Consider the following 55725-nt stretch of genomic DNA (forward strand, 5'->3'; position numbering starts at 1 on the left):
GGCAACATCAGTGCATTCATGCTGTCTGCAAGCTGTCAGGACTCCTCAACACACCACTGGAGGAGAAACATCAATTGTCTGCAGAAAGAGATATTGTAAATCAAGCTCCATCAAGTCAATGGTGCAGCCAGACATGCATCAATGTCAGAACAGGAGCTGGCGAAGGGAGGGGTACGTGGACCCGGTATACGTGCACATGCATATGGTCGGCGGTGATGAACACAGAAATCACTTTCACAGCCATGAACAATAACTCAATATGATTACAAATATGTGAGGCTAATATGATTATACAGTGACACGTTCACACACACGGACACATCAGCAAACAGCTGTTGATTAAAATGGAGTCGTATTTAAGGTTGAGCACCCTTCCAATTATTGCTGTCCTTTAGCGTATAAAAATAATGAGCGTCAAACGGAGGAAGATTGGAGCTGAGTGTGGAATAAAACCGATGAGCATTGTAAAACAGTGCCCCCCAGCAACCTCCTTATAAGACTATCAGAGCAGCAGAAAGAGCCTTTTATTGAATTTTATAGAACAGCAGAGGGTCATCACATCTGTAACCAGCAGGTTTTGTCTCTGTTGAACAAAAGCACAATGTCCCTCACAGGTGGAGGCACTCCTGCGGTGTCTCTCTCACATTTGCATATCAGAGGAGACGATCGTCTGACCGCTCCGTTACAAAAAACTCTTCATCTTTGAAAGAACCACCCAGTGGGTTTTCTTTTCCTGAACAAGCCACCCATAATACACACATCTCTGTCTCTCACGGCCTTTACATGATGTCTGGAGCCACGAGGAAGATGGAGTAAGTAGATGTGAAGACAAAGAAGTATGAAAGATACTCAGAGGGTGAAACAAGGAGAAGAATCTATTCATCTAACTAATTATTATTTCAGATGAATTTGGAGATCTGAACTTTCGTCAAAACTGACCTCATTCAAGGTCGTTAATAGAGGAAGACCACAGCTCCCAGGTTTCGCATTTCAAAGGGTCTTTGTGTCCCATATGCTGAGAACCTTGGGATGATTCTTTGAGGAGCTATATCAACAAAAGCTGTGGAGGACCAACGCATGTTAACAGGACCACAAGGACAGATTACCAGGCCTCAATTGGAAAAGAAAATCAATCCACGGACAGAGGAGCTGCTTTGACAATTACTACAACAGGAAAACAGGGTCGATGTGCGTGATTTACCGGTACTAACTACTAAAGTTAAAGTGTACAAAGGTAACAAAATATAAAGCCACTTTTTGGAAATCTTGTTAAATCCCAATAAATTCCGGTCTATATTTAGCCTCAAACTGTTATTCGTCCCCTCATCGTGTCAGACCAGCACAATGCTTGTTAGAACAAAAGGTTCCCGGTTATGGGAGGGCCGGGCTCTGGGCCGAGGGCCAACACTTGTCCGACAGCGGAGCCAACAGAGGCTGGTGTGTTGGGGACGCACAATCTGATTTTAATCAGTTTGTGGAGGCGCACACAAAGAGCAACAACAACAATCAGAGCTGAACCAGGATCTGCCCAAATGGAGGCTTGTTAGGACGGTCCGCCAGCGTTAGCGGGGATGTTTGCAATCAGCCTTCAGCTACATGGAGACGCTGGAAAATAAAGCAGCTCCTTCTTTGTTGGTGTTAGGACACCACATGTGCATGTGGGTGGTTCCCTTGGTGCTCTTGGTGGGTTCTCCTGTTCCATCAGGTTCAGCTCCAGCACAGCCCGATCAAACCAGCAACATTTGGGTGGTTTAGGCAGAAAAACACAGGCTGTTTCAGTTCAGAGCCCCTCTCATTGATTGATTGATTGATTGATTGATTGGTTGGTTGGTTGGTTGGTTGGTTGGTTGGTTGGTTGGTTGGTTGGTTGAAAAAAATAAAAATAATAACTATATAAAGTTACACTATCTAAAAAGAAAGGAATAACTGCTCCTATAATTGTTAGGAGCGCAGCATACTATATTTACATAGATTTACATACATTATGCAAAAGAACACTTCATTAATCTTCTCAATTGCTGCGAGCATAAATTTACAGGTGACGTCTGGGAAATTATTGTGTTGTTTTCTTTTTCCTATTCACATAAAATCATTATTGCAATCAGGCTAATTTTTTAAAACAATTTATAAATAATGTGTTTCTATTTCTATTCCTAGCGAAAAGGGAGTCCACCCTAATGCTGAGGAGGAGGACAAATCCAGGAAATTACATCTGAGCAGAAACGTCTTTCCTGGATCTATTTCCGTTTTACATGTTTCTTTAAATGTGTTCTGGTTAAATAAAAAAGAATTCTTTCAAAGACACCAAACATCTGAAGTCCTTGACTGCCTCTGAGCGCTGCTAAATGTCACGGCTGTACTACCGCGATAATATCAACACTTAAGGGTTCAACAACACTTTGTGCTGCAGTCAAATTCATGCCAGTGGCCCATTTAGCTGACACTGGCCAAAGAGACGATGACAGAAAAAGCAGAATATTCCTCATTCAAGTGCAACAGTGTCACCAGGGGAAAGAACTGTTCTGGCAGGCTGGGATGGCGACGCTCTCCTAACAGCTACAGCTCGTCCAGAGTAACAAACAACCTGATGAGAGCTTGGTGGAAACCAAACCTGGATGAAGGTGGTGACTTTATTCCAATTTCAGCACGTTTGGATTGGTTTTTTAACTCATCGCTTGCCCTCTTTAGCGACACGTGAGCCGTCCTCTGACACCATTGGCGCTCTAATTCTATCAGGCCAACAGGGGAGGGTGGAATGTGTCTCTTCTGATCCAGTTACCCTCCTTATTCCCCAGTCTCCTGGATCCCACCAGCAGATCTTTTACTGGTGCAGTGTCATTCAACTCAGTCATCTTATTTTATTTTAAATGAGATGCTGATGACACTGGTGTGATGTTCCTGTTCCAACATCCACAGAAGGAAAGTGTGTGGCAAAGTGGTAACAAAGTGGTAACAAAGTGGTGGAACTGAAGGACACCAGCGGTGAAAGGTGAGACATGAAAGTGTGCCACCAGTGAGGCGGAGAGCACAGCAGCATCCGCCGACAGTTTCTGCTCACAGACACGTGTGGTTGCTGATACCGCGTTGGGTTGCTTCACCCCCTTAAACCCTCTTTGTTCCTGGTGATGGCAGGGGGGCGGGTGTCTGGGATCCATTCTCTCTCTCTTGGGGAGCACTTCATTCCATTTACTGCTTCTTTTGTCTTTTTTCCGAACAAACGGAATGTACCTGGTGATTTCTTTTTTTACACGCACTCCCTCAGGCTGGAGCACGACATGATGTGATCTGCTGTGGTCTGCAGCTCCAACCTGGTGGTTTAGTGGGCCAGCGCGTGTGTGACCTCCAGCCTCTACCACTGGTGAGGTAGGGGCTGGAAACAGAAACGTTCCAGGGATTATTTCCCTCAATAAATGTCATGTGTTATTCTGCCTGTGAGTAGAAATGAAGCTTCATTTACTTGGCGGTGTTGTTGTTGTTCCCCATCCCCATTTAGAGCTTTCATCAGCGCAACGTTGGATTCGAGTTTTAGTTTTTTTGCTGCTCTCAAAAAACATCTACAGCCTTTACTGTGAAATCATTCATCAATATCTGACAGATTTGGTTTAATTTGATACAAACGCTGAGTGAAACGTGTTTAGAATTTGCTTACAACTCTGGAGGAGAGGGAATGATCTTTGAGCAGGTTTGAGCCTCAATTCCAAGCCAAAAAAGCAATAAGTGAGGCTTGGTGAACCAGTCAAAACACACTGAAGAAAGTCCACAGATGATTAGCCACAGTGCCGCGGGTCGGCGCATGATCTGCGCCCGTTTCTCCTCACTGCCTGCTGATGAACGGAACAGCTACATGACAGCCTGCTCCTCTTCTCCCCTGGCCCCCGATCTGTGTGTTGCCATCTTACTCCAAACCTAATCTAATTAAGAACACATCTAACATTTGTTTTAATTACCCCCACACTCCATTTTACCCCATCAGATTTAATAATGTAGTCAATAATTAAATGTCATTTTTAAAATTAATTATTGTTCTATTGCAGCTAATTAGTCATGCTAATTAAGAGAGCATGTCTGTATCTCTGTGGCCCCATATCACAGTTCAAATTTATAGTTCTTCAGCCATTGTTTACAGCTAATGATCTCAGCAGAGTTGGTTTTCTTTGCTATGTGTCCTAGTCCCACATTGGACATGTAATTTATCTCCCCATATTTAAATTATGTGTTGTATATTTATCATCTGTATGTTTTACACACATGTGTGTACGTGCTATATAAATAGTTGTTCTTTGATCGTCCTTTCATTTTCTGTTCCCAACATCCCAGCAGTTCCTCCAGGCTCAGGTTTGATGCATTTTGATTTACAGTTTTAAAGCTTTATTTACCAACAATGTAAAGATACTGTAATATTAAAAGGATGCCATGGCATCCGGAGGATGGTAAGACAATAAAGGTATGAAGTTCAACGCTGTTATTTGATCATTCTTCTGGACTTTAAACCAACAACTGATTCCTGATTCCATTTTTTCAGAAGTTCTGAAGGCATGAGGTGTCTGTGCCCTCTTCAGTTGTCTCATTCGGACCCTCATATTGTCACTACTGTGTTTCTGCATTGTCCTAAAACTGTGACAGACACTGAACACACAAAGACACTAGATTAAGGAGAGCATTGTTCTTGTTCCACATTTATTGTCTCAGTACTCATGTTCATAACTGTTGAGGACCTGGGAGGGTTCTTTAACATGAATCATGGTAAATAAATGCATCGCCTGCTCTGGGATGTAAATCAATGCATGTGGCTGTGAATAGACACAATTTAAAAAATAAGCTTGCACATTTCCTTTTGCCAGATTGTGGATTTAAGGCAAAGCTGTGCAGATATCAACAGAGATGATGCTAGAAGGGTCTGAGCCAACCTTTAAGAAACCAACACAGACAAATGTTATAGTTTAAGACCAACACTCCTGCAGTTGCTGCATGAATAGAGACAGTATGGAAATGAGGGCATTAGCATGTTTTCTCCACAGATATTAAGACCTGACATTAAAAGTAGGAACAATTTATTTTTATTAAGAAAATCTGTGGGCAGAAAAGGGAATAATGTCTGAGGTGAAGGGCGATATCTGCAGACCATCCCTCCACCCCAGAATAAATCCTGAGTCCAAACAACTATTGCGTGTTATTTACTGAAACTTGCCTCCATTCTGAAGAAATGCTTTGAGAAACCAGATGTCCATTAGAGCAAAGATAATATCTGAGCTTGCACATATGAATCCATTTCCTTACAAACCCGGAGGCTGGAAAAATCTCAGACACGCTCTTTGAATTTCAGAGTCAGACAAGTTGATAAAAAATGTATCCTTTCCTGTTTAAGCTCCTCAATGCAAATGAGGAAATAAAAGGTTATTTTTAAAGTAGTGTTTTGGAAACCGTCCTGCTCGAGACAGAATAGCATGTTGACACTTGAAATACAACAAATTTCATTCATTTTCCTTTTGTGTCCACGTCCTAATGATTAAAAATGGATGGATGGATGGATGGATGGATGGATGGATGGATGGATGGATGGATGGATGGATGGATGGATGGATGGATGGGTGGGTGGGTGGGTGGATGGATGGATGGATGGATGGATGGATGGATGGATGGATGGATGGATGGATGGATGGATGGAGAGATGGATGGATGGATGGATGGAGAGATGGATGGATGGATGGATGGATGGATGGATGGAGAGATGGATGGATGGATGGATAAGCTTAGCAAATCCATCAACTTTCTTTGATTTATACTGTTGTAACTAATTGTAAATGATCACATGAGCATTTTTCAACTCTCACCTTACGCTAATATCAAATTGATGTCCACACACACACAGACACACACACACACACACACACACAGGAAAAGAGAGAGAGATGTAAATTTCAGCGGGTGTATTGGTGTGTGAGAAGAGTGAGGAGAACAGTCAAAGACAGGTTGAAATTAATGACACGGAGGACAATTATTGTTCATTCCATTGAGACTAAAATTAATTGAATACGTTTTGTAAGGTTGGTGTTCGTTCCCTCCAGCCTCATCAGTGACAGACTTTAAAAGGGACTACTTTTGCTCGCTATCTCTCTCTCCACTCCTCTTTTATATTAAGCTGTGGCTTAATTAATTTAATAAGGTCAGGAGTTTTCCCCTCCACTGCAGACACTCTATTGTCAGGACACATTATCTCCTTTTTTATACACTTTTCTTCTGGAGATATTTTCAGCCGCAACGCACCATCAGGTGTACAAAATAGGACTCACAGTAGGAAAACAAAGGGAGGGAATAATGTTGTTGTTGCTCGTGTGTGGCCAAATTAAATGTTTGGTTTCCAGGGACTTTCTGAGACATATTTTTAGTGACAGATTAATGACGCTGTGTTGCTGGGAGGTGCACGTGAGCCCAACTCAAAATAAAACCAGTGGCTGAGAGGCTGCATTTCAAATCACGTGTGGTCAAACTTAGGATCTGCCATAATTAGACGTCTGCCAAGTAATGCAGGAAAGTTCACAGATGGAGAATAAATGACGCTGTAACAATTGGGCCACGGTACCACGTCCATGTGGGGGGTCGTTTGATGTAGTCGCAGCTACAGCGTGTTAAACAGTCACACAGAGACGCTGAAATCAGCACTGCTGCAGCGGGAATCAGCAAGTTCTTCTGTGTGTGTGTGTGTGTGTGTGTGTGTGTGTGTGTGTGTGTGTGTGTGTGTGTGTGTGTGTGCGTGTGTGCGTGTGTGTGTGTGTGTGTGTGTGTGTTCTTACCAAAGCTGGACAGTCAACTGGACTATCAAGAATCTCAGACACTGATTCACTTTCAGTTTCAAATGTAAAGTCAATTAAGACTATTTCTCTCATGTTGTCTCTGTTTTTGCCAATTGAGCAATTGTGCGTCCTGATTGGATGAATTTCTGTAGTTCACCTGTGACTTTGTTCTATAAGCTGATCATACATTCAAATGGTCAAATCTGTCAGCAGAAATGAAGTCCTGCTGTTTAAGTATGCTAACTGTTGATACATAAACATGTTTGGGATGTGTCCTGAGATGTGTCCAAGACTATGAGAACATGACCACGATACTAGTATAATGGCAACACCATGAAACACACAGTATCACACACAGGTGCCCTGGCTTAAAACACATGTATTCATTATTGTAAACACAGTGACAATATTGTATAGGATTAGACCCATATAGGAACATCATTATGTGATAATCATCATTAATAATGTGAGGATCTCAAATAGCACCTATCCACCCACCCACCCACCCGTGGGTGCCAGAACATTTGTATTTTGGTTTTGCATGATGTGTCATTTTTGCCTGTCCACCTCAGCGTTGGTGGAAGGTTAAAGTCAAATTTCTGCTGCTTAGGACAGGAAGTGTTCCAACCCAAATGTAAATGCTTTGTGTTGATGCATAAAACCCTAAAAACCACAGGTGACCTTCAGCCGTGTGTGTGTGTGTGTGTGTGTGTGTGTGTGTGTGTGTGTGTGTGTTTGTGTGTGTGTGTGAGAGAGAGAGAGAGAGAGAGAGTCTGGTGTTACAACAGCACATGAGAAAATGCTTTGATGTTTTGAGTCTCACTGTTTTATTGATCAAGAGGTTAATATCTGTCTACAATAAACATGTGATTGTTGCAAGTGATACATTTCTGACAGAATATTGGTGTGATCATGTGATCAGAAACAAGCTCCTAATTATAAATGGTTTTCTTTTGTGTGTTGCTCATTAACTTCCTGTGTGTGCACGAGCTGCAGGCGATCATTGATCACCCATTCAGTCTTATTCTGCTTTGATATTTGTGAAATTTGGCTTGTGTGGTTGCTGTCAGAGATTAAGTTAAACTTGATAAATGCTCGTTTAGACGACACGATGCCAACATCTTCTAAATGGCCTTCAAGTTGCCCAGAAGGCTGCTGGAGCAGTCGTGGGAGGATGAAGGTCGACAAAGCGGAGCTAAAGTTGCGCCTCAGAGCCGTACGCAGTTGGCCACCAAGGCACAAACCTCCACCAGACCCACAGGTGAAGAGGATAAAGCCTCACCCATAACAGAAGGATGTCAGGTCAGGCTGTTTATTCCTGAGGAAAACATCTCCGAGAAAGTCGACCAGTTCGATTTGCTCTGCTTTAAAACCACTGAAATCCATTCCTTGGCTTGATTCTTTAACAACAGAATAACTCAACACCCTGACTGATCCTCATGAGCTGCATGACAGCATGACGTCAGTCTCCTGTTTGGTTCTTCTGTAGCCACTAAAGGCAGAATTATACGTGCTGAAGCGCAGGAGCAGCACTGACCATCCAAGCACGCTCGCCACAACCAAACTGAGTTTGGTTAGCGGGGCATAAAAATTCAGTTCAGAGGAGGAGAGACGCACGCACACACGCACGCACGTGCACACACACTCGCATTAAATAATAAAATGTAACAGCTGTGTAAAATGTCAGAGTGGCCTTTTCTCAGTTCTACAGTTTGAAGCATGATGTTCTCCACGCGGGGGCGGAGGAGGAGGCAGAGGCATTAACCGCCACATGCTAACCATTTCTGCTTCATTACGGAGAAGAAAATAGCAACTAATTGTTCTGGTTAAAAAGAATGACAGCAGAGGCTTCATCGTCTGGAGTCTGGCGTGCGAGACCATTCGCATCAGTGAAACGCAGCTAAATGAACCCAGAACCCTCCAATCTGAGCTGTGCCCAAATAACTGCTCCATTCCATTGAGCTTCATAGGACTTTATTTAAATCCCCTCCTATATCCATACCTTCATGTGCCATACAGACCCCTTTTTTCCATATGTTGACTCCAAGCCCTCCGGCCCTGAAACCTCACGTCACTGCTACACACACGCAACAGCTGTGATGCGTCCGCTTGTTCACCATCATATCGCTTTTTCTGCTACTCCGGAACCCGAGTAGATGCGTGCGGGGACTCAGCAGCTGCAGGCGGCCATATTAGCATGAAAGGTCCAAGAAAGGCCGGACACGAGTTAAAGTGCAGTATAGTGTGTCGTGCAATGCTCAAAGTGAGCAGCAAACGGGGAGATTGTTGGGAGCAGTCAAAGGAAGACAGTTCCAGCAGCTGCTAGTAATCACTTTAATCTCACAAAAGCTGTTGCACCACTCCGCGGAACACAAGTTTCCAGTAAGAAAAATGCAATTTGATGCTATCGCACCTCCGGATTGATGCTTTTTTTGGTCCTTCACTGTACGGCAGAAGAATAGGGCCCTCGCACATCAAATCTGTGTCAGATGACAAAAATAATACCAGAATTGGGACACTGAGCTGCAGTTTGAACAAAACTTTGGAAATTCAACCTGTCAATGAAACTCCAGTCTAGCGGGCGCCCCCAAAAACTGGTTGGTTTACAGCATCTACTTCAGCTTCTGTGTTGTTGTGCTGTTAATTCCATGGATTTCACTCCCGTAATCAGAGGACACATCGTTCATGGAACACTTTCTTGATAATTCAAGGTCAGCACTTTTAGTGGGTTAATCGCAATAAGGGTTTGTTGGAATTGGAAGCAATCGGACAGACATTAGACCACGAGCAGGAGTGGAGAACAACTCTAGTGGGACCGGGCGACACCATTTATAAGGAAGGAAATTCACTTATTTCTCCTGACAGAACAAAGCATAAAGAGGTTTTCTTTGTGGGTGAATATGGAAATAGGACAGAGCAGTGGAAATGCTCCTCTGAGACACTTTAATTATGAATAGGAAATGAGAGAGCGAGTAAAGAGGATGATTTCCTTTTCTTTTTATCTCTTTCACCGAACAATGTCTGTGACAGTGACATTAGGGTAAGGTTTGGATGTGAAACCGATATCTTTCATAGTTTCTGAGGAAACTATCAGGAGGATCATAGAAGCATTATTGGAGGATTACTCACTGAACAGAAAAGTTTGTGTTTTATACTAAATGTGTGTATTTCTGGTCAATGTTGAGTTGTGTCAGTCAACCTGCTTTTAGCTGTTGACGTGGTGAAGCACATACTAATTTTGTGTCTGTGTGTGTGCGTGTGTGTGTGGGGGGGGGGGGGGTACAGACATCAGAAGAAATACAGAAACCTGTAGAATTTGTTCTACTGTATAATACCAGATTAATGCAGCACACAGAGTGTTGAAACTTGATGTGTGTGTGTGTGTGTGTGTGTGTGTGTGTGTGTGTGTGTGTGTGTGTGTGTGTGTGTGTGTGTGTGTGTGTGTGTGTGTGAGGCAGATTCCACTTCAGGACTGGGAAGAAGACAGTAACCCAGATACGAACTACTGCGGAGCTTCGTTTGGATCCATTTGGTGACACACATACAGTTAAAGGCTTTAACAGAATATTATTTCTGATTAAATTTTGACATGATTTTTGGCTGTTGGAGAACAGGACAGGAAATGTAGGTAGCTTTAATTACCTTAACACCCCCGACCTTTCCCCCAGATGAATCTAGTTACCAATAGATTTAACTGATTTAACTAGATTCCACTGACCTGCCACATTCTCATCAAATAGGAATGGCTGTGAGCGCTTCTCTGGGAGCTGCTGTCACACATGGCCACTGTCTTTCCATCACATTTCAAATACAGAAGGTAAAGAGTTCTCTTTTCTTTTTTTGTCTGTCTACTTTTACCAGCCCTGTTTGCTTTCTCCCCACTAAAATAACATGAGGCTCTTCAGACTTCAGGTAGAGAAAAATACATAATTGATCAGGGAAATGGGACTTAATAATTAGGGCTTGGTAAATATTTTGCATTTGCTTAGAGACAAAGTGAAGTTGTTGCCTTTTTCTTTTCCAAAGCAGGACTTGAAGCTTTTGGTCTGTGATTGGTTATGTGTTATTAAAGGAACCTGGATGCAGGAGAGGAGAACAGATGTGAAAACAAACATTAAAGTCTTCTGTTGCTCTGATCGAGGTTGTGCATAAAATATTCACACCGAGGAGTGTGTGGAGTGGGTGCTCGCTAGGACACTTGTCACTCCACGTCTTTGTTTTCTCTGACTGCAGCCTTAAAAGAATGAAAAGCACTCCGGCAGCCAGATGGCTTCAGTTCCCAGCCACCCCAACCTCTGTGAAATATTCAGTGCACATTTGCATTCTTCATGACTATGGTAAACAGGGTAAACAGCGTATTAGAAAACAGCTGTTTATAGGTAGCGCTGCCTTCCTCTCACAAACACTCTTTCTTCAATCGCAGCCATGCTGATACGAAGGCATTCTGCTTGGTTCCTCCATGGTTCCTCCATTTCCCTTTTGCACTTGTCCCTTGTTCCTGTCTGGATTAACCCGGTTTCTGAAGTGTCAAACATTTGGATTTTTAATTTTCATATAAAATAAGATAAACCCACAGAACATGGGGGGGTGGGTTCGTCCCAAGCTAGTTGTCTTTACCTACAGGCTGTTTTTTCTCCACTATTGTAAAGAAATCATCTCAAAATTTAGTGGTAGTGGCAAATAAATAACGCAATCAGAAATACAATATTATCTTCTTCCCCATTTTATACCATTACCATCTAATGTACCATTAAAATAATATCTTATACGGTTTTTGAAATGGAGAATATAAAGAAAGATGGGCACAATTACGACTGCCGACGTGAAAAATACAAATAATATGTTACTGAATCGACAAAATGTCTCTTTTACTGTGACGTCCAAGTTTTTGTTATAGACATCAAGTTTATGAAGTCTCATCCATATTTATATCCTGAATAATGGAAGAGGAGTAAGATATTCCATTTTTACAAATGTACACTAGAAACATCACTGTGCTTTATTCTGCACTGTGAAGGAGCAAGAAAAACAGGAGAAGACCGGAGGGTGATTTTAAATGTGCAGTCAATGCGTTTACAGATCAGGTGCATATTCTCTCTCACTAAATGAAGATGTGTTATTGGGTCATGGTTAAAGTTGCGCATCGGCACGCCTGCGCCGCTCGTCACGCTTAATAACATCACTTTATTCCTCAGAGTGTTGGGAATCTGGGGGATTTCAGGTTTGACTTTGGCCTCGGGGGAACCCTTTTTCCCCCAGGACTTTCTCCTCTTCCCAAGACTGTGATGATGAACAACAATGTGAAACAGCTGAAAAGTAGGCCAGGAGCGCGCACCAGCAACAACCCACCTTCCAGGCAACTTTTATTCAGGAGCATCAAGAGGTGAAAGTGGGGAGGAAGCTGTGTGTTGATGTCCAGGACGTCTATTGAATTAGCTGTTATTTTAAAGGAAGAGTCTAACATGTCATCATCTATTTCATTACAGTCGGAAGATACTCATTATCAGAGGGAAGGACAGTCTTTTGGATATGTGACGCATGATCTGCAATAATGCCACATAATTACACGAGAGAAAAAATAAATGTCTTTTTCATGAAACATTTGGAGCAACTAGTGATGAATCAGACCAATGAAAGCAGAGATTGATGAGACGACCTCTGAAACTAATGTTGCTCTTTCTGCCTTGGTCATCGTAATACTGATTGCATGCTTTCAAATATTCTTGGTATTTTAAATCATTTGGTCGTTTTTCATTGCTGTTGTGCCAAATGTCAATTCTTTGATGCTGCCAGAGAAGCAACGGCCCAACTATTCTTTTTGGATCTTACACTGTTTACTTGTGGAATTCTAAAGCAGATCCAAGGTACCCAAAAACATTTAAAACACGTTTTTTGTCTGAGGTCACATACAAGGTTAGATTGCACTCACAAATGACATAAACACAAGTAACCAATGGCCATGAGCGAAAAGTGCACAACATTCCTGAGCTCAACCAACAACAGGGAAACACTGAGGTTAAAAAGGTCAAATGCTGAAATCATTTTACAGCATCTAGTGGGGGACATACTGAATATTACTGCCAAAACACAAGTCATGCCATAGACGTTACAAAACTAGGTAGGTGAACATCTCTAGACTCATCCACATTATCTACCTGAACAATCTTACAGCCTTGAGTCACTGTATTCCATCGCCCACGTGCACAATCTGATTTCAAATTTTAGTCCCTAAATTTCTGAAATGACAAACACTATAACAACAATTTCACATACATTTGCATTAATGTTTAAGTCAATTTGATCATTTCGGGAATGTTATTTCTGGGATTTGAGGTGAAACCATCATGTCTGTGTCTGTTTCCAGAAAAAGTAGCATAAATATTTTAGAGATAATGAGGGTATGTTTATCTTTCATTAAAATAGCTGCGTAGTGCAGAAACAGTGTAAAGTTCCTGTAACTGATTAAATTGTCAAAATTAAATCAAAAACCACATTTGCAGTTTACAAAAACTCAGAACTTCTGAAAAAGGGTCCATGTCCATGACTGTGATGCTTGTTGCTGTTCAACTGTATGAAATGTCTAAATTTTGGGGCCCTAAAATGAGCCAGTCTGCCAGTGACAGAGAGCCCGAGCGGCTTGTGTTGGGACCACGTGCACCTCTGCAGGATGGGGGCTGTGTGAGGCATCCCGGCCGTAAGTGAACGGCAGGAGGCACAAGACTAATTTTTAATTGATACGTTAAATAGTCAAACAGATTGCACAACCTCAGGCTGCGAACAAAACAGGCAGCACAAGCCCAAGCCGGAGGCGAACAGAGAAACAATATTCCTCTCTGTTGTGTCCCCGTCCTCATTATTGCACGTATTCCGAGTCTCTCGGGGAGACAATTCCTGTATGTAGCCTTGTCTGCTTCAACTACTGAACAACAGTCTGCACATAACAAGTCAGAAGGAAGTCTAGATTTGGGCCCCTACAGACCTGAATGAGCACTATAGACTAATTGGATCTAAAATAATGATAATGTTTAAAAGGAAAATGATGATTTTTGACTAATATTTTGTAGTGTCGTGATTCAGTCAGTACATTTACATTGAGCCCTGAAACTGAATTATGGCCTTATTCAGACTATAACTGGACAACCAAAGGGCATGTAAACACATTAGTCCAACTAATATCGGAGTCCTTCTTATCCCATGAATACAAGTTATCAAGATTTGTTCAGTAGTTTTTAAGAAGATGAAAATGACCTAAACAAGCAATTTCAGGGCCACAAATTGGCCACTGCCAGGTTATTAAAGACCTGACCGAGTCACAGCTTTAACCACTTAAATATAAACACCACAACAAGCCACTTGAAATGAAATATAGCTGTGCTGAAGTGCTCGTCTTCCCCTTTAACGGTGAAGGAGAGTGAGTAGTTACCGTATGCGAGGGAGAACTTTAACGATGAGTCTCTCTGGATAATCGCCATCCTTTAAATATTAATGTGAGCTGGCTGTGTGCAGCAGTGGGTTAGAGGTTGGAATTCAGATGAGATCGGACTTCAAAACAAAGATCAGAAATGAGGAAAAACCCATTTGTTTTTTACTGTCTGTTACGCGGAGCTTTAAGAAGATTCTGATGAACATTCTGAAGGTGAGGGGCTGCAGGTGCAGCGGCTGATATCCAGTCAGGGCGACCGTGGACCCGCGGCGCTCGATAGACGGGAGAGGAGTGCAGACGTGGAGGAGAAAAAACTACAATCTCTATCTATGAGTCTATCAAACAATACCACTTTCTTTGTTCGAGTCCATCAAAGTTTCAACAGCACATGTCTTTCTTCTGCATGCTACTGGGTAACATCCAGGCAAGGAGCTAAGCAGAAAAGATAATAAAGTCAGGGAGAGAACAAAGGGGCGTTGATTCCTAAAGACAAGGGCAGGAGAATGTCTCATCTCCACACTGTAACTGAAGGCATGCTGAGAGAAAGAAAGCAGCTTTAGGAATGATTTGATGGTAATTCTCCACTATTTTACCCCTCTGTGGAGGTTGCAGTCATGGAGGAAGCTATAGCGATGCAACCCATCCTCATCTAACATGTCTCATCGCACACAAACAGCAGAGAAAGAGTGGACGACTGTTATTTTTATAGTCTTAACTGCTTAGTAAGAAACCAGTTTTGCTCCAGAAAAAGGCCAAAAACAGTAAAAACAAAAGGGAAAATGAGTTCATCTTGTTTAATGGAGCGGCCTTTGCAGAGAGAACAGACGACTGAATATTAAAGAATCAGTGAAGAAAATCTCTGTGCTTTTCTTTAATTGAGTCCTTTAATTATAAAGAGATAAATCCTGTATCATATGAATGAATAACTGGTTTGATGACCTGACATAACACCTCTGTAAACCTATACATCCAGAAAGTCAGTATTTTCCAGTAATCTGATCATTTAATATGTTTTCTATTTATTGTTTTGGCATCAATTTGAAGAAGCATTTGCAGATCTTTCAGCCACCACGGCAAAGAGAGAACGGTGTGATATAATCCTTAAAAATCATTTAAATATGTTCCGTTTGTTCATAAAGGAGAGAAGAAAAGAACAAGTGCAGCTCAATGGCAGCAGGCCAAGCACCAATTAAAATTTAAATTCAGGGAGCTAATAAACATTCAGCACCCTGATTCAAATGAATGTGTCTCACCCCACACAAAGAAACGGGGGGAGAGGTGGAACGGGAAGCAGATGGAGGAAAATCTTGTTGTTGCCTCTTTAGTCAAATCATCTATTCAAAAACAGGTCATAATCTTTTATTTATTTCGCACATTTTGCATCAAAGTGATGGCTCGACATTTGGGGAGGGGTCGCTGGGCGGACTGACCGCGAGGTTGGAGGTGGCAGAGGTCACCGCTCTGCTCCGCTCTTAACTTTTATTCCAGTTAGATAACGTCTTTGGAGTCTCTGGAAATATTCAGGCAGAACATTTGCAGATTTTATGGCTGTATTGAGTCCGTTCAGGTGGAGAGTGGAGACGGCTTTTAGCTGCCTCTAAATAACTCATGCCTAGTGGCCATGTGACAGCACCGATATGATGATTTATTTCACCGTAGTGCACACGTCCATTTATTAAATTCATTTATTCACATTCACTTCATCTCCAACTTAAAATCTTGGGTGTTTTTTTCTTTTTTAAATCTAGAATTAAACTTAACCTTGGACACTGATGCCAAGCTAAAAGCCCAGCAGGGGGGAGATCCTTCAAAATGTGAGAATGTGTCAGTGAAAAGTCTTTAAAATATTAAACTGACGTCTGTTCTTCCCTGAAGTACCGTGATTGTGTGCCTAATGATCTGTCCCTTCTGGGGTACGTGTTGCTGTGCGGGCAACAACAGAGCAGTGGTTTCCATCTGCCGTGAAGCTGTTTCCTCAGAAAATCACCTCCAAACACCAACAGTCAAACAGGAATAGAGCACATGCACAGAGAAACATGCGTTGTACATCATTTAGCGTTTGGGTGGCGTCAGGTGTATCATGTCGTAGAAGCTTTTTAAATATAAAGTGTGTTTGTTAGCTTTCAGCTGAGTTGTTCCTGAGGTGATTCTGTAATAAACTGTTGTATTGGGCTCTATTACAGTCCTCAGAAGATCTCCGTCTGACTCTGGAAAAACCCAGCAGGAGCCCACCAGAACCTTCCACGCTGACCTCGCCAGCAGGAGAGCAAGTCTGGCCACACAGCAGGGCTGGAAGCAAAGGCTGAAAGCCACCAACAGTCTGATGACCAACTGTAGGACCATTATTTAAAGACAAACGGCAGCTTCCACCACAAGTGTGAAGATCCAGCCCAGTGAGGCGTCCTGTCTGCTCAGACGGTCCAGGAACGGACCTTTCAGAAGCTGCAGCACACTGGAAGCAGGTCTGACCTGAAAATAGAGATGCAGACAAGGTAAAAATATCACAAAATATCACTGTTATTTATGGAGCCTCCCTCTGACTCCAGACGCACTACGAGAACCTCCCGGTCTGTTTGGAGACCGTGTCCACAACCAGTTCCTGGTTCAATGAATCCAAAGTTGTTAATAACTACAAATCAGTCCCAAACTCATAGAGGTAAACATACTGAAACTAGCCTGATTTTAGAATATTTTCAATGTCTTCTTAATGATGTCCTTGTGGGCTTCTTCTTTGTTCTCTTCTCAAACTCTATCTGGTAATTCTTCTCCAAAAGTTGATGTTACTTTCAAATAACCTTTTGAAAACAATTATGGAAATAACATCAGCGTGCCTGCTCTAAAAGCATATGGCCAGTCCTTTGACCTGTGTCGCATGTGGCAGCACCTTGTACAGTACAGCCCAAAGTAAACAAAGAAATGACAAAGAGGAGGAAAAACACAGAGGAGAATTAAGTTTTCCATCTGTCTGAATCCTAATGAGGCTTCACAAGGTGCAAATGTATCCTTTATACCCTTGGAGGTGAAAGCAGAAAATAGCTGAGGAGACATCAAACGGAATAGATTTCTACCGTGTTGGGTTCGGTCGGGGGACGGGGGGGGGGGTGCCACTAAAACAAAGAACGTCTGTGCACTCACCTGAGCGCCAGGCTTTTCAGGGCTGGAGCATTTCTGGAAGCAACCCAATAAACTAAATTTCAATGACTAAATCAGATATCGCCCCCAGGCTGCGTTCCTATCCTACGCCCAAAGGTCAAAGGTCAAGTGGACAGAGGGATTCAAGCCTGGCTATCTCTAATTCTGTGACTCTGCTAGTGGTCAGTTATTGTTTTTGTTGTTTTGTTGTTGTTGTTGTTTATTGTTGTTGTTGTTGTTCTTTTACAGAAGAAAAGTAATCTGATATTAAACATTGTCATAATCTCTAACTTTTTTTTCCTTTTTCACGCTTCAATTAAGCTGAATGACATCAAGGTAATGACCACAGATACTTGGTACATTTACATTATAAAACACAGCAACCCTCAGTCCAACAAGCAATAATCGGCCCCACCAGCCCTCTCAACTAGTGTGAGTGTGTTTCGTTAAAAATAGATTAAAAGAAACTCAGATTTTCCCTATTTTAACATTACTTGTTTTCAAATATTTGTTTTATATTGCCAATTTTCTGTGTAGTAGGATCTGTAATTCTGACATGGAGAAGATGCAGAAGTTCAACATTGAAACAGCCAGCAAACTATCTTATGTTTAGCAATAAAATGTTCAGTCAGTCCATGAACAACAGGGGACACAAACTAAATTCAAATCACATGACCAAAGAGTTTCATCCCAGAGAGATCTTGCTGTAAATTTTCCATCTGACAGCAACAACGGTCACCAGCTTTGACTAATACACCGGTTGGCGAGTCCTATGTTGATTAAAGCTATAAACTATCTGGGTAATATGTATCTGCTGACTGGTCAGTTTAGAGCCTCTTCATCACAGGTCAATGCAGTAGTTTGATAAATGAGGTAACAGGATATTCCATGAATAGTAATGTCTGCTGCGAGAACTCATGGAATGTCTCAAGTGATGAATGCCTCTATTTGCATTGTGTGTGAAAGAAACAATAATGTATACTTGGATGTGGAGAAGTGTGGAAGGATTTCCATTTAACAATAAAAAAGCATCACTCTCAGCTCCACATTAGATTGGGATCCGTCACAGCGAGGCCAGTTTAATCTTGGATTTCAGTAGCACAAACTTCTCTTCAATGATGAGAGTCGTATCCCTAAAGTGACCAAGTTAGTCACCATCATTACTCTTTTTCTAGGTTCTCTGGGAGTTCTGGCTTGACTCATTTGTTCTCAATCTTGTACATGTTGGTGATCTATGTGCTATCTAAGTCAGCTGGTTCTTTAAAAATCAAATTTACATTACATATAGATTGGGTAAAAAAAAGAAAACTGAAGACGTTGCTCGGTGCAGACAGCAGTGGCTGCTATATCATAAATGTCCACTAGACGGCACTAGACAACTCCTCAATTATACTCAATACGTCAATTTCCTGATTTTAAAGATGTTATATTATCATCACCATCAAGTTACTTATATAAAGTCTGTCGTCCGTGCTTTGCGTGATTCCGTTAGCAATCGTATTTCGTTATTTTGCCTTTTATCTGCTACTTTGTCATGTAGAGATTCACATTAGAAACAAAAAGTTTGAATTTGAAATTTAGACAAAATGATCATTTCGCAAGCAGTTGTATGTATCAACGGGATGAGGTTATTTTCAGTACCGTACAGGCATACAGTAGGTATAGATGTTGTAATATATACATATTCTCCGCCACATAAATATTAATTTAATATTATAGAGTGAACACGTTTAGTGGTTCTTGGTCAAATTGTCACACACATCAGTGAGCTACAAGTTTTCATTGCCTCTGTTGGACGTCAACATGATAGCCTGCCTATAATGTGCCGTTTAAATGGGTAAATGTGTGCTGCAAGAACAAAATCATCGAGCCATTTTTCCATTAAGGTTTATAATGACTTTAGCGAACAGCAGCATCGCCTCCTGCTGGCGGAATAATGGAATTACACCCATACCCGGTTGGTTTTCGTCCTTGAAAGCTCGGCGATTTAGATTTGAGCAACATTTCAGTGATCCCGGTCATTAAAACGAATAATTACACGATTAATGCATGTAACAAATAAAAACAGATTTGTTACATTAACTATAGTACTTGGTAATATAATTAGAACAGTCAGATAAAATACTATTGTTGCCGTTTGTTACATAATTTCGTCATTAAACTGGGATGTCTTATTCACTGTCTGTCTATTATTGTGAAAATAGCATTAGATTATTTTAAAAAATGAGACAAGAGATATGCAATGTTTCAATTTATTGAAAGGAAAATATGGAATTTGGTATATGTGTGTGTGGTGGTGGGGAGGGGGGTCATGTGTCTGTTACACAGAGCAGACTCCTTTGCTTGCCACTTTTACATTCTTCTTCTGTTGTCTGTAAGGAAAAGAGACCAAACATAATTTCAACAGTACCGTGCAGTAAATCAAGTGTTCATTGATATCACGTAAACAACTTCTATTCAAAACCACAAAGCAGCTCAAATGATCAAATTTACTTGTTCTGCTGGCAGAGGATACATTCTGTTCCGTAGGTGTTTCCGTCTGAGCCACACACCGGGTCAAACTCCTTGGTGCAGTGTCCCTCGCCGTACTTATAACAGTCGGGCTGCACACACACGCCAACACTGACATTAGGTATCCACCAGGTAATTAAGACGCAACCTTGTGGTTGTTGCGTCTTTGACAAATCCATTACTGCCAAGGCTGCTCTCTCATCAAATCATAAAGAATTTCAACCCAATCAAATATGTAGAGCCCAGGGGTAAACAGTGCTTGACTAAACGGGAATGAACGGCTCATTTATATTTTAAATGTGACGTTAAACTGCAGCTACCTTGCATTCACCTTAGCAGTCAAAAGAATGTGTGTTTCTGCAGGGTCTGTGTAATGAGCCAGTGGAAAAACAAAATATACTTTAAGGAGAAAATAGCAGACTGATGTTACCACAAAGAAACAGCATCAGCACATGTTTCAAAGTAAGGACTGTCTTCTTCAAGCCCAAGAAGGCTTAAGAAAAGCGTGAGACCATATCAAAGCTGAGACACCACATGGAACCACACTTGTCCCCAACACTGGGTTGGGTCACACTTGGCCTTGCAGGATCAAGGGAGGTGCATTACACATGCACGTGTAAATCAAAGTCTTCCATGGACAGAAGTCAGCAAGACAAGCATGAATGCACAGCTGAAAGGTCTAATAACAGAAGAGAAGCATGAGGAGACCCTTCTCAGTGACTCCACGTCCATCATATCAACATTCAGGATGTGCTGGGCTGCAGTTCTCACTTCTGAAGGTTATTTTCATGACTCGGGGCAGTCGTCCTGTCAAAACTGATGTACAAACAAGTTGGTTCTGAAGCTCATCTTACCAGGTACTTCTAAATGTTGCACTAAACGTTTCGGTGACAATGTTACAAACAATATGTTCATGCTTTATAAGACTTACACTAATGTTAGACTATGTGAAAATGAAGTTAAACGGGTGGATAAATAACTGGAGTTTGGGGATTAAATGGGTTAGATTCTCTCAGAGGTCCTAACTTTGCCTAAAAAGTCCCAGCAAGGAGTCTGAACTGAAGAGTGATTCAGGAAGTTTCACCTCCAGGATGGGACAGAAAGTTTTATTTATACTGCTGCTTAAGTGTATTTTATTCATATGGATATTGGAAAGGGTGTTTCAAATGTATCAATATACAGAGAATCTCTCTTTTTAAAAAAACAAGGATGTCTAAGAGTTTCCTGAGAATGACGTCACTATCGCTATGTTTAGGGTTGTTTGTGGATACGGGTCCAGGTGTCTGTCATGAGTGAAGGAATGAGGAAACGTATGTGCTGAGGCTCCAGTGTGTTTCTGCAGGGACACAACACTCTTTTACAGAAATACACTCTGGAATTTTCCGTGTCCGTGCTGAAAGCCGAGAATGTCCCATTATCTCCGCTCTCACCTCTCTGGGTTCAGCTGTACCGCCACCATCGGGTCTTCCATGGATCTTCTCCTCGCCGTCAGGAAGCAAAGTCGCTTCCCCAGACTGGGCGGAATCTAAACGATAGATGCAGAACTTGGGTTTGGGTTCATCTCACACTCTTTTCATTGGTAGCTTTTTGTATTACACACAGCCTTGTTTGTATTTACTTTACCGTCAAGTTGTACCATTATGGATTTTTTTTAAAAAGATTTTTCATTATGCTAAAAAGGAAAATTACAATTTATCTTCTGCTGATTAGAAATATAAATCTGCCAGACCAATTGTCGATGATGAACTATTTCTGAAGCAGGATTTAACAAGACTGACTGAGCATGTTGAGGATTCAATCTAATTACAGATTAGAACGACTGCTTCGTTAGAACAGACTAATTTAAAAAAGTTGTCTTTTAATTAAATCACATTTCTGACACTGCTTAGTTGTCAAAGGCTTATATAGTTAAAAAAAAAAAAACACCAAAAGGTTACATCTCCATTCAAATTTGACACCCTCAATTCAGTTTTTTGACTAAAGTGATACACAGTTACTAACCCTAACCCTAACTAATAAGCATAATAAGAACGTCCAAACTGACCAGAGACCAAGAGGATCACGGCGGTGACGAGCAGCACAGCAGCCAGCTTCAGCTTCATGGTTGCCATTGTTTGTCTCTACCAGATGCCGGATTCTCACGGTAAATGTTGCTTTTACAAAAACACACCTGCTGTTCTCTGATAGGCTGTGTGTCATGGGCCACTGATATGCTATCATGGACTGAAAGTACTCCTCTCAGACAGGTGTGACCTGTTCTGACTCCTCTCTGAAGCCTCTTTTCCATAGCGGGGAAAAAAAAACTTTCTAAAAAAAAAAAATCATTTTAAATTTTTTTTAATTTTTCCTCAGATATTTCCTATTAAACCTGTAGTTGGTATCAAATGCAAACTGAATTTAGGGAAATCGACCTTAAAGCAATAAGACTGAATAGCTGAATACAAAGTTTGGTTTTATCTGAAATGTTGAGGGTTGCCTTGTCTCCAGTAATAGTGGAGTTGTGAGGTGGTGAGCTCTGGTGGTCCCATTACAGAGCACGAAGGTAGATTCCCAGTCCAAACTGGTTGATTGAATGGCGGTCCTCTGCTATTTACGCGCCTCACTAAACTGAATGGATAAAGGAAAATAGCGACGGAGCATCCACATGCCGTAAACGAGCAACTCGCACTCACGTCCAGAGCTTCGCACGCACAGATCCCGTGCATTAAGTCAGCAGTGTGGTGCGTTCAAGACTGCTGGATATATGGGTGTCACACATGTAACATAAATCACAGCATAAATCATAATCCAGTGACCGTGAAGCCGCCTGGGCTTTACTATGAGAAAACGGGTTTTGAGGGAATGATTCAGCAGATCTGCTGCCACATCTCAACCTCGGAAGATCGCAAAAAGCGGAGAAGATCCCCTTTTTCCTTTTCATTGCCTGGGACTCGTTTATTCCCCCTTTTGGGGAAAGAAAAAACCTCTAAAAATTGCATTGCTTGAGAGGTTATATTTGCACTTTAAAACGCGTAATGCATTTCCTTGAGACTAATTATCAAATGTGTCGTTCTCTCTCATACGAGAGTCAATACACTGATGATTCAAGATTTAAGATTCAAGATTTACTTTATTCATCCCCGTAGGGGAATTGAATTGTAATAGCAGCAAATATATACATTAGATTAGATGTACTTAGGTTAGGTTAGATGTACTTAATCTAAAAACAGTACAAAGTCTTTCAAATATTTTTTTAATGAGTTTTATGTCTCACTTCATTCGTATTTGAGGTATTTTTCTACGACCTTGGTTTAAATTTCTAGTTAGACACTGAATTATTTTAGAAACTATCAGCTCCAGTTTCTTTGATTTCTTCATCTCTGAAGAGACAATGTTGGTAGCCTATTTGTGTGGCCGTGATCAGCCGTGCATGAGACAAAAACACTGAAACACTTCCTAAAAGAGCAGTCTACCTGTTGATCAGCCAGAGGCTGCGCCTCCCCAAGTTCAGAACAAACAGACTGGGGAACTCATTCATCCCCCGAGGGATCAGACTGTTCAACTCCTCACTGGGGGGGGAGGAGGGCCAACAGGACTGGAACAACACTGCAATAACATAATACTGGGACATCCATTCATTCAGTTCATACATTTTTATAGTTTTATATTTTATATTTATATTCTATTTTTAATTTATTCTATTTTGTTTCTTATTTTACTCTATTTTTATTATCTTTAATAGGTTTTTATGGTGTGTAATGGTGGTGGGTAATTTTGTACAGTGCTGTACGTTTTTTTGGAGATGCTAATTTCCCTAATGGACACCCCCTAAAGGGATCAATAAAATACTCTGATTCTGATTCTGACAACATTCAAAGTCAAAGCATGTATAAGCTGCACATCTGGAAGAGAAAGGAGCGGCTGTCTGTGCATATGTATGCAGGCTGTCAGCATCCTCTGTCAACATGTTTCGCCTTTCTGTGACGACAAACATGTTTCACATACTTTCAAAGTATTTTCATCTTAGAAAATGTGGACTTCAGTTTTCAGTAGCTTTGTTCTTATTTAGTGCACTGTGAATCCACCTTCAGTTAGAGACAGATATGCTCTGTTTCTATGATTGAAGATGACACATAACAGCAAATATGATGGGTAAATATCACAATGGAAACAACAGTAGAATCAAATGAGGATTTATATTCATATTTAATTATGTGGTTGATTCTGTCTCGTAGAAAAGGGTACACATGGACACATCAGCAGTCAGCCTAAATCTTTCCTCTCCGCCCAGATACATGAATAGAGATCGTCCTCAAGACATCTGTTAAGGGGTGGTATTAGTTTCCAACCAAGCTCTATTTATATGTCCTCAACCTAAAGGAGCTGAAGCTATAACTTGAGACTATTTTATGGTTTCTCATTGAATTCCTCTATACAGTATGTTTACTCCTTGTAAACATATTTTTGGTCATTCAAATATCTGTTAAGACATTAATAATGACAGTCTGCACATATATGTGGTATCTTTTTATATTGTCTATATATGGTGTGTGTGTGTGTGTGTGTGTGTGTGTGTGTGTGTGTGTGTGTGTGTGTGTGTGTGGTGCATATGGTTGTAATTGATCATTTGGTGGCCGTTGCACATAGTTACCACTGTGCTGCAGGAGTACTTGGGCATAACGAATGTCTATATGATATTCATTTGGTATTTTGGTTTTGTTGTTTTTAATCAACATTTACATTAAATAAAAACCAATTTCGGAAGGGAAACAGTCACACAAAACCCAAGACGTAATACATATATTAGCATACATATATGCTTATAATGCTTATAATATGTATATATTATATTATGTATATATTATATATATATGGTTATAACGTTCTAATCTTATATGTATTTATTTATTCTGTTTCTATACTTTGTATAGGTTGCTACTACAATTCAATTTCTCCACGGGGATGAATAAAGTACATCTTAATCTTAATCTTAATATCAAGAAACCTGTAATCAAGAGCATTGTATTTGAAATGAAGTCAGTTGAATTAATTTTTCTTTAACACATTCACACTTGCTATTGATGCCAACCATGCCAGAGCCTGCAATGGCACCATAAGATGAAAGGCCATCAATATCTTGTTATATATGGTGGATCATGGGCTTGATGAGGTGGTGCTGTTTGCCACAGGGTGGTGCAATAATTCCGCACAGCGCAAAAAAAGATCGCTCTCCCTGAATTAACCGCAGGGAGGACAGCAGCTGAACAGATGCGGGAATGCCAGAGTGGGCTCCATACAGGACCAAATAGGAGTCACACTAACAACATTTCCTAATTGAACAAATACTTCACCGGTATGCATACAAAAATTTACGGACTTTTGAAATTCCCATGACAAGTAATGAATAAAAGATGACAACCCATGCAATGCGTTATATTATGTAGGTGTTGAAACGAGGGAGAGAGAAACCAACATAATGTGAAGCAAGTAAGTTTTTCTCAGGTTTTTCTGCACTACCTGACCGTGGTGGCGCACGTCAACGTGACGCAGCGCACTCTAAAAACGTCTCCTTTCACGCCACCTGTGGATGCGTTCAACGAAATACGGCTTCAGAGACACGCTAAAATTCCCGTTCTGTGCGTGGATGTTTGGCGATTTTTTCATATCTGTTTGTCTTTGAAGGGCTGTATCTGATGAAAATCAATGCACATTTAATCCGAAATTCAAATAAAATCCTCACGTACTTTCAAATAGAACTTCTCATTTTGCTCACCAAATGCTGGTGTAATCGACGGATTTATTGAATTCGCGATCATTCAGCTCATGTGTTATTCTGTTTAAAGTTTTAGTTTTTACGAAAAAGTGTACATTAAATCCCATCATAAATATATTTATCAATGTTCACAGAGTCAGTGTGGTGGCAGAGCCGCCATTCTGTTCTTTCCTATAGCTCCTTAAGGGGTCATGAGATAGCTAATCCACCCACCCCCCCGGAAAGCAGCTGAGAGAAAAGGATAGAGAAGACAAGATGGCGGAGTGAGTGGAATCGGGGTTTGTACACACGGTTCCAATCCTTGGATTTCGCGAAAACGCTCTCAAAGGACTAAAACATCAGCAGTTAGTGACTATATTGGGGGAAGATCGAAAGGCGGCCTTTGCCTGTTTTCACGAAGGCGGTCTGGACAAGCTTTCTGCGGCGGTCTTAGCTCGATGCTAACGCTAGCTAGCGTTGGAATCCTGTAACATTAGCTGCTACTTCGAAGTCGCTGTGTGGTTGGCGAAGGCCGAAACGGTTTTGCGGACCCCACTTTTGATATATACCCACCTTGACGCTGGCGCTGCATTCCATTGGAAGATTTCATTTTATCAAATCCATCATAATTTTTCACTTTGGCCTATGACTAATACCAAAAACACCAAGTTAAATCAAGGTTACTTATACTTGCTAACTGCGTTGCTGGTAATACACTTGGAGCACCAACGAGTCCACGATCACCTTTGTCATTTATAACTCGACATTTTGGACTCTTTTTGCTGACGAACGGGCTACTGCTGACAATTACTTAAGGAATATCAGGTGGAGATTGTCATTTGGTGGACACTATGGCGAGTAGCAGTGGCTCCAAAGCTGAATTTATAGTCGGTGGAAAATACAAGCTTGTCAGAAAAATCGGATCGGGATCTTTCGGTGACATATACCTGGCCATCAACATCACAAATGGAGAGGTAACTTTGTGCATCCACATCAATTCTGTCTCAGTAAAGCGATTGATAGCCAAAAGTAGTCGGTTTACCTGCGCAAGATAACAAGATGTGTTGTTGGACATCTGTTTTAAAATTGAAGTAGTTAAAGCTGGCAGACGGTGCTTAAAGCCGCATTATTCTATTTTTAGCCAGTACAGAAATAATACTTGGACGTGTGTGATTTAACGCAATGTTACATTTTGTCATGTTTATTCAACTTCTAGGAGGTAGCTGTAAAATTGGAATCACAGAAAGCCAGACATCCGCAGTTGTTATACGAAAGTAAGCTGTATAAAATCCTACAAGGCGGTGTTGGGATTCCACACATCAGGTATGTACCCGTTTAAAAGAACCGATTGTCTCTAATTAATCTAATTGTAATCTGCGGGAGAAGGCAAATGTGAAAGTGTTCGCAACCTTGTTGGCTCTAGGCCTCTTGACCACTCCGGCGTCGGAGTTACTTCCTCTTTAATTTAAACGATGTATTTTAGGACCGAGGCGTGTTAAATGCTGGTCGAAGAATATTTTTATTTCTATATTTTCCCACTATGAACCCTCAATTGGTGCGTTTGTGGAAAGTAACAGCTGTCAGGAGCGAGGTAAGGAGGCTGGTTGGAAATGGCCGCTCCTCTTTTGTTGTGTTCAGCTCTCAACATGTCTCCTCTACCTTGTTAGAAAATGGCGGCGGGACACAGGAGCAAAAACAATACTTGAGACGCTCCTAAGTCCGCTTCGGTGGCCCGATGGCACACCGGCCCATACACGGTGGTCGTGTTATCGGGTTGCCCGACGTGTTTACTGGGTTAAAGTCATTGTAAATGAAGGGGATATTGCTAGCTTGGCGATTGGGAGCTCGCAGATGTAGCGAGTGTCCCACGTCCACGGGCACGCTCCGGTCCACGCCCGGGACATGCGAGTCCTTTCCCTGCCAGTAATATGGAGTGGAGAGGGGGTAGCGGCTCTCTCAAATGGAGGCTCGCCCGTTGTGTGTTTGGGGAAATCATAACGTTTCCTGGATATTTCACCAACTCTGGGGAGAGTCTCTGAGACTCTGCCCGATGTGGAGGATTATTTACACACATTAATGTAAATAAGCAGGGTTATTTTGAATACCCCATTTTTTAATGAGTTTGGTTAAAGATGTTTGCCCTCATTTCACACTGAGCCCATATTTCAATTATTTGTTACCCTCCTAGTGTTCTAGTATACTTAGATTTATGGGTTTATTTATTTCAATGACTTCGGAGCCATCGTGTTGTCTACATTGTTGAATTCCCCACATATGTTCAAGGCAAAACGGCAACTACCAACCCTGCTATAAATACAGGAGGCAAGTCCTACAGAGGGATGTATGTGAGAAAGGGAACATAAAAATATATTCAGTTGAAAAGGTTTATTGTGGATATAAATCATTTTGTGTTTTTGGTGATATTAAACTAATCAGACCTAAATTGTATATGCAATCTAGTGATTCATATGGAGGGTGACAATAATGCAATACTATTGTTGCTATTTTTATTGTTAGTATGGTACTCACTACTTTGCTTTCTGATTAGGTGCAGCTTTCATTGATCAGAGCCTTAAAACTCCACCCTATGTATGTTCATCTGGCGTTCACAATGCTCACAACAAGGAAAAAGTTTTAAAATATGGCTCCTTCAGAAGAAGATATGTTATCGTGCATTCCAATTGTGCAACAAAGTTGTTTTCCGAGTCAGAACTTTCAACTGTAGAGATTGGATTTCCTACTTGGAAAGTTGTAGGAATCCTCACATCTGCCGAGTTGACTTCCGAAGATGGCACAGTGTGAACTGTATAGGTTCCTGTAGTATTGTGCATCGTATGTAATCTTGCAATATGTGTGCAAACTACAGTGCTGGCTATCCTCCCATGGACTAACAAAAACAATAGTCTGGTAAATCAGTGCCAATAGCTTGATGAGCTGGTTCCATAAACAAAAACAATGACTTGCACTGGGGTTGCACCGATCCACATTTTTCACATCTGATCCCAAAGCCTAAATTTGGATATCTTCCAATACAAGAGCTCTGTTTTTAATATTATTGTTGTTGTTGATTTTTAAATGAGACTGCTAAGGCAAGAATGTGTACAAACATGCATGAATGTCCCAAAAGACAACTTGCCGTAAGTATGAGGTCAGAAAAGGAAGTCGGGAAAAACAGGAAATCCTGCTAACAGAAAAAATCCCATCCTGAAAGCAAACCCAGAGGTTATTCCTGATGGCTCTTTTCATTGTTCTGCTCCTTGGCTAAATAATCCTTGTGCTCCCTTTTGGTGCATTTTCAAATGTTTGATCATGTTTCATTAATGGTGTTGGTTGTCGCAGTGAGCTTCCACCTCTCAGAATATCAGCTCTGCAAACATTGCATGTTGCTGTCTTGCTTTGCAGTTTTTGGAGTATAAAATATTTCCGCACAGTGGACGTGTGGAAAAGTCGGTAAGAGTTGACGTGCCCCAGTGCTGCTCAGTGCTAGGCTGCTAGCTGCCTGGCTGGAAGGGATTTCCTGAATGGAGTTGTGGAGCAAACTGGCTGGCATGATTCACTTGCAGAGTGATTTGAACAGACAGCGTTAAAACACGGACATAGCTAATACATCTGAAATTTCCTTTGGTTGCAACGGAAATTTCCAATCCGTTAAGTCCATTAATTACAGCCCATCCCCAGTTTGCAGTTTTGCTATTTCACAGCTATGTAAGAGCAGAGCCACGTCTTTCCAATCAATGATGTTAAGTTAATTATTTTATCTTTATTTGAATCTGTTTTCATGTTGAGCTGCAGTATTGTTGTCTTAGCCTGGGTTAGCCTGTTCTATTGTGTTTTTTGATAGCTGATAACTACGTTGCTGTAATTTATATCTGTGTTTAATTCATCTTTAGTTGCTCTTTTTCTGTATAAAATTATTTTTTACCATATACCCTCATTTAATGTAATAATTCAAGGATATTGCTTTTAATCTTTACCCCCCAGCCCTTCATATTCATTTGCTTTTTCTCCCTTACTATCTCTGGTACAGCCAGAAAATGCTCTTTACATATATTCTGTGTTTTGAGTTCAGTGAATATCAGTTTTTACAGCTTTTGGGAGCCTGATACGTTGCCTCCAAATGGAACGCTGACTACTGCCGGTAGTTAAATCCTGTACGGGGAGTAGAAGCCTTAATATTGTAACACAGGCTTGTAAGAGCCTGTCTAACCGGCTAACCCTGTTGCCCCTCCTCCATTCCAAGTACAAACTGGATTAGACACAATACAATCCCCACCTATGTTAGGTTGGTCTGTGCTCTACTCTTATGTGTGGGGTACTTTTAGGAAATGGCATCAGAAGTTAAATAATGTTGGGGTTTTAGCTAGATGTGGGAGATGTATGGATAGGCGTAAATAAAATATCCTTCTTTTATATTGAGTATTTCCACACAGTTTTAATCAGCCCTGTAAATAGTACCACATAAGTTTGGTGCAATTTTTGCTTTTAAATAAGCGTTTCTTTCATGTGTCTGTGTTGTGGCTTGAAAATTGCTAGTTGCACTGTTGCCCAAAGGCTCTGCGGGCAAAATGCAGCATCTAGTGGTGAAGTTGGTGGACACAGCTAAGTGTATATATTGTGATTCATTCTTTTTTGTCATGATTGATGTAGAACAAACCCTTATTTAACTTTGTCAACAGGTGGTATGGCCAAGAGAAAGACTACAATGTCCTAGTCATGGACCTGCTTGGGCCCAGTCTGGAGGATCTGTTCAATTTCTGCTCTCGTCGTTTCACCATGAAAACAGTGCTGATGCTGGCAGACCAGGTAACCTACACTCAGGTCTACAGATGTTGTACTGGCTGTCTGAGGAACCATTAAGGGCCCTGCCCTTGGTGAAGATTATCCTGGTTGCGGCCTGTTTCCAATGTTCGGACCTTTTTAAATCTTTTATAGGTAGAATTGTCAACAGGTAAACAAATTAATGTGTAACATACAGTGAATTTGTATGTCCCTTGTGCATGTGTTTTATTTTCATAAACTGGAATTGTACAAATGTATCAACTGTGAGTTAAGTTTATTTTAAAATTGGTTGAAGACAACTCGCCATTTATACTTAAAACCAGTTAAACTTAAAAATAATTAATACATAATAATTAATAACAAAAAATAATTAAACCAGTTTCCAATACATTTAAACGGTTTGCATTGTTATTGATCCACTTTTCCTGTTGTGCAACCAAGCCAGTTTTATAAATATTGTATGAACAATTTTCTTAAATATTTAATTATGGACGTTTTTTCCCCCTTTTTTAGATGATCAGCAGGATTGAATACGTACACACAAAGAACTTCATTCACAGAGATATCAAACCAGATAACTTTCTCATGGGCATCGGTCGTCATTGTAATAAGGTAAGATCAATCCAACTGGATTGCAAGAACCTTGAGCAGAATGTCGTGGTAGCAGGACAACATTTTTGCAACGTAATTGCAGGAGGGAATCAATCAAATCACTATTAAATTTGATCACTATCTACTTATATTGTTTGTGCTCCTGAATCTGAAATAACCTGGTGAAGAAAAGTGGCACAGGATGTGATTATTCTGCTTTCTCAGCATCACAAATACACACACACAAGCAAACACAGCAGGAGAGCTACCTTTTTACCCCCAGTGTAGGAATACCTGCTGCTGTCAATGATGGAAACATCTTGGAACTTCAGCTAGTGGGTGCACAGATATACACCACACACAATATATCACTATAAGCAGCAGGGAGACACTAGAGCTGCCACAGGATGTGAACACACCTCATCTGTAGTGATCCTTCATGTCAGGGTGCCTCTTTGCTTTCATGGTTGTTGGCTCAATGTTCAGGTTACTGTGTTTTCCAGTGGTTTATTCCAGGTTCTTTTTATCTCTTTGGTTTTATTCCTACCTCTGCTGTTAGTGATATCTGCTCAGCATATGATGTGTCTAATGAGAGCTGATGTAACCTTCAATGTTACCCAGATTGTTGGTGATATATCAGTGCTACAAGTCAATTCTGAGTCTTCTAGAAGGAACCAAAGTGCCGATGGTCAATGCATTTTACCAAATTTGAGCAGAGACTTCACTGTTATGTCTGGAGCCATTGTGAGTGGCTGACAATTAGGTAGACTATTAAAGGTTATCACTTCTTTCCTCTGCAATTTTGTCAAAGTGCAATGTGTTTTTGTATTTTTTCACCCCAGATCTTAGACCTAGAACAAGGTAATCATCAACCAAGTTGACTGTTGAGGAATGTAATCCATTTTCATATCAAATCTGTTTCTTCAGACTTGTATGTTATGTTCTTGCATTCCTAAGGTGCCTTTTTCACACTGATTCACTAGTTTTGTTTATTCTGATTTTCTGTAATCGATTCCTTTGTCTTTGTCTATTAGTAATACTTTGATCCACTCTACAGCTCTGCTACTGGAAGAGTCTTCCAGGAAAAGCTCAATCCAATACTTCCTTAATGTGTGCAGTTGCATCAGTTTCATCTTGCTGTTAATCACCACTTGGATGGTTTCAACTTGCAATGCCATTTTTTTGAACAAGCACATGCATGTTGTTGAAAGGCAAGACGGCCAAAGTGAAATAACTGAAGTCAGAGGTTTCTTGCTTCCTGTTCACCTTCAATTTGGTATCAAGATCACGAGGCATACAGAATAATCACTTATTCCTGAATAGTGCTGAATCAAGTAACACTCTGCAGAATGAAGTTGGCCATCAGATCACTGAATGACTCTCATCAAAGTACTTGCTAATTTAATGACTAAACAGTGGCCCCAAATTGTGATTTTATTTATTGAATTAAATTGAGACCCAAATTTATAGTACATTAATGCACTGGGTGGAGTGTCCAGTTAATATCTGCCTTCCATCCTACATGTGTCTCCTTGGATGGAGATGGAGATGGTGGCGGTGCTCTGTTCTGACCAGAGAGTAATTGCCTCTTTCTTTGGCCTTAATGATGTCCTGCACGTGTGACGTCTGCTTCACTGAGTGCAGAGGACTCATTCTCTTCTTCTCTCCTCACCGTAGGAGAAGGAATGCTGGTGCGGAAACTTCTTAATCAGCTTGTATGCACCTGGTGCCTCCATGTGTTTTTCCTTTGCAAAATTTAGAAATATGTCTGCCCCTCCTCGGTAGCTCTGACACATTGTGCACACTGAGCACTCGGAGAGGTGCAGAGAGGTGACGTTTAGCATGTGGGTGTAGGATTTCACAGGTTGGAATCTTCCTTGTTCAGCAGCAACAGCCATGTTTCCTGATCTGCCATTCCTGCTGGCTTTTTTTTAACAGCACGTCCATATTGGCACCTGTGTGGCTCCGCCACTGCTCTTGTTTGAAGCACAAAATATTAGCTCACGTCTGGGTCATAAAAGAATGTAATGGTTCTCTAAGCATTATGTTACCACTCTTCTGCCCAGTCATTCCCAGTCTCTGGTTTGGTCTCATACTCTGTGTGGTATAGCTGTATCTGCAAAATATGGGATGGGCTGTTTTATGTCTGCTCAGAAGTACACAATAGCCCTGGTTCTCGGTGACTGACGAGTATGCAAATCTTTGGCAGTTAATAGAAAGTGGAATTTGCTTCATCTTATCAGAGTTGGAAGAGACGTTTGATGATAGTATATGGTTGGCAGCTGCTTAAAATAGTTTCTTTTTCTCCTCAGGTTTGGTCTCGTTTAATGGGTCTTGTTCACTTACTGTTTCCAGTGAACTTCATAAAAGCCCAAATGCTTTCAAACTTTTCAAATGGCGATGTAAAGTTGTATTTTTCAATACAGGCTTTATAATTCATAATTGCAATGTGACTGGCTTAGTTTTGTTGCTGTTGTTACTGAAGGTTAGAGACTATCAATTTACATTAATAATATTCTCTGTCGACATTTTGTTGAAAGGATTCACATATTGTGTCATGCGGGGCCTTAATACAGTGGGACCTCTACTTCCAAACGTTTCTACATGCAAATTTTTCAGGTTACGAAGCGTCTCAACGGGAAAATATTTCCTTTTGTTACGAAGGAAATTTCAGGATACGAAGGTCAAAAATGCGCTACCGCTGTATTGAGTTTTGGGGCCCTAAAAGTTCGTAGGTAGAGGTCCCACTGTATATAGGTAATGCTTTTTCCCTTCCTTCAGTTCAGTTTGTCTCTATTTAAATGGAGGGCTGCTTGCTTCCTTCATGTACTTTGTCCTGAGAGGGAATAACTGGCTGGAGCAACGTTTTACATTGAAGCATATAAGTAAAAGGTAGCAGAAGTGTGCAACTATTCAAATTGATTATACTGTCACCAATCCCATTATCAGATATTGTCCCTATACATTGTTTGACAGGGGAAGTTGTAAGCTGCCGTACTTGTTTGTTTTCTTTCCCTCATTATTCATCTTTTACTACAATTATCTTGGGCGCAGCTGTCAACAGGGGTTTTTTTTATATAGCAAGTCAAAATTGATTGTGCACGTTCCCAGTATTTTAACGATGGCATGCCTGTCCTCCAGCACGCCCTTGTCTATTTGTTGGAGTTGTTTTACGAGGAAGGGTCCATTTAATTCTGTTGTCCTTCGGAATCTTGGGATTTCTAGCTGTTTGTCAGTAACACAGCACAACCCCGATCACTCTAGCTTCAACTTGATCCATTCCTTCAGTTTTTGCTTCTCTGGATTCCCGTTGGTTCTTGGATGTGACCAGTCTGTGAACCACTCAATCGATGGCACAGTCATTTTTTTTAGCCATTTAAAGCTGCTATTTGACAGTAAAAATGCAGTTCATTCCTTCCACAAAGTATTGACTCAACAGTAGTCCTCAGTGGAATCTAAGCTTGAGTGCTTCCATTGTGACGACAGTACAGTTCACCTGTCAGTGGGAATAACGGTAAATGAAGATTAGCCTGGCAAAGCTAAGTCGAATCAAAACACTATCAGCCTATTTAAAGGATAACGCCCACCAAGATGCCCATGTTTTAAAGTAAGTAATTATGGGCATTTTGAAGGAAAATTACACTACAGTCTCGTACTAGAGGGAGACAATAAATTAAACTGTGAAGCGATTAGCAGGCAGAATGCTGTACTGTTGTGCTCATGCTATCTGTGACTGAAGGTGGATCCAGGCTGTTTTTGACCCCTGCTCCTCTACTGTCTGCCCTAGTGTTTAGACTCATCAGTGGGGAAGAGGAAAAGAAGCTTGGCTGTTAGCTCCTCTCAGGATCCATCTTTCTCAGGATTAAACCAGGTGTGACCTTTACCACAACACCAGCTGCCTTACAACCGCAGTTGTCGTTTTGCATTCATTTGTAACTGTGCTGGGTTACTTTGTTCACACCACCACCCAAATTAACTCATCGTAGCAGAAAAGTACAGCAGATCACATTGTATCCCTCCGTAGTTTGGACAGGGTCTCAGTCGGTTCAGGCGTGCCCCAGGTGGCTTCCTGTGCACATTTAACATGACTTCTGTTTCGGTCGGTTGAGAGGGGACAGAAAAGGTATTAAGTTACAGGTTATAAGAAGGATTATACTCGAAGTACAGGTTCTTTTCAAATTCATTTTTAACCTTGATGAAAGCTCCTTTTGTGGGTGTTTACTAAAAAAGGAGATTAAGGAACAAAAGTATTAATACATTTATCATTCACTTACAGTACCAAATTAAACTGGAACTATGTTTGGGAATGGACTCATTTGAAGGCTGGATTAGGATTTGATTGCCAAATCTTTTCACAAAATGAGAGTAAATAACTCTTCCCCATGTGGTCATCTGGAACCCCTGGTCCAACAGCTGTAAATATTAGCATAATTTTCACACTTATGTCCCATTGAAAGAAAATGGAGCTGAAATGAGCAGAATGCCTTGTGTCAAAGAGTGTTTTTGTCTTTTTTTATGTGTTCAATTGAACAAATTAGGAACAATGATGCTGAGAACTTCTTGTTCTCTCAACGACCTTTGCAGTGAAATATACAGTATCCAAAACAAACACAAACATTGCTGTGGTAACTGCAACATGTCCAGGCTACACTTCATCAGAGTAGCCTGGAAGAGCTAATGAAACATTGACAGCCACAATGCACTTCAAGGTGTTGAGCCACGTTCATCTCCTCTCTTAAGGAGAGCTTAATTAGTGGATTGGGCCAGAAACCAGTTCAGCATCACCTTAATCTCAAAACTAAAATACCACCTTTTCCTTATTGAAGCCTTGATCGCCTCCTGCGGGCGCATTAACTCTTGCACTCTTAACTTGAGTGTGAGAGTTTCAGGGAGTCTGAAACCCTTTAGTTGGTTAATATAAGGGCAGCCTTTAAGTACATTAGGTTTCTTCTATTGACGTGCTTTGCCACAGTTTTACTGCAGGAGCTTGATCTTTAGTTTTGGCCTTGGTAACTGGAACATTTCTCTTTTGGTTGAGATGAGTGAGGCTTGTCCATTGAAGACTACAAAATTCCATGTTGAGACAGATGTTCCACCTCATTATCACTTTACACTCTTGTGAGCTTGCATTGGCCAGCTGTGCATATAATACAGACTTTAACCCTTTTGGAAGGCTGCACGATTTCCTTTGGTCCAAATATTGCAAGTCCTTTCTACCATTTTCTTTTTACGTACCTTTTTAAAAAAAAAAAAAAAAAAAAAATCAGTAGTGGGTCACCTGCAGACCCCTTTTTTAATTAATTCTATTTCAAATTCAGTTATCCAAATAATTGGACTTTATTTTGCTTGTAGTAGTTATTTATGTATATTAGTATTTATGTTTCAGTAATTAAAGACGGATGATCTGGGGCCTTGCAGAGAGTCAGAGCTACATTGTGTTGGTCATATGGGAAGAAAGATTCTACAGAGGTGTCTGAAAAGCCCCTTTGACACTGCACAAAAGTCCCAGATCGACATGGGTCTTTTCTGCAAACTAAAAGGGTTGATCTCGGCAATTATCGCCCGCCATTGCATTGATCATGCTAGTGCACCGTTAGGTCCACAAGCCGCTCAGCATCCGTGGAAACGATTGTAGACACTGTGCAGGATGCACTTATGTATGGCAATATTGCCTGCATAGTGAGAGAACGGAGAGTTGACTGGACGAAACGGGTGATTAACAAACTGAGAGGCCCCTGAGTGGCCTTATTATGAACTTTACAAATTAATAAACAGCTACTGAGCACTGGCAAACCTCGTCTGGTTCTGCCCCAACGGTGCCATCCATGTCCCCTGACTAGCCATGGCACATTTATTTTCCATGGAATAAGTACCACTACACACCACTGACTGAAATTTGTACACAACGATACAATATATAAACAAATGTTGAAGTTAAAGTGTTTTTAGGTTTGTTGACAGGTGAATAGTGACCTTTGCAACAAATGCTGCCATTTTAGTGGCTGTTCTCTGCCACCGTATATTAGGTGTACAGGCTTGTTGTAAAGTTAAATGTAAACTAGATGTATCGGTACAAGTTTTGGGGAACAACCATATTTTGTCAAAGCCAGGCTCAGACTGGAGGGACAAATACTGCCCCCCCCCCCCCCCCCCCCAAATGATCAGTAAAAGGTACAGCAGTAAAATGTTATTTTTTTAATGTTTGTAAGACATTCTAAGGTAGAGTTTTGGCAATTATTAAAAAAAAAAAAAGATTTAAAGCGTTTTCCGCAAATAAAACACTCGAGGGAACAGTAGTAGAGTTTTGCACCAAGCCAATTATCGCAGTTTCCAGGACTGTTATTAGGCATTTTAGTGATGAAAATAAACTTTAGATATATTGTGTCGCCTGAATTTACACTTTCTGAAACCAAGAGCTTTCAAGATGAACACAAAGCTGATTTCCCTGCAGGAATTTAAGACTTATAAATTGCAAACAAATTTATTTTCAAAAAAAGGATTTTAGGCAAATTCTTCAGATGTTAGTCCACTTGTTAACCACTGGACCGATAGATTTGACAAAATAGTCAAATGCTGTCTGATTTTTGAAACTGAGCCTTCCTTTGCTGTGACAATGCTCCGTTGATGGACCGACGCAAATTTGCCCCTAATGGTCACGTGGGGGCAATAAGGGCCCGCCTCCTCCGACCATAGCTTGTATGACCAGATTAGCCACAGGTTCCATTCACCTTTGCTCAGCTATGTCCGTTCTGTCCATCCTTTACCTTGCAGTGTTCCGGCACACTTGAATATTCAATGATTACGTCAGTACGATGGCGTATGAGCGGGAGGACAAAAAACAGCTGCCCACCTCTCAGCGGGAGGTCAGATCAAGTCGCTTTAGAAAAATAAAGCAAGTTTATTCCATAGGTCATTTTCCTTGTTTCACAGCATCCTTGTATCCCTGACGCTGGATTATATATATTACATAGGTTTCATTAATTTCATAACTTCTGTTAAATGTTCATATTTGTCATAAATTAGAACAATATTCCAATCTTCCATTTAAAACAATATTGTATCTATACTTGTCTGTCTGTCATTGTGGGTCATGGCTTTAATAATTTTAGACACTTTTAAATGCCCCAGCCCACACTCACTCATGCTCGCTCTCTTCTCTGCTCCAAGTATTTCCACACAAAGTGGATATTATTAGTTCAATTGATTCAGTCACAGAGCTCCCACGTAGTTCAGACCATGCTGCTTTTTATTTGCTACTCAGGCTGAAATGTTCCGCAGGGCTGCTTCTTTTACTCATGCTTTTGCTATAAAGGATTTGTCATAGAAATGTATCACATGTGTCAGTCTTGTCCCAAACCCATCCAGTGCTTTACCACGGTTAATGGTGACAGAAACGGGCCGTCGCACAATATGAAGCTTCTGCTGCTGCACTACATGACGCCACTTGACTGCTACACCGTCAAACTGCTGCTACGTCAGCAGACGCGACAAGTTGCAAGCAAAAACTCAATGTGCCGTCGTGAGTTGTGCTAGTTGCCATGGTTCTGGTGGTCCTGCGCATGTCCACAAGGCACTTGTGAAATGGATAGTGAAATCTTTTAAATGAGTGTCGTTAGCGTGAAAATCCATAACAAACATTTATGGGCCTCCTTTTCTTGTATGACTTTTGTATTTTTTCCACGATAAAAGCTGTAAGATGTGGCCTTCATGGGTCTGTAATGTGGTTGGGCTGAAAATGATGTGCTAGGGTTGCTGAGCAACAGTCTGGAGCATTTTTAAAACCTTGATTTTGGTGCTTTAAAGTTACGCACCAACTGTTTTGATTATGAATCCAACTGTGTGTTTGCACTCGTGACTAGACTGGGTCATGAGCAAGTAGGTAGTTCATTATTTATTTATTTTTTTAAGCTTGGGTTCCTACATATTCAGATTGTGGGAATTGCTTGAACAACTTCTTTTTCATGGATCATCAGAAAATGGATTCTAGTTGAGGATGATCCCTAGTCAAGTTTATTATTTTGGTAAATTAATCAGAGCCTTTCTTATATTTATGTGGCACCAACATTTTTCCTAAATAAACTCAGAATCGTCATAACTATAAAGTTTCATTTTGACAACTAAAAACATTAAAAGTTGTTTGGTTCTGACACTTCCATCATCTCTAATTACGTGTACCAGTAGTTTGGACCATATACATCATGATGTGGGAAGGTGATGTGAAGTAACAAGTTACTATTTGTTCTTTCCTGGCTTGATGTTAAATACCTAAATATTAAGTTGCATCAGAACCCTGACCGGTTTCCCCGTCAAGGATAGTTTAATAGTATAGACAGAGTGCCACCCAGACCATATTTGTAATGTGTTTGCTTGTTTTCAAACACTACTTTATCAGCGGTCTGTGTTGTCACGTAAATATTAGGGTAAAGGTATTTCAAAAGTACGCAGTCATGACAGTTTTATTGCTCATCAGAAATTTGCTTGTTCAGGACTGATTACATGTAACAAAGGACTAGTTTTTATAGTTCTGGAGCTCTTAAACTTGTTTTGTTACCTTTTGATGCAGGAAAAGCAAGCATCGCTTTAGGTGGTCCATCGTTTATCTTTACCCTCATCACCACATTAGGTGCTCCGTATACGTCACCTCGGGACTTGATAAGTTCAGGCCAAACAGAGAGAAAGTAGTTTAGGGAATTCAGAGTGTTTGTGACACTTGTATCTCCGTAGGCTCCTGTGGGATTATACAAATATTCACAAAGTAATAATACAGAAATTTCAGAACTTGTTATTGCCAGGCTTTAGAATGAAATGTGAAGAATGTTTACTCAAGAAAGAACTTTTCATGTATAGTTTTATCCTAAAGTGTTTATAACACTGAACATTTGTGTGGTTCTTCTGTAATGGAGGCTAATGTGCACAATGGTTTTAACGTGCGTGTTCTCTTTGATTGTCAGTTGTTCCTCATTGATTTTGGTTTGGCGAAGAAGTACCGGGACAACCGCACTCGGCAGCACATACCCTACAGAGAAGACAAGAACTTGACTGGCACAGCTCGCTACGCCTCCATCAACGCACACCTGGGGATCGAGCAGAGGTGCGTCTTCACGCTCCTCCGTGACCTCTTCAAGAAATGCCGACACCTTCAGTTATTCATTATCGAACAGGAAGCTGATCAACCCCAAACAGCTTAAAACAGTTTTTTTTTAGTTATTGTGACATTGTGTCTAGTGGCGTCATTCCCAGAGATTTATGATCATCTTCTTTTCTGTTCTGCTCTGTATATAAAACCTTCATGTTTCTGTTGGCTGATACTTTTTGAAATGTTCTGTCCACCATTTAAAATTAAGACCCTCACCCAAATGGCAATTTACAACATTTGTCCTATTTGCTCAAAATCAATCAATCAATCAATCTTTATTTATATAGCGTCTTATACAATCAAAATTGTTTCAAGGCGCTTTCCAGAATCCCAGGGCCTGACCCCAGACAAGCAACAGTGGCAAGGAAAAACTCCCCTTTAACAGGAAGAAACCTTGAGCAGGACCAGGCTCATGTAGGGGGACCCTCCTGCTGATGGCCGGCTGGGTAGAGAGAGAGAGGAGAAGGGGGAGGATAGGAGAGGAGAGGGGTAAAGGAGAGGAGAAGTAGAGTGAAGGGGAGGTAGAGGAGAGGAGGAGGAGGGGAAAGAGGAGAGGGAGAGAAACATTAGTTCAGTCAGCATTGCTTCTTAACGAGACAGGTTGAGATCCCACAAGGGGGTTTGTTCTGGGTTTTAAAGAAGTTTAACTATTTTTCTTCATTCCCATTTCATTACAGTAACAAATAAAGCCCAGTCTTCCAGACTTTAAAATCATATGATAAAAAGACTAAACAAACACATTGATCTTGCAGTCGCCGTGACGACATGGAGTCGCTGGGCTACGTGCTTATGTATTTCAACAGAACCAGTCTACCATGGCAAGGACTGAAGGTATGAATTACCACTCACCCCTGACAAACTTGTACTTTTATTTTTTATATATATATATATGTGTGTGTGTGCGCGTGTATATATATGTGTGTGTGTATGTATGTATATATATATGTGTGTGTGTGTGTGTGTATACATACATACACACACACACACTTTTAAATTGTGTTGGGTGAACATTACACAGCTGATATTCAGTTGTTTTGTCTGTTGTGTATTTTGGGTTAAAGGAGCTGATAGTGTTTATTAAGCTTTTAGAGTTCAACAGCGCGGGTCCAGTGAACTGTTGTCGATGCGTTTTATCAGAACATTTCAGTGGTGTGTGTTGCAGGAGACACTGGTGAGCTTAGAGATGGTATCAGTGTCTGTATGTTAATGGAAGTTGTTTATTTTTGACAGGCTGCCACAAAGAAACAGAAGTATGAAAAGATTTCGGAGAAGAAAATGTCAACCCCTGTGGAGGTCCTCTGTAAGGTGAGTCCAGTATAAAGGGGCATGCGTGTGTAGGCAGGCAGGTCTCCAAGAGCCTCAACTCTTATATTGCCTGTTCCAGGGTTTCCCAGCAGAGTTTGCCATGTACCTGAACTACTGCCGTGGCTTACGCTTTGAGGAGGCTCCCGACTACATGTACTTGCGTCAGCTGTTCCGCATCCTTTTCAGGTAAACACACATTTAATCTTCAAGATGCATTTTTTTAGAGTTATGCTTCAGCACACCTCTGAAATGCTCAGCAGCTTTTCCTTTAGATATCAGCCGTATAATTAGTCTAGGATTCTGCTGGTTTACATGACTTAAATTAAAATGTAACATTCAGCAAATGTTGATCAGATTATTTTTTAAATATAATTCATTAACCTTCGTTTAAATGGCTTCAAGTAAATCAGTTTGGCTGTGGTAAATATTATTCATGAGCCGAGATCTGAAGAAATACTAAAGAAATACTTCAAGTAGTGGAGTATTGTTTAAAATGATACATAGCAGATCTACTCATGTGTTCAAAGGCGAAATATGTAATTTTGATTGAAGTTCTGAATCTGCTGAGATATAAAGAAATGCACGTCCTCCGTGTTTAGGTATGATTTGTGCTCTCTTGCATTGTTTGGAATATTAAATTATGGCAAGCATTTTCCCTTCAGGACTCTGAACCATCAGTATGACTACACGTTTGACTGGACCATGCTGAAACAGAAAGCAGCACAGCAGGGAGCCTCCTCCGGGGGCCAAGGCCAGCAGGCACAAACCCCCACAGGCAAGCAAACTGACAAACCCAAGCCTAACATGAAAGGTTAGTAGCAAACAGCCAAGCGACGTTTTTTAGACACCAATTGCTCGTATATTCACTTAGCGTTGTATTATGACTAGTAGGTAACATTTTTTATTTTCTAACCCCCACCCATGTGCCCCTTGTTTTAAACCGTTAAAACACCAAATTGTAAATTAAAAAAAAAACATATAAAACTTATTCCTTGTTGGAATTAATTCTAGTACCGTACTAAAAAGAACGAGGAGGCACCATTTAAGTAAAGAGAAAATATGTATCCAAATGTAATATAAAATAGTTTGACACAATTGGTCTGTCTTGCAGAAGCAAAGACGTCCTTGGGTAATTTGACTACTAACTTTGTTGATATGCTTTCCTGTTCCTGTGTTGGGAAAGGACAATGGGCTCTCTCCTTTGTCAAACTGCTTCATGGCTAGCCCACCTGCTCTGAGCATAGCCACTGTTCTCCCGTGTGTCTTTCATAACGTTCCCTCTGAAAACTGGGCATTCAACAAAACCCATTAAACTCTTTGCTTAACAGACACCTTTCTTTTCCTTATTTGTCTGTGACATCAACGATCTATCGCTGCAGTCAGACGGCTGAAATCTCCATATTGACGAGACTGTGAGGAATATTGATCCTCCAGGATCACTATAAATCTCTTTACCCATATAGTCAGAGCTTTTGATGCCTTCACAGGTGAAACAGTCAGCAAGTTGTTTGGTTTCAAGCCGGTAACAAGGAACACTTTACAGATTGTTACTGTATCACTGTAATTACGATTGGGGTCTAGTCTGACTTGGGGCTGTTCACTTAAATTAGACAATAGTCTCAATAAGAGTCCATTCCGAGTCCGGCCAAATTCAATCAAACGTCACAAATTAAACATAAAAAGCACAGTAATGCTAAATGCCCCAAAAGACTGCAGCAGACAAGAAAATGATGTCAAAATAGTTGATCTGGTGGTGGGAAAGAATGAAAATCGATCAAATTTAAATGGCTCTTAACAATTGATCCTTGGGAAAAGCTGAATTATGGATGTTTTTCAAATCTTTTCAAGTCTATAATTGTATGTATATAATTGTACGTGTAATTGATTCTTTGATTTTATTCAAGTTTTGTTGCAAAGGAACATTGATTCGTGCTCCAAAGTAGCTACAGACATAGTTTGAGCCTGATGTTTGAACATATGGTGGAGTCAACCTAAAAGCAGAATGGAGGATGTGGAGGTTGTGTTGTCTGGATTTAAAACTTCCCTTATGGGAAGTGTGCTGCAGAGAAGACGAAGCTATTCCTGAGCTGTGCACGGCGATGGGAGCGTTGAGGTATTCACCAGTGAGCCATAACCATTGGTTTTAGCAGCCACAATGGTGATAGAATCAGAACATCTTTACATGCTGTTGACATTTATGGATCCATGGCAACTGCGGTATTCCCGATTGACACTAGAAGATAATATTGGCCAGCTGTGATCTTTTTTCTTTAATCTGATTTCCTATAGACTGGCCAAAGGTTGTGGTTGGGAAGGCGCGCAGTGGTTAACCCAGCTCACCCTGTGACGCACCTTCCTTGTTGAGAAACCTCTGAGTCATAACAGATTGATATATTTTAAATGGTTCTTTCAGTTTTGATGATTATGGCCTGCGGAGCTAGAAATGCCGCTCTTGTTCTTCATTTGTAATAAACGGTTGGGGCCGTCCTCGATACATGTGCGTGGTGGCTCTCTAATTCAGCATTATTTATAAAGCACCCAGGCAAGAGTGTGTCGATGCTTTTCAGAACGCTGGACTGCTCAGAGGAGAAATGGTCACGTTTACATCAAACACTGATTCATGTATGTGAAGAAAGCAGCTGGCAATCAAATGTCCAAGCTTCTGATCTGCAGGACACTTGCTGTGGATATAGGCTGCGTCCTTTACATTCACACTAGTGGAGTGTGTGTATGCCCACTGAAACATCCCAGAGCAGACGTCAGTCAACTGCATGCCTGCCAGCGATCATTGCCAATGACAACCTGATGAAAGCTTCGAGAAGTTAAAGGCTTCATTTCTTCTGTTAAACCTTGATTCGCTCTAATCGTGCTCCGAGCGGTTCTACACCGACTGCTTTTCCGTCACCCGAGACGAGCTGCTGGTGTGAGGCCGTATGTGACACGTCTGGCTAACTGCGCTGCCTGTTTCTTTGTCTCTGTAGGTTTCTGAGCCACATCTGCTCAGAGCAGAGCTGCAGAAGTGTTGGTGACCAGGACCAACAACTCTCTTCCTGGATACGCGACAAAGAGTCTGTCTCTCCTTCCATAATAACTCTATATGTAATGGAAATATATAGATTTACACACAGTGCTGTGTTATCTGTATATTCATATGTATATAATAAAACTCTGCACTCCGAAATAAAAGAATGATAAATCAGGTTTTCTGGATGTGGAGGCTATAGCCCCCTGCCCCCACCTGCAAACACATGCATCTCTTCCCCATCCATCCTCTCTGTTCCTGCAGTGTTGACTGTTTTCTCAGAAACTGAAGATGGTCGGCTCAACCTGTTTGGTCCCACCTGGGATCTTCAGAACACGTTGCCCTGTTCATGCCATTGTTTGACTTTTTTCAGTCTGATTTTAAGACATGTTAACTTTTTAAAAAAAATCCCTTTTACTTTCTAAACTGAATGATGCAACCATGGATGTTATTTACTAAAATTCAGATGTGGAGGGGTTTTTTTTTTGTCTTTTTTTTTTTTTTCTTCATTTTCCTATGGTGATTAGGATTTTTCCTGTTGACATTATAAGCTGTTCATTGCAACAGTCAATGGTAGAATGATATTCTGGTTCTCTTCCTCTCTTTAGAGCTCTGACCTATTATTATATAATTAAATCTGTTGTACAACCTCTGGTCCAAAAATAATAATAAAAAAAAATGACATAACTCAGCCCTGAAATGCTTGTCAACAGCCTGCACAATGAAAACTGTCTTGCATGTGAAAGCTTTTGCCGTTTTTTGTTTTTTTTTTCTTTATAATACCATGTGGTATTTATAAAGTTGGTCTTATGCCTCCAGCTCTAAGGTGATTTTTCCCATGGACGAGCGCTTCTCTGAATCTTTTGGAGATCATTTCTGATACACTTGCATCCCAGGACCGACTATTGAAGAGAGATGGGACATTTTGTCCAGTGATCCACAACAGGGAGCAGCAACATGAAGTTCAGTGGTGCCTTTGGACCAGATTCAAGACCTGCAGCCTGAGCAGATCTGCTGGACTCGTGTTCACTGGAGTGTTGAGGCCAAGATTCACTCTGACCTGATGTGACTGGGTTTGCTGCCATACTGGGACCAGTGATTTTTATGACGCCTCCTGGGATTGAAGTCTTTAACGAACCCGTTTGAAACTGTTGGCCAGTTTACCACCAGATGACATTGACACCTTCAGACCACTTTAGTGCAGAGGCCTCGTGATGCTGGTAGTTTAACATGTCCATTAAAATCTAAATCCACCAAAACAGGCTTTACAGTTCCATTAAGAAGCACACCAGTCTAAGCAATAGTGGCAGGATTTAAACACCGGTGCTGAAGGTAGGTTAATAATTCTAGATGTAGTTGGATTTGTAGCACATCTGCTCGTTCATCTAGGTTTTGATAGAACTTTAACTGTAATTTTCCGCTCTAGAGATCCAAATGATGGTGAGTCTTGGCTTTGAATATTTTTGTATTTCCTTTGCTCCCCGAGCCTTTTGTCAATTGTCCCAATGCTTGCTGCTAAATCCTTTTATGTAACTCTTTCATAAGAGCCATTTCAGCCACTATTGTGCAATTATGACTCCTCATTCTAAGTATTTGTACCGAGTCAAGGACGAAGAACAAAGCGGCGCATGTTTTATGTCCTCGTGCCTCCACTCGTCACAGAAAACAGGTGGATTCAGGAAAATCGATGAACTTTAGTACTGAGAAGGTTCGATAGAGCTCATTGAGTCAATATGTCTTTTATTTCAGAGGACACGGTTTGAATTGCAAGTTCCACCGCAGTCATCTTATTGTGTTGAATAATAGGAAACGCGTTTCCGGTTTCGGTCGAGCTGTTCCAGCAAATGTTGGAAACTCATGAGTCAGTGAACACACCTTTGATTTTCGCTGACGCATCGGTTTACCTGGAATTTCTGCCAGTAAAGGAGTCAAATATGCACTTCCTTGGACCTCTTGCCTCGCCTCCAGAGGAAGCTGACGCAGAGGCTGACTGGCTGTCTGTCCCCGTTAGCTGGAGTCACCAGGACACGCCGCATTCCCTCTCACAGGCCGGTGGAAGCCGCCAAATTCCAGCCCCGGAACCTCCTTAACGTGTTGCATCTAGTTCTACATGTGAAACCCACGTTAGCGCGTCACCAATAAAAGTCAAGTTAGTTGTAGGTAGTTATTTTTCAGTGCGACTCAGTAAAGGGATTTTGCTCACTTTGTAATGCTTGAAAGTCACACTGAATGCACGCATTTAATTTCTCATTTAGTTATTCTTTTTAATTTTTATATGTGTGTGTATGTGTCGATACGTCAGTCATGGCTCTGAGGATTGACAGCTGTAGCCGCACCCCGAACCAAGCATGTTTATCCTCTATAATATGTAAATCACTTTATATCTTTGTATGTTTATTACCGGAAGGACCAACCGAGTTGGGAATTTGACACAAGTTTTATTGTTTTAACGAGCTCAATTCCAGTTATTGTATTTTTACATCCACTGCTGTCGCCACCTGCTGGAGACCAAGTAGAATGCAGCTGTACCCTGACTGGCGTGTGCTGCTGGGATCAGGGACCCCAGCTGGGACTGGGCCCCAGCTGGGCACCACCTGTGTTCTGAGTTCATGCTACAGGTTCTCATGTCTTCGTTCAGAGGTAACAGATGCATAAATTGATCTAAATGATTCCACTTGCAGACACATTAAAAAACTGTTCATAAAAACACTGTAAGAAAAGAAAATGCAAGTAAATGTATACTTGGATTGCTTTAAGTTTGCTATGTACACAACGTACACACAACACGTGCAGCTTAACTCTTACACAAGCAATAATGTGTCTCATTACAGGTCTGAGCTATCCAGCATTGGATAGGGGTGATTCTACAGTGTCATAAACAATAATTATCAATGATTTTTTTTATTTTATTCTAGTCTCCATATAATCAATTTAATCCCAGTAACAAACATACAGCTGCATTATTTTAGTTATTACACGGTTTTTGTAGAATAGCTCTGCAACTATGTTGATTTCAACTTCCTATAGCTACTATATATCAAACATGAGCAATAACTATAGAACCATGAACTTTACTTTACAATGTGTACGTCATAATTTCCAGGAAAGAGTTGGTTCAAAAATAAAGCCTTTCATCTTTATCCCTACAGAAATATTATTCACTTATATTACACAATTGTCCACTATTCAATATTTTCGATATTAAAATCAAAATTGGTGCCTCTACAATTGTGATTCTTTTCTATGCTGAACTCTTATGGGTAGCAAGAAGATGTTGTTGCAGAAATATATGTAATATGGGGGGTTCGCGTGTTTTTCATGAACTGGATGCAGTAACTGACAAGAAATACAAACGTTTCTTTGAATATTTATTCATGTAGTCAGACCTTTTTATCCTGAAGCTTCACATTTCCATGTCATCTGATTGGAACTATAAATCAGCGCATCTGACCTTTGTGCACGTGCACAGAGGTGCGCTGCACCTGTAGCTAGTCGATAAGCCCCGCCCCCAAGAACAGTATTTCCAGGAATCCCCCTGTTCTGAAATGTCAAGGGATTCCTGGGAAAACTGGACCCCAGGAGAGAGGATGTAGACAATCCAGAGGTTCTTCGGGAGTCATCCTTCGCCAAAGCAGCGCGGTCGCCTCTGATTGTGTCCCCACAGCTCCGGCGTTCCTACCTGATCCACCACACGTGGAGCCATTTTGGAGGCGTGCAGGTGCGTCTCTCCCGTGTCCCGAGCTACAGTGCTTCATCTCAGACTACCAACTGACCAGAGATGCAGCACTGCACCGTGGGCCACAGGAACATACTGACGATTAAGCAGATAAAACCCTCATTTAGCACTAAAACACAGCAGATCTTTCAACACATAAACAAGTAAATACGTAAACAAGTTACTGAGCTACAACAGGGTCTTATTTTACATGCATAACACACCTGATAATACAGCATAAAGAATAAAAGAAGGATTCGAAAGGGGCAGAATAACGGAGAGTACAAACTGTTGTTAGACAAACAGGAAATGATGGAATCCTCAGTGGGTTTACATAACTGCTGCTTCCTCTCACACACACGTTGGTGTGTCTGCGTGCAGAAGCCCCCCCAGCAGCTCCCTGACAAGCGCTTCAGTCCATTAAACAGGGCCTGGAATTAGAAAAAAAGTCCAAATGTTAAAGCGATGCAGCAGAGTAACGACGCAGCCAAGTTCATCATCAATGTCAATGGGGGGGGGGGGGGGGGGGGGGGGTCTGGGTGTTTTTCAGGAATGTCAGCCTCGGTGTGACTGGAAACTGCAGTGTGTCCATATAAGGCTGGAGGCTGCCTTTTATTTTGGGGATCATGGAAAATGGGATTGCTGCTTTGGATAAACATCCCCATGAGTGGAGCGGCGTCCTCCTTCAGCTGGACGCTTTATTGCCTTTTCTAGTCACAGAGAGAGAGAGAGAGACTGGGAGAGAGAGGACGGCTTTATCTCTGTCCTTCCCTGTCTGCAGTGGGCTCAACAGGCCCATATTAAGAAGAAAGGTCTTTACACACACACACACACACACACACACACACACAGCAGAGAGCTCCCAAAGGTTTGTTCTCAGGAAGTTTTGTCCTCACAAAAATAAACCAATAAAAACCTGCCAATGAACGTCTTCCTGTCCCCCTCCAACAACTTTCAACCCTCTTCCACAATGTAGAGGATCCCCAAAGCACACACGCGCACGCACACACACACAGGTTAGTGTTCACTTTTATTATATTAAATGGCAAAAGTAAAAAGGAGAACACTGCATGTACATCATTCAGAACATATGCCAACTTGATTCTTTTGACGTTTACAGATGTTGTTTGTTTGTTTGTTTGTTTGCTGCAGCTGCTTTTAGTCAACTCCTAAAGAGAACTTCTTACTGTAAAATGATCTGTGTGTAGATCCTGCTGCAGCTGAAAGGTGTCGATGTAAAAGGTGCCACCAATTTCTCTCCTCACTGGTCTCAGCATACACACACACACACACACACACACACACACACGGTCTGGATTAGATTAAGCTGTGGGTCAGTGGAAATGTGTGTATTAAACACAAGATCAAATAATTGTGTGATCACAGTGAAAAGTAAAACCAGCAACATGTATAGAATAACCCAGTCTAAACAAAGACCACTGAGGGGAATGTATGTGTGTGTGCGTGCGTGTGTGTGTGCGTGCGTGTGTGTGCATGTCTGAGTGAGTGAATATGTGTTTAGACAAGATGTGATAAAAGTAAGAAGCATCCCTGCTCTTCATCCAAACATTCCCTAATATGGTTTCCTTTCTGTTTATCCTCACTTCTATAAATGACACACAGGAAGCTTCTCTCTGCCTTACACTGATTTACACACATGCACACACGTGTGCGCACTCACAGTTTGATTCCTCAATCAAAGCAAAAGAAATACATTGAAGACATGACAAATTTTAGAATCCTTCCTTCCTTCCTTCCTTGTATATCCTTTGCCATTTCCGTCCTTCCTCTTTCTCCCATGTGAAATTATCCAGAGTAGGGTTAGGGAGAGATCAAGAGGCCGTGGTCCCAGAGGGGGACTGTGTGTGTGTGTGTGTGCATGTGTGTGTGTGAGAGAGAGAGAGATAGAGTGAGTGAGTGTGAGTGAGTGTTAGGGGGGTTATGTGAAAATTCTCCCTACTGCTCCATAAATAAATCTGTATTTCCTGCCGTCCTCCCCGGTGCTGCAGTAACCTCACCCACATGTTCTAACACACGTGTTCGTCCTCTCTGGAGCGCCACATCAGGACAGTTCTCCATTGGTTTGGATTCACTCGTGCACGTTTAGACGGCTGGTGAAGGTTTGGGTGTTCTGTAGCTGACTCTAGATTCAGTCGTGACCACAGGTTGAGCTTCGACCCGCAGCTCAGGTGCATGTGTGACAGGCGTCTCACCTCTGGTTCCTCTGATCCTCGCTGGTACCGTGGATCCTCGGTGCTGCTCAGCCGCCATCGGCAGTGACCACGTCTGAATGTGTCAGGGAAACAAGCAAGAAAGCAAAAACAACATCAGTGCATCTTTTATATTAGTGCTCACACACTCCTGTTTGATAGATTTGGTCCTGGAGCTGCTGGTGACCATGACTGACTGTCTGCCTGTCTGTCTGTCTGTATGTCTGTCTGTCTGTCTGCCTGCCTGACTGATTGACTGTCTGTCTGTCTGTCTGCCTGACTGATTGACTGTCTGTCTGTCTGTCTGTCTGCCTGCCTGCCTGTCTGTCTGTCTGTCTGCCTGCCTGTCTGTCTGTCTGTCTGTCTGTCTGCCTGACTAACTGTCTGTCTGCCTGTCTGTCTGTCTGCCTGTCTGCCTGCCTGCCTGCCTGTCTGTCTGTCTGTCTGTCTGTCTGTCTGCCTGTCTGTCTGTCTGTCTGCCTGACTAACTGTCTGTCTGCCTGCCTGCCTGCCTGCCTGCCTGCCTGCCTGACTGACTGACTGACTGACTGACTGACTGACTGCCTGCCTGCCTGCCTGCCTGCCTGCCTGCCTGACTGACTGACTGACTGACTGACTGCCTGCCTGCCTGCCTGCCTGCCTGCCTGCCTGCCTGCCTGACTGACTGACTGACTGACTGCCTTCCTGCCTGTCTGTCTGTCTGTCCACAGGAGGAAGGATGTAGACAAGAATCACAGATTTGATGTGTTTGATATCAGGGAAAATACAATAACGCTCATTCAAAGGGATGAAAACAGAGCTAATCATCATTTTAGAACTTTGCAGGTGATCTGTCACAGATATCAAATTATTCTTTCAGTGGTGGAAATGAAGCTTTGAAACAAACAAACAATTTTATAGAGAGCAAAACTGTTCAAAACGAAACAAAAAGAAATCTTAAAAACATGAATAAATCTGACTGCATGAGTAGAAATGAGTGGTGGGTGTTGAAGAATCGGACGAGCGTGCTATTGTATTTTTATTCTTCTCCAAAAATACCTTCAGACTTTTACGGCACCTTTTTACAGTATTTACAGTCTTCTAAGGCTTTGCTCAACGGTTTTGCTACGTTTCCTCCGTCTGGTCGTTCATGTCCAGCTCACACACGCTGTTCATCACATTAGTACGCATGCCTGTGTTTATTACCGCTCTATAACAGGTCAGGTCAGGAGAGTGAGGTCACTGACACTTGTGTGAGGTTGTAAAGCCAGAAGGTTTGCGTAACAGTGGAAAACGCTGTGTTAACGCTGATGAGAGCATACCTGATGCAGACGTCTGGCAGGGGCTACCACGAAGACGCTCTTCCTCTTCTCCACATCTGTAGCAGCTGTCTCAGCCGCGCTCTTCAACTCTTCTCAAGGCCTTAAACAAAGTGAGGCGCAGATGAAACTGGACCTTTCTTCTGCTCTGGTTCAAACCGTGAGACTCCTTTATGAAGTTCCTGGAGCCGATGAGCCATGCATTTGACTTTTACCTTATATGTTCATGAGAAGGAGGTCCTGAAACCCAGGACGACCCCCCCGCCTCCAAAAAAAAAAAAAAAAAAAAAAAAACGGACCGAGGAACGGAGAACCCTCGACACTGACCGGGTGAGTCTTGGTGGAGAAGATGGAGGACATGAGAAACAGCAGCATAAACAGAGGAGACATTGACATATGGGAGGAAGAGGGGGAGGAAGGCTGTTCTTTTAATAGTGATAGAGAAGGAGGAGGAGGAGGCGAGGAAGGGTGAAGAAGGATGGGAGCTAAAAAGAAAGAAATGAGGGAATACAGAAAAAGGGAGGGGGAAAGAAAGATAAAATGAGGCGTGAAAGAGAGGAAAAGACAAGAGCGTGAATTCACCAAGAAATGAAAAAAACTTTCCCTTGTGGTTTTTCTAAGTTTGGGTTTTTCAATATCAGAGGAGGGAGACAGGAAGAGAGGGAGGGATAGAGAAAAGGAGATAAAGAAAGAGAATCTAGAGGGGGGAGCAGGAAGAGAGAGGGCGAGAGGTGAGCAAAAAGGGGGGTCAGACATATGGGAGCAATGACGGGGAACAGTAGTGTAAGATGGTGAGAAAATATTGGGAATTTGTGTGTGTGTGTGTGTGTGTGTGTGTGTGTGTGTGTGTGTGTGTGTGTGTGTCATGTGAAAAATGTCAAATTTGGACAAAGTAAAGAGGATTTTAGGAAGAGACTGTTGGGCAGCTTCAGCCACGGATGGTTGGTGGTGGGAAAAACAACACACACATTTCTCCTAAATCAACTCATGATCGTCTTTAAAGCAAAATAAGTAAGAGCATATTTAGCAGATGTTGGCGGCAGAGTGAGTCTCACCAGGGCTGAAGCTGGGATCACCAGAGGACAGCGAACGCATCTCAGACTTTCTGGATGAAATCAAATCTAGTTCATGATTGACCTTTTTTACACATGAAAGCATCAAAGCAACCCCCTCAGGGCGATTCACTTCTATACCTTTATTCAAATTGAACATTTTGACCCCCGAGAAGTTCATTAATCGTAGTGAACACCTCCTGTAAATGTAGGATTTTTTTTATGATAAGAACACAGTTATTAAAACATGCATTTAAACTCACATAGAGACTTATTTTCTCGGATGCTCCCAGCACTTTGGCCCTTGGAGACTTTGGCAGAGATTCTCTGAACCGTCATAACGTTCTTTACTCTTCTGATTAATGATTCAGGTTTATTTTTAGCCCTTTAAAAAAAAAATCTATCTCAGTCAAGCAGCTAGCAAACATTACTTCACCACCTGAAGGCATCAGCTGACCTTTAGTCTGTTTATTACTCCTAAAGTAACAACGGGGAGACTTTTTTCAAATAAGAATTGTTTTTGATACATCAGGACAGTTTCGCGCCACGTGAGAGCGTCAAATCAGAAAGAGCCGACCGTTAAAAGAGCTCCGGGGAAAAGAGAACGCTCCCAACATTTTTTCCACTCCGTATAGTGGATTTATATTTGTGTGTGTGTGTGTGTGTGTGCGTGTGTGTGTGTGTGGGTGGGTGTGTGTGTGGGTGTGTGGGTGTGTGTGTGTGTGAGACAGAAGGTGGGCAGGTAGAGTCAGCTTTCTTTCCTTCTGTGTCTTAATAAGGTAATGTTTGGAGATGATTCACTGTTATTGTACAGCAAATGACAAGACTTCAGGTTCTAGTGATGGTCGCAGAGCGCACACACACACACGCACGCACACACACACACACACACACACACACACACACACACACACTCCATTATCCTTACACAACCATGCACAACAGAGTACATGAGAACTGATTTTTAAGTGAATCTTCCCGAGTGTGTGTGCAGTCTTTTCCCTCATATGGAGAAGAGTCCTGCCCACTAAACTGGATAAACAGCCATTCATCTGCTCCACACAAAGCCTAAATCCTTTGAAGGAATTCTAATGGGTATAAAGGCTTCAGGAGGCAGACAGCACCACGGACGGATGACTCTACGGGCAAAAATAGAGCATTTTTTAGTTCCATCCTACTCTGGTGAAGCAGATTCTGAACTGAGAAGGAGCCTGATCAGATCGGATCCACGTCAAAGGTGCTTTATTTGAGGAAGAATCCTCCGTTACATCTAAATGTTCAAACATCCTCAGCCAAAAGGGCTGGAATCTGAGGTCAAACGGGAGAAGGAACACTTGATTTCAGTGAGTTGCTGCACTTTATTAATCATAGTACTCTCATATACTCCTATACTGAAGTAATCCGCAAAGAAAGTGGTAAATAAATAAAGCAATGAGAGGAAACACTGAACCAAAGCTCAAAGATTTTACACTGAAACATCAGTTCAGAGACGTGAGCCAACACAAAACACAATAAAATGCAACTAAATTCACATGAAGTGGGACATGAGGACAACTCATGTGGAGCCCAGGCTGGATGTACTTTGGTCCGTTGTATCAAATATGACAGCGGTGAGTTTCCTCATCATCGGGAGGAAGAAAGACTCTTTTCTGTCTCATCGTCATTATGTTTGACTGCACAATCGCAGCAGGAAACAAACTCATTTGTCATATTTTAATATGTGGGGGGACGTTTCCATTGAGACTTGGTGGTTTTATGGCAGTGACACGAATGTTTACTGACTGGAGGGACCAATTTTCACCCTGTAGAAAACACCTGACGCCGAACTAAACGTGTCCAACTCAGGCCTGCCAGGGTAAAAGCAGACTTCTATCTGGGAGGACAGAACACCCAGCTGGGTTCTGGCCCTCGTGGGACTAGTCTGGACTCCCCTGTGTAGCTGGATTTAACTGTGGGAAGTCCAGCGAGTGAGCTCTGGCCCAGAAGCTCTGACGCGCCCCCTGCAGGCAGACCTCTGCACTGTTCAGGGTTTGAGTGTTGTGCAAATATTTGTCTTTAAAAAGCTTCAGTTGTAACATCATCTTTAGCGTGACACCACTGTGACAAACACCCAGTTTAACACCTCCAATAACCTCGAGTGTACTGATGCTCTTCTTTGTACAAACGATCTTTGTTTGGACAACTGGCCTCATTTTGGTGAATGTCTATAAATGTGTTAAATTTGAACAAAAGTGTGGAAAACTAAAGATGACTTTTACCACTCAGCCTGAACTCCATCGTGGACAACACAAGCCACATTCAAAGGTGGCCTGGACCTCTGATGTCCCCTGTTGTAGTGGTCTGGTCTGGAGAACCTTTCACTGAGCTCCTCGTTTATATTTACAAAATGGGGAAATGGCACATGACCCAGGTAAAGTGGCGCAGAGGCTGGAATAAACACACACCCTCTTGTACTTCTGTCTTTGTGAGGACATTTACAGACAGAATACATTCTGCAGTCCCACACACTCAACCCTTAATGTACAATCTAACCTCAACCTTTTACCCCATGAAAGCGCTGTGTTGGGAAGACCGGCCAAAATGTCCTCACCTTGATAGTAGAATATATTGATCTAGAATATTTTGGTACTCCACTGGCACGAGCATGTCCTCCTGCAACAGCTTTCAACCCTCTTCCACAATGTAGAGGATTTTACACAAGCACACACTCACACACAAGTGTTGAAGAGTGTGTCCCAGGGAGTGTGAAGGTATTTCGCAGCAGTGTATTGTGGGTAGATTGAGGATAAATAGACTCCAGCCACTCGGTCTAACACTGAATCAAAGCAAATTTAACAGGTAAAAGCATCTTTGTTATTCTACAATTACAATAATGCTGAAACTAAAATCTAATCCATGATTGGTGAAAAACAATCGGGCATTCAAAAGTATAGCATATCTTTTTTATTATCCTCTCTTTAAATATGAAAGATATACTTTACAAACAGAAGGAAGGACGACAACAGTATTCAGTCCTTCAAAACTGCAAA

At 41.5% G+C, this 55725-nt stretch overlaps 2 protein-coding genes and 1 long non-coding RNA gene across 5 annotated transcripts; 1 reads left to right on the top strand and 2 right to left on the bottom strand.

Moving 5' to 3' along the window:
• Positions 1-19582: 19582 nt before the first annotated feature.
• LOC105417307 (serine protease inhibitor Kazal-type 1-like) lies at positions 19583-22059 on the bottom strand. Its single transcript, XM_011610375.2, has 4 exons — positions 21902-22059; positions 21288-21382; positions 19840-19949; positions 19583-19718 (listed from the first exon to the last, which is right to left on the bottom strand). The coding sequence occupies exons 1-4, from the start codon at positions 21966-21968 to the stop codon at positions 19667-19669; spliced, it is 324 nt and encodes a 107-aa protein (XP_011608677.1). The 5' UTR covers positions 21969-22059; the 3' UTR covers positions 19583-19666.
• Positions 22060-25816: 3757 nt separating this feature from the next.
• On the top strand, positions 25817-45680 carry csnk1a1 (casein kinase 1, alpha 1). 3 transcript variants are annotated; one of them, XM_003970079.3, is made up of 11 exons: positions 25817-26562; positions 26805-26911; positions 30265-30391; positions 30881-30979; positions 34746-34829; positions 39910-40049; positions 40847-40925; positions 41325-41399; positions 41479-41585; positions 42062-42210; positions 44381-45680. In XM_003970079.3, exons 1-11 carry the CDS (start codon positions 26440-26442, stop codon positions 44386-44388), a joined length of 1098 nt encoding a protein of 365 aa, XP_003970128.2. In that variant the 5' UTR covers positions 25817-26439; the 3' UTR covers positions 44389-45680. The 3 variants fall into 3 exon arrangements, with proteins under 3 accessions (XP_003970128.2, XP_011608678.1, XP_003970127.2); XM_011610376.2 differs by having other exon boundaries at positions 42062-42174; XM_003970078.3 differs by lacking the exon at positions 34746-34829 and having other exon boundaries at positions 25819-26562.
• Positions 45681-47772: 2092 nt separating this feature from the next.
• Positions 47773-52770, bottom strand: LOC105417308 (uncharacterized). Its single transcript, XR_965048.2, has 4 exons — positions 52700-52770; positions 51648-51747; positions 50350-50422; positions 47773-48567 (listed from the first exon to the last, which is right to left on the bottom strand). It is a non-coding gene; the product is annotated as an uncharacterized lncRNA (long non-coding RNA).
• Positions 52771-55725: the final 2955 nt, after the last annotated feature.

The sequence above is a fragment of the Takifugu rubripes genome, chromosome 14 (genome assembly GCF_901000725.2).
Source record: "Takifugu rubripes chromosome 14, fTakRub1.2, whole genome shotgun sequence".
Classification (NCBI taxonomy): Eukaryota; Metazoa; Chordata; class Actinopteri; order Tetraodontiformes; family Tetraodontidae; genus Takifugu; species Takifugu rubripes.

Bases quoted from the DNA above. Each gene is read 5' to 3' on its own strand.
- csnk1a1 (XM_003970079.3), top strand. From the start codon at position 26,440: ATGGCGAGTAGCAGTGGCTCCAAAGCTGAATTTATAGTCGGTGGAAAA. The intron at 30,392-30,880 runs GTAACCTACACT...CCCCTTTTTTAG, and splicing joins TGCTGATGCTGGCAGACCAG to ATGATCAGCAGGATTGAATA. The intron at 30,980-34,745 runs GTAAGATCAATC...TGTCTGCCCTAG, and splicing joins TCGGTCGTCATTGTAATAAG to TGTTTAGACTCATCAGTGGG.
- LOC105417307 (XM_011610375.2), bottom strand. From the start codon at position 21,968: ATGGCAACCATGAAGCTGAAGCTGGCTGCTGTGCTGCTCGTCACCGCC. The intron at 21,383-21,901 runs GTCAGTTTGGAC...TCTATCGTTTAG, and splicing joins CGTGATCCTCTTGGTCTCTG to ATTCCGCCCAGTCTGGGGAA. The intron at 19,719-19,839 runs GTAAATTTGATC...TTTTCCTTACAG, and splicing joins ATCCTCTGCCAGCAGAACAA to ACAACAGAAGAAGAATGTAA.